Below are 72,089 nucleotides of genomic sequence, written 5' to 3'. Positions count from 1 at the left end.
TAAATAATTAAAGGAAGAGGTACCACCGAAACAAATGAGAGTAGAGGCGACCCTACAGTTTTTCTTTTTCATCATAATATTTATGACAACTTTGTGATTAGCTTTATTATTCATTTTAAAGAAAAAAAAAATAATGGGTTAGTAACTTTTTGAAATTCTAGAATATTGCATTGTAGGGTATGTATAATATGTTAGCATCTTTGCATAGCACAACGGATTACACAGGCCCACCGCAATGATTGATATTTGAGTGTAATTTTATCACTATGAGTGTTGAAAATTTAACTAATCCAAATAAAAAATTATAAATTACACAGTAATATACTTAATAAAAATTATATTAATATTATTATAACTCTTATATATATATATATATATATAATATTTATATTAACTCTAGGTATTTAGTTGTGTCTGCTGCTAGTAATTAATCTATTAAGTAACAAGTTGTTAATATTATTGCAATTTTTTTTACTAATATTGATACTCTTTTCGTCCCAAATATTCAGTTCCTTTAGTATTTTTGTGTCTAAAAATAATTTACATTTTATAATTTTAAAATTTAATTAATATTTTTCTCAACAATATATTTATTTATTAGGCATTTTTTCTATCCATTATTCAATTATGTTAGACTACTTTAATTTTAAATATTAAATTATGTTAGTTTACATTGATTTTTTTTTTCTACATTACTCTTTTATTTATACTCAATGTTTCTTTCACTTTTTTAATGATAGGTTTATATTTAAAATTTAAGATGATATCATGTATATTATATATTTGTGTTTTAAAAAATAGAAGTCTGTCATTTGAAAAAAAAAAAACAATTATTTCAAATATCATCAACCTATTCTTGATTATTTTGTTTGACTTGATTCGAATTAGAAAAATATATTTTGTAAATCTAATTCAAATAAAACAATTAAAATTAATTGGTTGAAATTTTATTTTACCCAAAATCAAAATTAGTCCATTACATCAACATCTCTAAATTTGTCTCCTAATATTATATTATTGAATTCTTAATTCTTTCGACATCTAATTTTACTAAGTTAGTTTATCTCAAACTTGGTTGACAAATCCTTTATTATCAAATATAAATCTTTAATTGTTAGGCGAGCCGTGAGCTTAATTAAAAATAAACATTAGTTTCAAGAAATAATAGCGGATGCATAGATTCAAACTCTATTATCAAGCATAAGAAATATATATAAATTGTCCTTGACTGACTCTGACTTTGTAACAAGATCAATGAGGAGATTTAGCCTAAACAACTTATATTAATTGTGAGTGACTACCATTGTCATAGTTGATATCAACTATGAGATTTTGATCAGATGACAAGGAACAACTGAGTAAAAACAGGAAACATTGTCAATATTTTAGCTTACCTATATTCATGTGTCCTTTGAATTAATGATGTTCCAATTATAAAAGTGACGAAAAACAGTTGAAAAAAGAGTCAAAGATATACACTCAAAATGGATACAGGCTAACGTTAAAGTTCATACTTGGTAATTTAAAGCTCAACTTTGACAAGAATAGTAAGGTAACAAAACATGTTTGAAATATATATTAGTGTTAAAAAAGCAATATAAATCAAACAAAGAAAAGACAGGAAAAAAATCTAAAGTTAATAAAAATAAAGTCAAGTATCAAATTTAACTAAACCCTCCCAAATTAGGCTAAGCATAAGTTTGGATTGGCTAAACATAAGTTGTCTTTGACTCTTACTTTATAAAGAACATTAAGGAGATTTAGTGTAAACACCTCACTTTAACTGTGACCAATTATCAATATTTTAATTAATATACTCTCTGAATTTATATAAACAGAAAAAATAATTTTACATAGATTAATAGAGGTAATTAACTATATTTAATTTTTATGATTTTATATAAAATATATATTATATTTACTAAAATATTCTTAAACACATTTATTATAGATAATGTTCTTATTTATTGTTATAGGAGTATTTTTTTTTATTATAAACATTAAATAAAATTAATTTGATTAAAATTTGCTTATATTTTAGTAAAAAAATATTTAAACATTTTTATTTATATATAAATCCAGAAGAAGTAATGATTAAGAGATTTAGATTAATGGACAAGTTAAAAATGTTATATATAAAAAAATATCATTATAAATACAATATATATATATATATATATATATATATATATATATATATTCTCTTTTTTTTTTCATATAATTTACAAATAATTTTAACATTAATTTTAAATAAAACTTAATAACATACTTTGTGTTACTGTAACATATACACTATTTTTTAATAATATAAGAGTAACAAAATTACTTTAAAAAAAAACACTCAAAATGGATAGAGCCTAATTTAAATTCCATACTCAATAACATAAAGTTCGACTTTGACTTTGACTTTGACTTGAACAATAATATTCAACTTTGACCGGAATAATAATGTAATAAAAACATGTTTGAAATATATAAAGATTAAAAAAACTATAAAAAAAATAATAATATATAAACTTAATACAAAGAAAATCAGTTGTCAAATATAACTGACCCTCATTGCCTGGGTTGAACTTGAACATGAGTTTGCATTAAACTTAGCATTAAGTTATCTTGGAGTCTCACTTTGTAAAATTTAATGAGAAAAATAACTCATTAATTGTGACAAACTATCGATGTCGTAGTTGATACTTGATAACCGCTTGGAAATTTTTAACATAGGACAAGGAGTAGACGAGTAAAAATTGGAAATCTTACACATATTTCAGCTTCGAATTAATGGCATCCTAATCATAATAATGACAAAATCAGTTGTTTTTTTTAATCATATTATTAGGACAAAATATTTATTAATAGGATAAAGTATTTTATTAATCTTGTTAATGACTAATATTTACTAAAAAATTTAGTAAATCTCTTTAAAAAAATGTTCCTTCCAAATCACATTTTTTCCATTAAAAAAAATCATTAAGTTAAAGTTGAAAATATATTCATAATACATATAGTCTAACTTTAAATATTATACTTGACATTAATTTGAGTTAGCGTGAGTGGTAGGAGATATATTTCGTTTAATTACGTAACTAGAGATTGAATCATAATTTTTGTGAATATAAAAATTTATTAAATTTATAAAAAAAAATAAAATAAAAATTATATAATATTTTATTATACAAATTCAAATTAATAATGTATAATACTTTTATAAGCATTCATCAATTTAAATTAATAGAATGAAATATTAAATAATTTTTATTTTTTTAAAAATTTACAAATATAATCTGTATTAAAAACTCATTAAATTTATAAAAATTTAGAAATCCGTTATATAAATTTAAATCACTAATACATAATATTTTTATAAGCATTCATCAATTTAAATTAATAAAATAAAGTATCAAATAATTTATAATTTTTTTAAAAAATTTACAAACATAATATATGTATTAAAAAATATAATTTAATAATTAATTCGTTAAAATTTAATGTTGAACATGAGTGATTAAATAGAATAATTTTATAAAAATTTACTGTTAAAGTAATTAGATCCTTATGTATATATATATATATATATACTTTTTACAAATTTTACTAGAATATTATTATATAAAACATGTTTGAAATACGTAAAAGCATAAAAAAGTGTTGAAATATAATGTAATATAAAGAATGTAAGAAATGATAAATAATCTAAAACTAATATTAGTTGGTATAGAAAAGTAAAATTTTATGGAAATGTAATCCTTGTTGTGAAAACTTGAGTATATTATAAAAAGTAGAAAATGTGTGTAGACTAGAGTAATTATTTGGATCCTGACGATGATAGTGTTTGAACATGTATTATGGTAGATAAATTCTCCGTGAGCTTGACCCAAAATAGAGAAAAGTTAGAGGGTATAAAGATGCAAAGTCTGGTCGGTGGTCAGAACTGATAAATCAGAAGGTCGTGACTTGTGAGATTATCGGTCAGTATGGCCTATGGGAGCATTAAAAAACAACAAGGCCACCAAATTTGGTACCAAGTAAGCAGGGTTTATTTTTATTATAAAAATTAACTATTTTTAATAATATAAAAATGCTTATAATCTCCACATATTTTAAAATAAATGAACCAAATGGGATGGGTCACACGTGTCATGCATTCCAAGCTAGTAAGGCTACTTCGCAGTTTCGTCAGACTGAGAAACTGGAATAATATACCATTATTACGTACCTCCTCACTCCTCACTCCTCACACATTCTCACCTCTCTTTTTACTCTCGCCCTCCCATTCTTCATCTGCTGCCACGTGTTTTTTACCAGCTGGCCTATAATTTAAGTAATTCAAATTATTTCTACTTTTTTTTTTTCTACCATTAAGCAATTCTGAGTTTAAATGTCTGTTTCCGTCGAGGGTTTTGTCAGAAAAAGGTGTACAATTTTTCCCTCTTTTTTAAACATGTACAGAATATTTGTTTTTTCTTTTGTTACATTTATCATTTTTAAATTTTATAGTAATAATAATATAATTTCGCTTTTCCGCTTTCTATTTATTAATTGAGTTCTGGAAAATATTAAAGTGCTTTTTTATTTTATTTTGTTTGCTGTTTTTCTTCACGGATTTCCTGTTTTTGTTTATTTCGAGATGCCACGAACCTTCCTTCTTCGGGTCCTTTGCTGTCGTCACCATCACCCATACCAGTACACTCTTCTTTTATTTCATACCAATGCAATAGTAAAATAAAACAAGGAGATTTGTGTTCTTAAAGTGAGAAAAACACAGAAGTAAATAGGTGAGACATTTTAATTATTAATCTGAATTCATGAAAAGATGCGAAAATTTTAAGAAAGAAAAGTTTCACCCGCCTTGTCTCCTTTCAAGGGACCGAAACGTTGCAATTGCAACCCCTCTATCTCTGCGTTCCCCTCTCAGAAATCAACAACGCAACCACAAATTACTTACACAACACAAAAACATTTAAGATTACCTAACAAGAGCTTGGTTAAACTAATTTTGTGAACTCATAAACTATAATTTGCCTGTCACCTACATACACATAATAATTCAAACACAATCAATTAATCAAATATTTTTCCTCATTATATAACAATGATGGAGAAATATCTCTAATGCCGTAATGCATGTATGCTCAAGTACTAAGCCCCATATATATATATATATATATATTTTCACACTTCAAATAAACGAAACATTTTTTTTCTAAAGTTAAATTTTGCAAATATTTACTTTTTTTTCATCTATTTTATTATATATATTGTTGCTTTTTACAGAACCCCTTGCATTAAACAAAGGTAAAGCCATTAAACCAAAAAGAGTAAAAATTAGAAAGAAAAAAGTCCTGCTCTTATCCAAATATTTTGGTTATATTTTTAATTATGGATTTTTTTTATAAAAAAAAAAAAAGGGAAAAAAGAGCAAAATTATTTTTTTATGGCTTGTCCTTGAGAAGAGAGGCTAATCCGGTGACCACCTTGGCTCCTCGCTCAACACTCTTCAGTTTCACGGCCGGTGGCTGCCACAACGGCGGCGCAACCGGTGGCAAGCTCTTCTGACCACCAGGAAAAGTCTCCGGCGCAAGCAACGATGCCTTTTCGCCGAATATGAGTTCGAATTCACCAGACTCACTCTCGGCCGCGGCACTGTCGGCGTCGTGGCTCAAGTTCTGGAAGGAGTCATTGACGACGGTAGAGGACAAGGGCGGATTGGCCCTGGTGCAGGAGCTTGAAAGCCACTTGGCTAACATGTAGTCCGCCTTCCTCCACGGCGGAACGTGCATTCCTTTCTTCTTCAAGCTTTGCTTCGCCGCCTCCGAAACGGAAGCCACGATCTGACAGAGACGATCCGATTTCCCCACAAAAATGAACGGCAGAGAGTGCAGGATCGTCTTGTAGGTTCCCGTGGAGCGAGCAATCTCAAACTCGGATCGGAAATCGATGTCAATTATCAACCTCTCACCTTCCACAACCACATCGATGTATTCATATTCACCTGCATCAGAACGAGAACATTCATTTTTTTTCCACAATGTTGGGCGATTATTTCAATGAGGACCAAAAATAAGATAGAAAGGGTACCGGCAGGGTAGGTTGGGGTTTTCTCCCATTTGGATGTGCAAATGGAGGAATCGTAACCGAGAGACGAAAGGCTTTCGGTGACGATCTTTCTCAAATCGTCTTTTCGCCTCAAGACCTTGCTGTTCTTGTCAACGATCTTCGATATGTCAGCTAAGAGGTTTCTCTCCGCAACACTCGCGCAAGGAATCAAGCTCTGCAAAAAAGGACACCACGGAATCAATCAAAGTGTGTCAAGGCAGACAAAATCTCAAGACCAATAACTCCTCCACCAGTTAGTTACCTTGAGCGCGTCACTGGCGTCGCCGAACGACCCAGAGGAAAATGAATCACCCAACACGTCCACTTCCTCGTCGGAGCTGTCGTTGCTGTTTCCGTTGAAGCAGTTGCAGCGGTTGCGACCGCATTTCACAGCCTGTGTCTGCTTCTCGTTACTCTCTTCAATGAAACTCTGCACCATTTTGTCCAAGCAAACAGAGCTCGGCTCGAACTCCGCGCCCGCTGTTCCGCTGTTGGACTGAGGACCCTCGCCGGCGCCGGCTTTCTCCGACGCTGCGGACGAGGTCTTCAGCACATTCGGAAACTGACGATCGAACACGAACAGCCTTTTCAGCCGCGACTTCAAAACCGGCTTAACGGCGTCGTTCCGAGTCACCGCTGTCGGTTCCTTCAGCTTCTGTGACTCCGCGTCTATGGGTTGGATCTTCATCGGAGGCATGACTGACAAAAGAGGGAAAAAAAAAAAAAAAAAAAATCCTCTGAAAAATTGTGTCTCTTTGTAACAACTAGTCTATCATGTATGTTCCATTTTGGGGGAAGAAGTATGGAATAACGTCTATACTAAGAGAGTAGAGGGGAAAGAGGTGAAAAACGTTTGGAGGTGAAGGTTCTCATGAAAAACATGACGACGATGATAGGAGAGACGGGCATTGTTCATAGACAGGGAAGAGAGTTTGGCCGGAATGTTCATTTCCCCGGCGAGATCCCCGTCACCGCGGTGGCCTCACGGTTTGGGAAGAGAAACAGGTTGAAGGAGTGAGAGAGTTTTTTTTATTTTTTGTTTGTTTTAATTTCTCTGTTTTGTTTTTTAGCGTTTTGGATTAGGTGTGAGGAGTGGGGAGAGTGGTATATATAGCGAGGAGGCGGAGTTGCTGACATGGCAGTATGTGCCACGTAGGATCCGACGTGGTGTGGATGATTTGGATTAGGTTGGTGACGCGTGTAGGAGAAGATTATCGTGCGCAGTACGCATTGGGTTTTTGTTAGGTGTGAATTTACAGTGGTAGCCTTGGCACTGTGTGGAATATCGGGGAGATGCCCCTCGTGTTCTGGGTTATTGAAAACCACCCACATTACAGAGTGATCGTGGCGATTGTGCATTATACCATTACGTACCTTTTTTTTATTTATAAAAATATTAATTACTATTTTTTGAAATTTTAAATTGAAAAGGTGAAAACTCAGGACAAAATTTAAAACCTGTGATGTGAAACGAGAGATGGAGATTTTTTCGTGAGGTGTGTACGAAGACCATGGTATTATGGTGCATTAACAGAAGACTTAGGCTTTGAAAACATGTGAAAAGTGAATGGTCTCTGCGATTGTAAATTTTTATAAATTAAAAAATATATTCAAGTATTTATATTTTTTTAAAAATTATTCAGAAAAATTATAGTTTTGAAACAATTTTTTTGTTTATTTTTATGTACAAAATATTAAGAGTGAATTTTTTTTCTTAAATATATTTTTAATCTCTTAAATTTAAAATTATTATTTGTAATTCTTGTAATTTTTCAAAATTTTGTTTGTTTTCAGGTAAATAATAGTATATCTAAAGATGACAAATTAATATTACTATACAGTATTAATTAGGTTTAATGTGATATTTTCATTAATAAAAACATATTTAATACAATAGTATATGACAAATTATTTAAGAAAAATATGAGTATAAAGACTAAAGTAAGATTTTTTAAAATTATATAAATTAAAAAGATTAGTTTTAAATTTAAGCGATTAAAAATAAGTTTACTTTATATTTAAGAGACTAAAAATATATTTAAATCTTTTTTATATCACTTGAATTTATAAGTTTTATTCGAGTGGATTTGAAAGTAATTGAGGTTTTCATTATTTTTTTATCTAATAGAATTTAATCCATTTTATATTCTATTATATTTATTAGTTAATGAAACATGTATTTAATCTTAAAATTAATTTTGATTTTATAATATATTAATTTTCGTTTATAATGACATTAAATTTGTTTTTCAATGATAATTAGTATTGTTGATTTTGATTTTCATGGAACAATTTATAAGATATTTGAAAAAAAAAATATTTTATTAGAAATATTAATAATATACTCCTACTGAAATTTATTGTAAGACATGATTTAGAAAAAGTTGTTGATCTTTTTAATAAAATACTCTACAATTTTTATAAAAATATTAATTTTTTATATTTTTATTATTGTTAAAGATTGTATGAGTGTGTGTTTCTCTCTCACTTTTTAAATTCTATGGTTGTTATTTGCTCTATTTCATAATAAGTGTCGCATTAAAAAACTAAAATAAGTGTTATTTTAGTATTTCAATATAATATTAATTATCTATTATTTATTTATTCTATTTTGTTTATTTATTAATTTTTTGTTGTCTGTGTAAAATAACCTAGGATGACACTTATTGTAAAATGAAAGGAGTATCATTTAATTAGTACTGGTGCATAAATATTAATATGGAATAATATTTTCACCTTTTTCATGAAATTTTTATAATAAGTAAGAAGAGTAAAATTAGTAAATCATATTTTGGTGTATAAACCCAATAAAATCAACTAGCATAGCTACTTTGATATTTAAACATATTCATCTATATGATTCGATTAAAAGTGTCTTATAATAAGGATTGTAGGAAGTATCTAGTAAAAAGTACATATATCCTTAAACAAAGATATTTAAGCATGTTATAGAGCAAAAAACGAGCCATAAATAAGTTTAGTAATACCAACAAGTGATTTGGTTGAGTAATACTAGACTCAATCCTCTCAAATAAAGTTTCAAGTTCAAGTCTTGTGAATGAAAACATGGTTAAGACTTAAGAATGATACCTCACTAAAAGTGGCCAACTAGTCTCATATACAGAGATTAATTGTTAACAAGATTAATGCATACTTCATACTAATATTATGGTTAAAAAAATAAATAATACTAAAATATTACATATTTAAATTATTAATATAGTCATAATCATACATTTTACGTAAAGCGTTAGAAATTCATTACTATAAAAAAAAAATAATGCCAAAAATAAAATACATTAAATACAATGACGAAAAAATCAATAAGGTTGACAAAGTTGATAAATTAGTGAGTTCTTGAAGCATATTTTTTAAGATTCGATTTTTGCTCATGTGTATGAAAAATATTTTGTTAAAAAAATAAAACTCATTTCAGTAATATCTATGTATATTGAAAGAAAATAATACTTTTTTTGATCTTTATTATAAAGTACTAATAACAAAATCACACAAACTAATATAAATAGTTATTTAAGTTATTTTCTCGGCTTCATAAAAAATAAGGATACTTAAATTTTACTCTAATTACTTATTATTAAATTGTCATGGGAGTTATGTAAAAAAATGTCATGAGAGTAGTGAAGATATTATTCCATACCAAAGTTTATATGCACTGCTATCAATAAAATTGATCGATGGAAATTTGAGAGTTCAAAAGTTGAGAGGGAATATTTATTTTTTAAAATATCTTCTTGTTATTCAACAAGAAACGCATATATTCATGATCTTTAATAGGAACAAAACATTAAAAAAAATTAATGTTTTATAGAAATTGTAAAATGTCTTGTAAGAATGACAACAATTTCTTTATAAATTGTGTCTTGTAATAAGGATTGAAAAGAGTTTATAACTATCGATTTAGGAATATCATTTTTGTAAATAAAATTTTGTTAATCCATCAAGTAATACATAACATAGGTTTGAAAAGGTCTCTCATTTAAATCACGCATTTAATATTAGAAATATAGTACATTAATTACCATACCGAGTATCTTTTAATGATTCATTAAATAATAAAACATAAATTACAAAATCACCCTCATTTAGGTCGAAAAAACTGCCACAAACTTCGCCTTTCCAAACCAAAGTCAACTTCTATACTAATGAATGAGTTTTTAATAATGTTAATGTCACTTCATAAATTTTCTTAAGGGTTGGAAGACGCACTTATTGGGATGAAATTTATTTCTCGAAGGTGTCGATTCAAATTGAAGTTTGATGTTGTGTTGTAATTCAGTTTTCTGTTAATAGGCCCAAGTATCTATTAAAGCCCAATTGTTAAATAGTGTGTCAATTTGAAGATGGTTCCTATTTCTAAAATTAAGTTTCCCAACTATTTTGGGACTTAGACTTTTTGTATAAAAATTAATGTATGTTTATGATATCAATGTAATGAGAAATAGTCTTCTGCTAAGTTGTGGGGTTCGTTTAGCCAAATATTTTGGCTGAACGAGCTTTGTTCTATAATTTTCGTGTTGTTGAAGGTCTATAAGTGAAAGGTGTTTGTTGAGTGATTTTTCCTCTATATGACGGAATTCGCTTAACAAATCTCCTATTTTAGCTAAACGGTATTCTCGTGTGCTTGAGGTGTTCTTGATAGCTTTGGAGACTAAGAACATGTGGCTTAAGCCTTGTCTCCCGTGTGTGGTGTTCATGTTTATGGTAGATTATTGGATGATGAATAGTGTCTTGTATGGAGATGTGAGCCTTATGTGTTTGTGTATGAACCTTGTGTGCATTCTTGCATGATAATTTAAAGGAGAATGATGTAACTTCCTTGAGAAGTGTTTTGTTAAAGTTGTTTAGTGAGAGATGTCAATGAAAATATCTCTATGAAGCTTTAAGATTCGTGATCCAAAGTAATGCACATGGTTTCTTTAAAATAAATGGTTATCCTTTAACACATGTTTTGAAAAAATGGTGCAAAGATAATGAAGTGAACCACTTCACATGTCATAAATGGTCATGTCTAAGTTTGGAACACAAAAATTGTGTTGGCATGTAAGTCATGGGTAGTTAGTAACCTATGGTTTAAATCAACCTAATATTAGAAGGGTGTGTTATATTTAGGGAGTAGGCATGTTGGCTAAATCTATCAAGGGCGTTGTTTATATAGACCAATGTTGTTATAAGTCCACAAACAAGTTGTATTACCTAATGGTAATACAAAACCATCCTAGTATATGTTGGCAATGCATGAATGGCTATGGTTAATACAGATCGCTAGGTGACATTGAATAAATTGTTTATTTAGGAGATATCTTAGTAGAGTGTGTGTGACATTGCATGATGCATTGAGCACATGATGAGATGTATGCATTTACATGGTGTGGTACTGATGGTTATTCATGTAGTCTCTAGTGTTGAGATGATGTGTGATATAGGAGTTTGAGGCTTTGTGTTATATGAATATTTTATTCATGTTGTGCATTTTGCATGTATGTTTCTTTTGTCAACAAACTTACCTTTTTGTTGTGTATTTGACTGTGATGATCATGTTGTTGACACGGGAGTTGACCAAGATTAGTTAATGGAGGTGGATTGGAGTTGTGTAAAGATGACCAATTGATGGTTGAGAGCCAAATATGTTGATTTCTTGTTTTTTTTTTAAATTATAGACCAACATGTAGCATGTTTATGTTTCTTTTTACATAGAGTCAAGAGGATTTGTTGATACCATGGTATCAAATTAGTGAAATGACATATTTAATAGTTTTAATAAAATCCAAATTCATGATTGTTCATATCAAATTTCACATGTTTTGGACTTTTTTAGATATGTTATCTATCAATATGTATTTGCATGTATTTTGAATATCATTTGATTACTAGGGAACATGTATGTTTTGGTTGCTCCTTGGAATCCCTGTTTATATCACATATGCTTGATGTCCAAGTTTTGTTTATGCATGAAAAACATATGATAAACGATTTACATATTGTGTTTGTTGCATGTTATACTCATGTGATAACCTATCAAGTTGTAATATTGGGCTTCATGAAAAGGGTAGAGGATGCTAGTGGAGAAAACAAGAGTTATTGATTATTACGATGAACAAATTATATTTAATGCAATAATACCTTTAATTATTGATATTTTTTATGAACAATATTGAAATTTAATTTTAAAAAAATAAACTAAAAATATAAGAAGTTAAAAACATTTTTTAAAAATATTTTTTTATTGAAAAAAAATTCTAAAACTAACTCGTCAAATAATAACTTCTAAAAATATTCTCATTCAAAATAAACATTTTTGATTATATATAGAATACTTTATATAAATTTTAAATTCATTTAGTGGACAAAAAATTATATTCATTTTACAATACAAGAATACTTTTAGTTATTGATATTTTTTATAAATAATATTGAAATTTAATTTAAAAAAAGATAAACTAAAAATATAAGAGGTTAAAAACATTTTTTAAAAATATTTTTTTATTGAAGAAAAACTTCTAAAACTAACTCGTAAAATAACAACTTCTAAAAATATTTTCATTCAAAATAAACATTTTTAATTATATATAGAATACTTTATATAAATTTTAAATTCATTCAATGACAAAAAATATATTCATTTTATAATATAAGAATACTTTTAGTTATTGATATTTTTATGAATGGTATTGAAATTTAATTTAAAAATAAAAAATAAACTAAAAATATAAGAGGTTAAAAATATTTTTTATTGAAATCTTTTTTTAAAATTAACTCCTCAAATAATAACTTCTAAAAATATTCTCATTCAAAATAAATATTTTTAATTATATATAGAATACTTTATATAAATTTTAAATTCATTTAGTGGACAAAAAATTATATTCATTTTCGTCATTCTAGAAAATAATATTATATTACTATAAATTTGAATCATTATTTTTTACGTGATGTATATAATTATAATATACTTAGTATATTAGTTGTGTTGTTATTTCTCAATATAAAAAAATATCGATATATATTAGATAAAATTTGAACATTTGATCACCTAAACTCTAAATTCTAAACCATAAACTCATATATATGTTATTTGTCATTCTAAACATTTTTATTTTATATTAATATTTTTAAAATTTTATTTAAACTAGTAATTTATCTAATAATACACTATAATGATAAATATTTTCTACCATTAACATAGTTAAAAAAATTAACTCTATAGCTCGAATAAGAATAATAATAATAATAAAAAAAAACTCTATAGTTTTATTACCTACTTATTTCTTCGTTGTTTCTATTATATATCAAACGAATTAAATGTTGAATTTGTATATCACGACGTTCATAAATTGATTAAAAACTTGCTAGAGCGTCAAGTGACACTGTTTTTTTTTAAAGGAAACAAAAAATAGCAACCTCAATGGAGTTTTCGGCCGATTTTTTTTCTTTTATTCAAAACATGGAACTTATTAAGAGTGTATTTTCAGTTGGATTGTTTACTGTTAAAACAAAGTATCTTTTTCTGTTCTTTTATGATTAGGATGCCAAAAAGCCAAATGGTTTGCAATTAGGGAAGCACAATCATGTTGAATGGATTACTATATTTGTCTTTAAACACTATAGGGGGTTTAAATTTCCATCTTAGAACTTTAATTTAGGGTAGACTATTGATGGTGCTTTAGTGAACTTCTTTTGATGATGTCTATTGAAATTTCTTTTGAAAAAAAAGGGCATCATTGCATTGCCTCTCTAAATCTTTTGGGAACACGGGATTGTTATTAGCTTTATAGTCGATGTAAATGCTTTAATTATACTAGGGGGTTTGCTTTAGTGTGACTTGAGGAAAAGTTGCTCCTTTTGTTAGGTGACAAATTTAAAGAATTTCATTAAGGAGGTCCTACCTTCATAATTTGCAAGATCAACATGAGTTTTGTTGTTTGGTACTTGATTCTTATTCCCTAGAAGCCTATCCTTAAGCATCATATACACCTTACTTTTCATCAACCTTGCCAAAATTAATAATCAGATTTAAGGGTTAAAGAGAAAGAGGGAGGCAGCTAGAATGGGAAGTGGCAATCATAGATGAATATGCTTGGTATTCAATTTCTGAGCAATATGAAAAATATGAACAATAGAACTGCTTTATCATCTTCTTGGGCAAGGCTTAAAGAATGAAAAAATAAAATCTTTTTTAATTAAAAACTCGCATTAGAGATGAATTAGAAATTATGATAAAGTACATTAATAATATTTTATTAATAAAAGTTCTTCACTTTAATTCGTTCACTAGTATCTTTAGAACAATTATAGCACTCACTGAAGCTTATAGACAATAAAAATATCTTACTAAAAAGTTATTTAATTTTATTAAAAGGTTGGATATTTTATTATTTTTGAAATTGTTTCTCTTTTTTTTGTCTAAATTACCATAAAAACATTATTAAAAACATTACTAAACCTCGCTTATTTTATTCTCTCCATGATTCTCTTTTTGAACATAATTTTATTTGAAGCATAGTTATATACCAAGTATAAACACATTTCTTAGTAAACATTCGAAACTTGATTTTTCTTATTGTGAGAGACTAACCCTATCGGCTAAGCTTCACACCTTTTTGGTAATCATAATATAACATCGTAATGTAAATCAAAATATCCCAAACTTATGGTGAAAAATCTAAATCCAAGTCTAGCTTAGAATAAAATATATATATATATAAAAACTAGGTTGATCATGTGTACTAGTACAACCGATTAACATATTATTGGTGCTAAAACTTGAGTTTGTTAATTAGTATCCAAATTTATTGGTTAAGTATGTATTCCAATATGCTTTGTATTTATATTTAAAATATTTTTTAAAACTTATTATAATTTAAATGATAAAATATGTTTTTGGTCTCCCCAAAATTTCTTAACTCCGGTTTTACTCCCTCATATATTTTTTTATCCTATTTTAATTCCTCTAATTTAAAAAATGCACTACACTTTTAATTCTCAAAATAGCTTAAATAGCATTATATAACAATTTTTAAACACTATCCAAAAATTTAGAAATATTAAAAGTAAATTTTGATAATTTTAAAAGGACTAAAAATATATTTTAATATGATTTAAATTTTCTTAACCAAACTTTATAATATAAATTTTCATGGGGATAAAGCATAAATAATTGTCCTTATGGAAACAGGAAAATTATTACAATTATTTTGCTATCATTAAATATTAGTAAAAGAAATGAATTGAAATGTTTCCCCTTATTATTTTTTTGATCTTACATCAATATCAATTTTCAAAAGCTCACATTTTGTTATTTCCGAGCCTTTATTACCTTAGGAATGAAACACATTATACATAACAAATCTTACCTAATACATCTCAATTAGCTAGTGACATTGCTGATCATCATACAAGAAACTGTTGATTTGAAAAAGACTAGCTATGTATTGGCCTAGAGAGGTAAAGAAAAAGGCTAAGAGAAGAGGAAACAAATTGCTGTAGCTGAGTGTCATTATCCATACAGACATTACCAATGAAGCAGGTCTATAAATAAATTCTTGATATAGTGGGGCCTTTAATTTGTATGTTTTTGCATATGAGGGATCAAATCCCCCAAAATAATGCTAGTGCCAAAATCAAAAGTATTGTAAATTATCTGTTTAGATATTTAACTAGCAAGTTGAAACTTTTCATCCGTAGCCTTTTAGGTAGATAAGTTTTGTGTCTCACCTTTTTAAGTACTTCAAATATTATTTATAAATTTTATTGGTATTAGATATAATATTTGAATTTAGAGTAATATATATTTTTTAATAATAAATAAAATAAGTATAATTAGTAGATTATTATGAATTAATTTTGATATTAATTATATGTATAAAAACAGTTTGAAATAAATATAAAATAACAATATATTTTAAAAAAATTCTATTAATTACTCCCATTGTTAAATTTTTTCCTAGTTGTCGACAAAAATTAGTATTAATAATGTTATTTAAAATACATTTTTTTACTATTTAAAATTTTTATTTAGCGATAAATGTAAAAAAAAGTTTAAAAATTTAACTTAACGTATGTAAACCGTAAAAAAAGGTGTGTTCAATGTATCCTTGAATTGATATGCAATTACTCATGTTAATTTTACCAAATCTGATTCCCAAGAATCAGAAGCAACAATCATAACGCTGCACACGTCAAATCGGGAACAGAAGTATTGGAACAGAAGTATTGGAACACATCAATATAATCACATCTGCACGGATGACATGATCACTCATAATGGCGGAAATTCGTCCGAGTTTCTTTTCCAATGCGCAATAATGTCACGTTTGAACTCAGTGTCTCTTCGCATCATCGTGTATAGATGGCGTCGGTTCAAATGCGTAATTTTTTTTACTTTTTCTTTTCCTAATTTACATAACTGTTGTTGGTACATATTCAAAACCCTAACCTAGTGTCTTTTGATTTCTCTTCTGCTATATGCGCAACTCGAACACTAAAATCCTAATCTCACTCTCTTCTCTTGTGCTGCAACCATGGTGTTGTTCCATGTTCGAACATGCCCAACTAATGTTCGTAGGTATTATGATTCTCACTTCCTTTCTTTATTTCACATAACTCGTAAACCATTTACCTATAACTTTTTGATTTTGTACTCTCAGAGTCCCACTAAAGCAAGCGTATGAGGAGGCTAACTTCCAGCTCGCACTTCGCAGTGAATCGGTAAAAATTTCCTACTTGTTTGTCTTGTCTTATTCATAACTAGACGATGAATAGTTGCACTAATTTAGGGTTTTCATGTCATTTTTCAGGAAACATTGAAAATTCCAAAAAAAAAATTCAAGAAATGGGGAAATGAATTGACTAGCAAGGTGATTGCCAAAGACCAATTCGGCAATACCTATCGAATTAAGGTTAACGTCTGCATTAAGGAAAACAAGGAAGTTGCTTTCTTTGCTGATGGGATAAAAAAAATTGTGTAAAGCTATGCCCTAGACAAAGCGAAGTTGATATTTTTTTAGTATTTGGGTGATAGCAGCTTTGTTTTCACTGTCTGCACGTGCTTTACTCCGATTACTCCACCAAATATGCCCCCTCGTCGCTCAACAATGTTGGCTGGTCGTCAACAAATGGAACATAATGACAGGCAATTGTTATGGTCATCTAATATTACGCCTGCAAGGAGGTCCCCTGGGAAACCACTGGTAATATTTGTCGTTCTTTAACATATTTCTTTTCCTTCTTATTATTTTGTCCAGAACTATTTTTTGTATCTCGTTTAGGTTTCACATATTTGTTTTCGTTTATTTTTGTAGGCAATACCGGCTGACACCGTAATGAAATATCTGTAAGGTCGTCCAGACTGGGTGAATGTAATTCTGCCAAACGGGACTGAGGCTATATGGCATATTTTGTGGTATCCATACCAAGGACTGTTTTCAAAAGGATGGTATGACTTCCAGCGTCTTTGCAATTTTAATGTCAATGATAAGGTCCACTTTTGGATGAAGGAAGGACGAGAGGTTTTTGAGGTTATAGTCACTCGTGCTTGATCTGCGTCCCTACCATTAGTCTTATCTATCGAAGTTGTTAATGTTGTTTTTATTTTTTTTGGAACATTAAGTGTTTTGTTAATATGTGCATGTTATATATATAATTTGCTATCCAGGATCAAGTTTTTTTTTGCCTATCCGTTCATCTACGCAATGCATGCGATTCAAGTATGATGTCATTATCTTATCCGTATGCATATGTTTTTATGTTTACTGGATTACCATGTAATCCATAGCTAGGTCGAATGTCGTACAATGTGATATTGGCTTGCAGGGATGCAAATCAAGCACGAGTGCCAGTAACCTCAAAAACCTCTCCTCCTTCCTTCATCCAAAAGTGGACCTTATCATTGACATTAAAATTGCAAAGACGATGGAAGTCATACCATCCTTTTGAAAACAGTTCTTGATATGGATACCACAAAATATGCCATATAGCCTCAGTCCCGTTTGGCAGAATTACATTCATCCAGTCTGGACGACCTTTCAGATATTTCATTACGGTGTCAGCCGGTATTGCCTACAAAAATAAACGAAAACAAATATGTGAAACCTAAATGAGATACAAAAAATAATTCCAGACAAAATAATAAAAAGGAAAAGAAATATGTTAAAGAACGACGAATATTACCAGTGGTTTCCCAGGGGACCTCCTTGCAGGCGTAATATTAGATGACCATAACAATTGCCTGTCATTATGTTCCATTTGTTGATGACCAACCAACATTGTTGAGCGACGAGGGGGCATATTTGGTGGAGTAATCGGAGTAAAGCACGTGCAGACAATGAAAACAAAGCTGCTATCACCCAAATACTGAAAAAATATCAACTTCGCTTTGTCTAGGGCATAGCTTTACACGATTGTTTTTATCCCATCAGCAAAGAAAGCAATTTCCTTGTTTTCCTTAATGCAGACGTTAACCTTAATTCGATAGGTATTGTCGAATTGGTCTTTGGTAGTCACCTTGCTAGTCAATTCATTTCCCCATTTCTTGAAATTTTTTTTTGGAATTTTCAATGTTTCCCGGAAAAAATGACATGAAAACCCTAAATTAGTGCAACTGTTCATCGTCTAGTTATGAATAAGACAAGACAAACAAGTAGGAAATTTTTACCGATTCACTGCGAAGTACGAGCTGGAAGTTAGCCTCCTCATATGCTTGCTTTAGTGGGACTCAGAGAGTACAAAATCAAAAAGTTATAGGTAAATGGTTTACGAGTTATGTGAAATAAATAAACAAAGTGAGAATCATAATACCTATGACGTTAGTTGGGCATGTTCGAACATGGAACAACACCATGGTTGCAGCACAAGAGAAGAGAGTGAGATTAGGATTTTAGTGTTGGGGTTGCGCATATAGCAGAAGAGAAAATCAAAAGACACTGGGTTAGGGTTTTGAATATGTACCAACAACAGTTACGTAAATTAGGAAAAGAAAAAGTAAAAAAAAATTACGCATTTGAACCGACACCATCTGTACACGGTGATGCGAAGAGACATTGAGTTCAAACGTGACATTATTGCGCATTGGAAAAGAAACTCGGAAGAATTCCTGCCATTATGAGTGATCATGTCATCCGTGCAGATGTGATTATATTGATGTGTTCCAATACTTCTGTTCCCGATTTGACGTGTGCAACGTTATGATTGTTGCTTCTGATTCTTGGGAATCAGATTTGGTAAAATTAACATGAGTAATTGCATATCAAGTCAAGGATACATTGAACACACCTTTTTTTACGGTTTACATACGTTAAGTTAAATTTTTAAACCTTTTTTTACATTTATCACTAAATAAAAATTTTAAATAGTAAAAAAATGTATTTTAAATAACATTATTAATACTAATTTTTGTCGACAACTGGGAATAAATTTAACAATGGGAGTAACTAATAGAATTTTTTTAAAATATATTGTTTTTTTTTATATTTATTTCAAACTATTTTTATACATATAATTAATATCAAAATTAATTCATAATAATCTAATAATTATACTTATTTTATTTATTATAAAAAAAATATTACTCTAAATTCAAATATTATATCTAATACCAATAGAATTTATAAATAATATTTGAAGTACTAAAAATGTGAGACATAAAACTTATCTACACTAAATTCACGGGTCAACCAATAATAGTTAACAAAAAATTCACACATGGACAACATGATAAAGTTGTCCAAGGTAGCAATCACCTTCCTTTAAACCAATTTTAAGTAGTCATTCATGGTTAGAAGATCAATTATGTATTATCGTAAGCTTCTTCAATTCAAAAATTACATTCATATTACTAAATTCAATTAATTCAAATTACCCAATTGACTTTTAAAAAAATGTCAAACTAACAATCACAAATTAAATATTCCTCATTACATTCTAAATTTCACTCTTGCATTATTCACATTCACATATGAACCCAATAACCTTCCAACAAACCATCATTTTTTTCTACGTATTTCTAAACTAATTTTCCATGCACTTCGAATTCAAAATAACATAAACGTACATTTCATTTAATACTAAATCAAACTTCAAAATAACATAAATGTACATTATATTTAATAGTAAATCAAACTAATCACAATATTTCATAATTGTTCTTCATATCATTATAATTCCAGCCAAGACAAACACTATGATCCAAACCACAATAAATTTGTTCCTCATTTGAATCTCATTTGTTTTCACCATCTTCAAAACATCCATCACCATTTCTTCCACAACTTCTACCTTCTTATTTGTAAGATTTAACTCCTCTCTCAACTTGTCAATTTTAACCTGCAACTCAGATATATCACAAATATGCCCATACACTATTGTTACTAATTCTTCCACTTGATCCATTTCGTTGCACCATTCAAAAAACCGACAATGACTATTTGTCCCGTTATATTTTCCAAAACCAAAAAATTTTCTCCCTGGATTCTTACGAGTTTTTGAGTATTGTATCCTACTTTGAATACTACAATAACATATCGACATTTCCCTTGGTAATGTGGATAATGTAGTCCTGCTTGTATGTGAAGATGCAAAATTCTCCATTTCTGATATCTAACAATTATAAATACGATGGACAAACATAATCATAACCAATAATGCTTACCACAAATATTGCCAAACCACATTAATAAAACAATAATTACAACACCACAATCACAACACTATCAAATTGCAAAAATAAATTACAATCTATTTTTTTACCACCTCAATTAACAATCCATAATAATGCCTTCACAACGAAGAACAACAACACCTACATGAGTTATCAATACTCACTAAATTTACAAAAAAAAAAACCTAAAAAAATCACATAACAATATGAATCCTAACAACTCACCAAATAAACCAAACAATATTCACGCATACGTTATCCGTGAAAACAACACTACATGACCAGTCAATTAAAGAGAATTCGAGCACAACTGAAATGTTATTACAACTTAATCGAACAAAATTGAACTTACCACTAACTGTTCACTTCAGAATCGGGGTGCCTATCCACAGGAACCAGACACAAAACTCGAAAATCAGTTGAGATTTTTCTGAACTCAAATGGATTTCAAATGGAAAGGGAGACGACCTTTCATGAGGAGAAGAACCTGCAAGGTTTTCAAATGGAAAAAAACCCACGGTAATGGAGACAACATTTGATGAACACAACAACATCCATGCCAAGAAAATGGAAACAGAGACACAAGAAGAAGATGGAAAAGGGAAAGGAGACAACTTTCGCTTAAGAGAAGAAGATGGAAACAAAGACAATGTAATAGAGACAACATTTGTCGAACAGAAGAACATCCATGAGGAAAACAAGATGGAAACGAAGATACAACACCTGATCCAACGAAACACGGTGATGGGAAGGGAAACAACCTTGGATTAAGAGAAGTAGATGGAGCCACGTTTCAATAGAAACAAAATGAGGTGGCATGCATTTACAAATTGGACAAAAGAGGGGACCCTCTATTCGGGTTGGTTTGTTGGATCATGGTGAAGGGGCGGATCTGATCCAATTACCCAATTTCTGGTCAAATTTTCAACAACCTGGATGACATGGAGTAAGTGGCCACATGATATTACCTGATTGGCTGCCCGTACAGAGGGCACCTAAACCCTCTACTCCCAAAGGGCACACAAGGAATCACCCTGTCCAAAAATATTTTTCATGAAATCTTCATAATTATATGCAAATGAATGTCGAATATTATCGAACTTTTTTTTCTTTTTAATGTTCTTATTATATTAGAGTGAGTGCACATAAATAACAAGGTGATTCCTCTTATTCATTTTAGATGATGTAGGCAATATATGCTTCCAACCCACTAAAATTTACTATTTTAAATGATTTACTCGTATATTGTAAATTTATTTAATTGTAACTTATCACTTAACTAATAGAATAATTTTAAAATATTTTTATTTTTAAATAATTATTAATAAATTAATTTAACTTTTTAAAACTAGAAAATGAAAATATAAAAAAATTGTCAAGTCAGGTCGGAGGAACTCGACTTCTCAAAAAAATAATTAAAAAGACAATTAGGAAGTCGGGCTGAAAGGGGGAGTGGTGGAAATCTGAGATAGAAAAAAATGGTATTGGAATAAATAATGTGATTATAATTTTAAATTGTTTTCATTAGTTATACACACTACACATACTGTATGGAGACGTATACATATATATAACATTTGTATGACTAGGATAGAGGAAAAAAAACACATCATCAGTTTGATATAGCTTAAAAGAAGAAAGAAAGAAAAGTTATATCCTATTTAATTTGCAAGAAATAACAACGGTCTTAAAACTTGCCAATAATATATTGTTAAAGCTTATAGTAAAATGAATTATTAAAGATGTAACTTTTTTCTAACTTTCTCCAAACATTGGTTTTGTCATCAAGTGAGTTTTATTAAGCAATAACATGAGTTATAACATTTGTCACACAAACCGCTTGTATGTTATAATTGACAAATTTTATTTGGTATAAAAAAATAGGATAAAATAATTCTTTTATCATGTTATAATTTGTTGTTTGATGCGCCAACAAAAATATAATAGCCTTATTTTATCTTATTAATTTAATGTATTTTTTATTTTTAAAAAAAATTATATTAATAAGTAATAAGATAATATAAACTCTCCACCCTTCTTTATATACAATATGAAATATATTATATTATATTATATAAAACAACAATATATATATATAATATAATATAATATAATATAATATAATATAATATAATATGTAAAACTGTGAGTTGTGAAAGTGTTATAATAATTCTAAGTTTTATCATGTTGATAAGTTTAGTTGCTAATCTGTGTTGAGAAATTCTAGGATGTGAGGATTCCCTTGGAGATCCTATAGTGTTGAAGCCTTGAAGGTTTCTCTAATCAGAGATCCAGTTTGACCACGAAGAAAAAAATATGAGGTTTTTATTTTGAATAAAGTCTTATAAATTCTTTTTCCTTAGAAGTCTATAGAGAGGATTTTAAAGAGAAGATCTTTAGTCCATGAGTTCTCTTTTCTCTATATTCTCCTATTATTTCTTTGATCCTCATCTAAGCTGTATTGTTTGTGATTCAGGTAAGTAGGAATCTTGAATGTACCCGTGAAGTCATTTGGAGTTTGGCGTTTCTTTTCTTCTTCTCCTTCTACCTCAACTTCGTGTTACCCAGAGGTAAGAAAGTTGAAAATTGTTGTGTTTTGGATGAATTGTTGGTTGGTGAACAATTTTTGAGTTGTATTTATATTATGCATATTTATGTAGTTGTTTATCTTTACATGTATGTAGTATAATACATGTTTCTTGTATCTATAGATATATAATCCTAAGTTAATTTTTTTTTCCTGCTGCTAATAGCTATGTCATTTAGTCTAGGAATCATGGCAGGTTGTTACACTTATATATATATATATATATATATAGAGGAGGGTTCAAACGACACCGGTGTAACTTTTACTAAGTGTTACACCGCTTAATAACTTTATATTAAATGTGAATTTTGAAAATCTAATCGTTAGATTGAAAGTTCATATCTCTTAGATCATATAGTCAAATTTTATTAAAATTGAACAACAACTTGAATGTAATTAAACGTTCATATTTTAGTATATTTTGAAATGTATATATTACGTCAATTTTATTTTATGAGAATGAAGTATCAAATCATCTTAGATTAATATAAAATTTGACATATATGATCTAATAGATATGAACTTTCAATCTAACGGTTGGGTTTACAAAATTCACATTTAATATAAAGTTATTGAGCGATGTAACACTTAGTTAAAGTTACACCAGTGTTGTTTGAACCCTCCTCATATATATATATATATATATATATATATATATATATATATATATAATTAAAAAAATTATAAAATATTATATATCATGATGTATATATTAATTTATATAATATATTATAAGATTTTCATTCAACTTTTTAATCTTATATGTAATTATAATATTTTTTAACGTAAATTTAAAACATATAAAGTAAGATGTTAAAAATAAAAATTATTATTTAAATATGTTTCTAGAAACATATTTGAATAATAATTACGGTTTTAAAAAATGTTGTATGATATTTTTTTTTTATAATTTTAAGAAAGGTATATTATAAATAATTTTGTATTATATATTTAAAATTATATTTTTTTATTTTGAAATTTTAAACAATAAAATTAAAATATATTTTTTAAAAATTATATTAAATTATAGTGAAACAAAAATTTTATTATTTAAATATAATTTGTATAATATCTTATTAACATATATTAAATACATAAAATTAATGATATGCAACAAATATCAAATAAAATTAATGCTTATATTTTTATTTTATTTTATTATATTACTCTTATTTTATTATCCTATTTTATTTTCACCCACAAAAAATATTTAGTACCTTCACCAACTTCTCTCTTTTATCCCTTTCTTTCCTTAAATTTACCATTTATTATATAAGTATCATTTCTCTTTATTAATCAATCATCTTTTTAAAATATTCATTAGAATTGAACCCTTAAAAATACTTGTTAAATTATAGTTTTATTTAAAAATATTTTAATTCTGGATTCGCCTCTCGGCGTGTGGCTTAATTTAAGCGGATGATAATAGAGATGAAAATGATACAATCCCATTTATTAACTAACATTTGATTGATTATTTATTAATTACAGAATCTTGGACCTTGACCAGTTTGAGAGGACGAACACGGTTTTACTAATTCAAACTTCAAAAGTCTACAAAGCGATTCATCATAAATGAAATAATTTATCTTTTACGAAATATTTATAATACTTATACACCTTGCATGTCAACAACATATATAGTTATGCTGTGCAGTAGAGTAAACGTAAAATCCGGTGCCCTCCAAAGAAATTATTAAGATGCTTTTCAATATGTGGAAAAACTAAATTCGCAAACGTACCTAGATGTATAAGTATAATACATAATTCATATATACTGAATTTTATACACACACGCATATATCTAACTAAGAAAACCTTCAAACATCTCACGTTTAAAAGAAAGCAAAGGAAAACCTTAATTATAAGATAGAAAAAAAAAAGGATAAGAAAATGTTGGAATTTTTGTTAAAACAATAAATAAATAAAAAATGTGAAGGGTAAAGTAACAAGCAAGAGAAATTAATTTGGTCTTTTTTTTATTTGTATAAATTATAGAGAATTTTTGAAGGGTATAAGAGAAGGGTAATTTTCATGCATTAACTTCTTTATGGGACCTCTTTTCTTTTTTCAATTTATCCATTAGTAGGTTTAGATTAGTTTTCACTTCCTATTTTCGTTTCTTTGAATTTTCACTTTATTGACACTCTCTTAGCTTTTGGTATAGAAAGGTTTTATGTCACATTTTCCTTGGAATGTCCAGATCAATCAATGTAAACTAGCTGCCCTGTTTTAGATTGATTGTCAATGTAGTGTGCAGAGTAAACTTATTTGGCACTTTCTTAAATTTAATAACTTTCACAGAAATGAGAAGGCACATATTTAAAATTCATCCACGTAACTTCCATTGACTCACAAAAATAAAAGCACCCATCATTCCCTTGAAACTCTTTCTATATGGACAAGTTCACCTTCTCTACTATAGGGAAATTGCAAATATACAAGGTTTTTGTACCATTTTCCAAGTCTATGAAAGAAATTAGAAAAATATAAATGTACCATATCTTTATTTCATAATCTTATTATATTCCTACACAACACAATTCTTACCAATTAGATTACAAAGTCATGTTGAACATACATGAATGATCATGTAGAGAGTCAAAAATGTGGGTGAAGACCCAACAGAAGGAACCGAAAACTGGAGGAGAGGCATCACCATTTAACCACTTAGCTAAAATGAGAGAAGCTATTGTTAGACATGGTGGTCACTTTCCACACTCCCCAAATAAAGTACCTCAATTGTTGGCCTACCATACCATCATTTAGTATTTACCCGTATACCTAGTCAAGTGTATATCTTGCTCACTTCATGTTTGTATAATTTGAAACAATGTGTCACATGATATTGGACCCACTTTTGGTGATTGCAAATGTTTGATTTTCCTAAGAGTTGTATAAAATATTAAAGTATGCTTTGTTTGACCTTGTTAGTTCCACTAGTTGATATGGATATAGCAGCTATTGTCCAAAGACAGTATTAATTAATTCAAACCCTCTTTCTTATCAATCAATTATCTAATTGCAGTTCCTTGCTAATATAAATTTCTGAATTATATAATGGCTCTAACTCAATAATTATGAGTGTACTTGCTTACGGGGGGTTTGAACTCGTCCTATGGGCTGATTTTCTTTATCTAATCGAATCAAATTAAACATTATTTTTAGAATAAATAATATTTATACTATAGACTGTCATTGGATTATAAATTTATAATAATTATTGAGTTGTATTAAAGATGATTTTTAATTAGTTAAGTGTATAAATTTTTTGATAATGAAAGGTGTTTTTGTTGTGAATATGATAAACATACCACATTCAAATGTGTGGCTCATGATCATGATAAATGGCCGCTTCGTCAAGGGTTATTCTAACTAAAGAAATTTGTATTTGTTTGTATCAATTGCAACAAAAGTTGGTGTCTCAACCATACTAATTTTTCTAGGCTGATGAATAAAATAAAATTGGAGATGACGACTGATAAGGACACAAAGTGTTTGATAAGGAAGGCCAAACAGGACATGATGCCCAGGACCCCAGACCATGTTCCTCCTCACCAAAACCGTCTTTGGGATTCTTGTGGTAAATTTTGTGTTCGAATTGATGGAATTTATATAAAGTTTTACACTATAAACAAAAAAAAATGACCATTAGTATAACTTTTAAATAATTAACTTTTGTAATTGAATGACATTATAATTTATTTTTTATTCTTGTGGTTGAGTTTTGCCGTGGCAAAAGGCAAATACTAGGCTTGATTTGATTTGAGCTCTAGGTTATTGTGGTCAAATAATGGCACATTTAAACTGTTGTATGATGATGTTATACACACATGGGCTGAAAGAGTCATGGCTGATGATGAATCTGTGAGGCACTTAATGGTTTTACAAATGGGGCCCATCCGTGATGATGCTAAGAATTTCACAAAACTACAAACAGATGAAAATAAGAGTTTTTTCTTTGGATGATTTAACCTCAGCAAAGAATATCTTCTCACGTGTGTGATGAGATGTTCAGTTTGGATGATCTTTGTGTAGATATTTACTAAGCAAAGGTGAGAAGGGATTAAGTTGCTTATGTCACTTGTCAGGGACCATAATAATGGGTAGTGTAGCAGGTGTTATATGGTGCTTTCAAGTTTCAAGTTTTGAAGTCACCTTCACATCTTTTTCCCCAACTTGAAATTGCAAATGGGGGTCCACTGAATTATGGAGTTGGAGTTTGATAGTTTGAGCCGAATCTGTTGGCCTTGTGTGTTAAGTTGAAGGCCACTTACTATGTGGTTTCAATTCATTGCACTAGGATTCTTCTGACTCCTAACACACCATTCTAGTTACTCTGCTATCAGAATCAGAAATTATTTTTGCACTACTTAAATGCATGTGCAGCGTGCACCACATACAAATTCAGATAAACATATTCAAGATGTTATAAATGCATTGCATGTTTGGATTCATCTATTTTCAAGAAATAATTGATTGAGAACATGGATAGGCGTATGTCCAAAAACTTGCTGAATTTTCAAACAAAGTGGATGAAATGTTGTAACATTGGATGCAGACAAGCATCTTCTCTCTTTTATTTTTTGATTTATTGTATTTCTTCTTTCGTTTGTTCTATGTGCATCTTTATGTTCTTTCCGGGTTCAAGTTAAAGAGAAAAGAACAATAAAGAAGGAACAAAAAGAGCAGTTGTACTCGTTGCAAATTATAATTGTAAAAGCTAAAGAGTCACATATGGAGTTCTTGCATTGCTTGGAAGCAGCTTAAAAGCCTTATAATACTGCACATATGACTTTTATCAATGTAGTTAAGGTCACTTACACACCCCATGTCTTTTTCTCACTCTTCCTTTTTGGCCCTTTCCCCTTTCTCTGTGGGGTTGCCCTCCAACACAAACAAGCCAAGGAAGGTACCTGTTCTAGGGACCATATATACATACTACAAGATTATCAAAAACATGACCCAGTCAAAATTTTTAATTACTCACTGCAATTAAGTTCATTTACGAGGCAGATGAGATCACATTCAATAACTTCATTTATACTATAGGACTCAGTACTGTGCACCATGGATTATAAAAGTACTACATTACATTTAATGTAATAATATTTTACTACATTTTTATATGTCATTTGTTTTTATATATAAAACTTGACAATTTTTATTGACGGGGTTTTTTTCACTGAACAATATTTACAAAAATTTAATATCATATCTTCAAAAGTTGATATGTTTAACAATAAAAAAATATCATAAATGATATATTATCAATTTTTTTTCCAATAATAACGTACAAACCGATGCACCTTAATGAAATCTTTACATGTAGGACAATGCAACTTCCCATTAAATTTGATCAGGGATTTGCACTATTTTCCGTTAAGTAGATACTTTGTCGCTTTTTAAATTTATGTGTGAAGAAGGCTCAGCAACACCTTGCTTCAAATTTCAGATTTCCAACGTATGAATCTTAATAATAACAATAATTAGAGGACAAGTTTGGGTAGTATTGACATTATGGCCTCATCTACATATACTATGCACCCACTTGTGGCATAATTCATCTATCAATTTGATTTTTTGTTTGCTATATATATTGTGGTCGGGCACATATAAGAAAGGAAAAAATTGAATAATCGTATTCTTTATCCATCCGTATTATGCAAAATTGTAGGGAAAGTCTGATTAAATATGAGGGGTAAAGAATGTTGTAAAGTAAGCATTACATTGTGTAAAAGCATGGACAGTGTGATACGAGTTTCTTGGAAGAATAATTTTGTTGTCAAACTCGAACCTTGTAACAGTTTCTTCGTGAATAGGCTAACTAACGCGTATCTGTTTACGATTGAATCGTTGAGTGACTTCGTGGCGTGCATTCTACATGCTTTTGCCCGCAAGGAACCAACTAAAAAGAAAAAGAAAAAAGAAAAAATGAAGTAAATGAGATACTACTCAAAGCCAATCATAGACAATATGAAAAATGAAGAAACGTTGCTTTGGTAAAGCTACTCGTTTTCTTTCCTCAATCTACTGTAAGGACTTACATTCATCAATAACAGTAGGAGGTATCTATCATACAACTATCACCCTATATTGTCCAGCAAAGCAACTACAAAAATCCACCATCAGGTGCATACAGAAAAGTTGCACCATTAATACGCTCTGGACCCAATTTGGGCCAACCCCCAGCCCAATACGATCCTCCCATTAGATGGCTCAATAAAGCCCAACTACAACCCAGTATAAATACAGTCTGACATGATGCCCTGTCCAGGCTGTCCTGACTTGTATTGACCACCATGGCTGTTAAAAATGCTGAACCGTGTAAGAACTAATCTGAATCGAATTGGAAAATTTTTCATGGTGAACTATACTGTTTTTTCAAAATTGAATTGTGCTATGACCCAAACTGAACTATTTGAATTGAAACTTTTTTTTCATTGGTATACAGAAGATTGAAAATTGATTCAGTTTTTATAGTCGTTTGGGTTGAATTTTTTATAAAAATAAACCAGTTCAACTTTTTGTAAAAATGATTTAAATTTTGTAATTCAATTCTATTATCAAATAAATCAGGACCAACATAGTAATAAGGAATTAGAATAATATACACAAAATCTTATATTGGAATCTCACCATCATTATAATTTTATGAATTAAAAAAAAAAGGATTCAAATCAATTCATTCCTATTGACCGGGACACACCATACTGTCACCAATTTCAACTGATTGAGCCCCAACACCAAACTACATCAGCATGGGCATCCTCACCTGCTATTTACAAAGGACATGATGCTCTTCAAGTACATTGTCATCTACACGTTACACATGCACATTGTTAGAAATTTTCAAGTGGTCGTCACCGCTGTCTTCACCAGTTGAATTTAAAACAATTTTCTTTTTCACAGTTCGAAATGCCGCAAGCCAATTTCCTTACTCAACTAACATTGAGCTTGCACAGAACAAATACATTGAGCCTATCTAACACGGTTCCATAATTATTGGCGACTACTGTGGGATCTTTATTGAAACTTACGTTTTAGTCAATATTGAAGTAGCAAGCTAATACAATGATATAAAACAACACAAAATGAAGATGTGCCTTACAACTTAAAAGGGTTACTATTGCACTCTATATTGCCTCACTCGATAGGAAAAAAAGATACCTAGAGCTTCAAGTAGTATGCATTAAAATAAAGAACTTCACGGCGATAACATAAACTCCCAAACTTTAGTTGCGTCCTTTAGATTAAAGTGACAGAACGACAGAATTCATTCACGCAGTCTCGGCCCCAATTTAAGCACTGTGGCAGCATCTCCAGTTTTGAACAACCGGCAATGTTGGCTTTCGGTAGAAATGAAACATGTTCTCAAGGAACATTCATCACTTGTATTGACTGCAACATATCTGAGACAGCAATGACAAGGTCACCTGATTTGATCAGATTTCTGGCCTTAAGCAATGAAAATGTTCTATTAAGATTGCTCTCCATATCATCTGAGAAGCTCAGGCGGAAAGGTATCAAGCCCCACTGGAGATTCAGACGCCTACGCACCGATGGAGTGGTAGTAAAAGCAAAGATTGGGCAGTCAGGACGGCAACGTGACAATAGAGATGCCATGTACCCTGTCTTTGTGTACACAAAAAGCGCATCCACCTCTAAATTATTGGCTGCCAAAGTTAAAACTCAGATTAACAAACACCATCAAACAACTAAAAAGCAAACAAAACTGAAAATTAAAAACAAATGAGCTTTTGGGAAGAGACTGAAAATTATGAGTGAAACAAGTGTGATAACCAGTCGGTAATCATAATATGGTGTTTCAGATATGAAAACTATGAACTGTGAATTCCTCGTCAAATGATATCAATGATTATGAACACATTGAACAGAATAAGCCTCTTTTATTATGGAAACAAAAAGAAACACAATACTGAAGTATTATTAAAAAAGATTTTCAGCATATATGTTTCTTTAAATAGAAATTCTTACAGATGGTTGAAGGTTCATTACCTTGATCGTAAAACTTAACAATTGGATAGTAGTATAGCAACCTATAAAAATAATTTAACTTTGAAATTTTTAACAGTATAGACCGATGCAACAAATCAAATCAAATATGCAACAGTAAAACTGTAAAAGTATTAAAAATAAATGTAAATTTAAATTATAAGATTAAAAAATAAGTAAAACAAAGCAAGTTTAAGGCTTGAGGGCAGCTTACCCATTTTAGCAGCTGAACTGCAGATTTCTTCAGATATTTTTTCTGAAAAATAAGACCCAACTGATGGGAGCAACATAGCTTCATAGCGTTTCTGTTCCCTCCACCATCTCTCAATTCTCAAACTGACACTCCTTAAAACAGTTAAAGCCTTCTCAGGGTACTGGCCCATGGCTGATTCACCAGAAAGCATCAAAGCATCAGCTCTTTGCCTAACTGCTTCAGAAACATCTGCAACTTCAGCTCTTGTAGGTGTAGGGTACTCAATCATGGATTCAAGTAGCTGAGAGGCAACAATGACAGGCTTGTTCAATTGCCTGCAAAGTTGAACAATCCTTTGTTGAGCAGATGGAACCTGTTCTAAAGGTATTTGAGCTCCCAAGTCTCCTCGTGCCACCATAGCCCCATCTGCTGCTTGAATGATCTCCTCTAAGTTCTTCAATGAGTCAATACTTTCTATCTTTGCAATGACAGAAATGTCACTGCATCACCAGATTCATCACATTACAGTATGTTAATCTCACTCCCAATATCAGCATATTAAAAAATATATATAATAAAGGCAACAATTAAAACATAACATAAAATTGTTTGGAGTGTTAATCTTAAGAGGATTAACATTAAAAGTAACATTACAGAAGCACAGAACATTCATTGCTTTGTCCCTGAACATGTGTTATGTGCAGTATTTTTTGTCAAGAAACCAGAGACCACATTTTTGTGTACTGATCTGCAGTTACTTTTCTTTACAATAAGCTGATTGAGATTTTTAGAGAATACTGGTATCTTCTAATGGTTGACATCAGTTCCTCTCAATTCATTTCAGAGGTTTTCGCTTGTGAAAAAAGGTTCAAATTGTACATTTTTTTGTCTTTGCAGTTCTTCGGTCATGGAATGCTAGTATTTTTAAGGACATTTATTTAGTTGTTTGGCTCTAGACTTGATTTAGGACCTTGGTTGTCAATCACGGGTTGTGCTACTATAGTGGCATCACATTGGTTTTTAGTGTTGTGGGCCTTGCAGCTGCTATAGCGGTGGAAATCATGGTGTTTCACCTGACCTGAGCCACTATTCCGAAGCCATCCGAAAACCTAAATATGCCCTAACTTATTAATGTTGCAGAGGCAGGTTTGGTTAGGTGCATTTCAAAAGGGTTTGGAAGAAATATCAGCAAAATTTTCCTGTGTCTACTCATTTTCTGTGCACTCTCTTCTCTATGACCCTATGCTAATGTGCATCTCATCAACCATTGCTCTCCATTAACTTCCCATCCACAACCTGGTGTTTTACGGCAAATTCCTGCTCACTGTCCACTGACCTGCTTTTTTGGCAAAGTGCTCTATTTGCCCTTTTGTTCTCACTTTCCACGTGTTGCTGATGTTCTCGCCTTGTAGCTAGCTTTTGTACTGTGGTTCTCCCAAGGTTCTCATTAATTGCTATAGAGCCTCCCATCATGTCTCTCAACTGCAAACAAGTGACACATGGTGGTGACGCTGGGATTGCAGTGTTCACCTGGGACTAGTCAAAGGAGCTAGTGCACAGCCAACCCGCATGAGTGTCGGGGTTGCGGGGCGTCGTGGGATGTTAGGATCCAATTGCAAGATATGAGACTTGAGTCCCACATTAGAAGTATGGGGATTCTAGTGTGGGGATTATAACACCTTGGGCTCTCCAACTATAATAGCTACCTTTTGTTGTGTGGTTCTCCTGAGGTTCTTATCATAGCTTTGCGCTTTGTTTTGTTTTCTTGAGAGGATGTCTTATCCTCTTTCTTTGTACTTTTCTCCTCTTTAATAAATTTATTGTTCTACATACTACTGACAAAAGTAAATGGAATAAACACCAACAAAAGGAAAAGAAAAGCACAGTACAAATAATGAAATGATGATGGGTTTAGCTGCGCATACTTGATACCAATGAATTTAAAGGAGACAAAAGAATTGAGAATAGGAACCAGAGAAAGGATCAGAAACTCTTGGTGTTTTAAGGGAAGGCCCCTTATACTTTTTGGGTTCGGGTAAGGTGATGACCTCTGGTGCCTCACTGAAATTCATGTGGTATTCAACCCAAAAAGAAAGTTTCATTGAAGGTTCAAAAGGCATGCCAAAGGCACTGGGACAAGAAGCACCAGAAGGGTTAGAGGCCTCTTTGGTGTTTGAGGAAAAGCCCTTTTATCAGATGCCCTGGTTTGGATAAGTCACTTGCCAGAAAATCTAACTGATATGTAGGTCCAAGGAAAATGATCAAGGCAGTCCCAAATATTGAGAGATAGACAGAACGATAGATTTGGAGGAGACGATACTGAATCTGATATAATTCCATAATTCATATAGAACTTTGTAAATGGTGCTACTTGTTAATCTAGTATAAGCATATTTGTCAATGGTGAAATAATAATAGTACTAGAAATGATATGTTGATAATAGTTTTAATAAGAAATAAATAAATAAAAAGTTCAGCACATACCTATCACGAGATCGTGCAGCAATATAGCTTTTAAGATGAGTAATAACCTCAGCAGACTTGACAAATGAAATTGCAATAAAATCAACACCCTCAGCAATACCAAAATCAATGTCTAACCAATCCTGCATATGGAAAATCAGATAAATAAATTACATTATTGCGGACAGATAGTCTTCTGATCTGATTAAAGAAAATTTGGCATCAATACATGAATCGCCTAAAATCCAACATGCATGGTTAATAGCATAAAGCCCTCAAAATTTGCATGATAATTATTAGATTATAGAAATCACCACAGTTCCACAATGCACCATGATATATCTTGCCATCACCATATATAATGCAAGGTTCAAATTTTAAGATCTTGGTCATGGCCTTTTCATCAACGTGAACCAAGATCAATGCAATAATAGTCTACACTCTACATGTTTCCCCAAAGCCTACAATGGGTGGATAATAGCACAAAATTCAGTAGTCAATTTTCCGTTGGTGATACTGCTAGGGTGGAAGGGAAGGGAAGGAAAAAGTGGTTCAGGATAGTTAGTGCAGTTAGTCAGGTACATTTAGAGTGAGTAGCTAGGGGATCCGATATATAAATTGGGGGAATATAGCTCCAATTTTGGCTCTTAATCCACCTGTCATAGACTGGTATATCCAGGTCATACTCAAGCATGAATTGCTTGAGCACCACCTTCACAAACTCAAACCAAGTTGCTTGAGGGTTGCAATATTCCGTCAAAGCCACCACTTGAAAGTGCAAGCTCTAGAGCCTTCACAGCCGTTGATAGCCTCTCTGCTTTAAGTGTTCATGCTGCAGCAAAGTACTCCTCCACCTTGATCACCACTAATGTGCTTTACTTCCTTCAAATTCTGCATTTTTCAATCTTCTACAATATCCTTGTTCCTCCTGTTCTTCCTTCCTCTTCAATGCTCAAACACCTTCCAATAATTTTCAAGAATTTCAACCTCTCCATGCTTTTCCACTTCTTTCATCCTTGAATCCAGTACCCAGTACCACAGCTCCTGACTGGAGCTTTGAAACCATATGATAGGAGAAAAATATTATGTAAGAGAAAAATACTCAGATAACAGGGCTCTGATTACAAGGGGAATTTACAGGTATAGAAACTGAAAATGAAATAAAACCAATCACAGAAGTAAAACTTCTATGCCCTGTGGCAACAGCCCTACTAAAACTATCTAAATGATTGCCTACCTCTCTCATTTCTCTCCCTCTTCCCTTATATCTAAGGCAGCATCTAACTTTACCACATGCTTCCTACACTTGTTGCCACTTATGCAAGTTTGTTATAGCCTAAATAACTCACTCTGTTACACTTCTGACATCCCATATAAGACTGCCTAACACACAGTTTAGATTTAAAAGCATTGGCTCTGCATGATATAACTCTTCTAAATTCCTAATCTCTCAAAACTTTTATTAATAATAATAAATAAATAAAAAGCAGTCCAGACAAATGACTTAAGAAGTCATTTCTATAAATAATTTGTCAGGCTCAAGAACTCACTGTACTGATCTAGAAAATCATGCATCAATTCAAGACAAAGATCACAAATTCTGGATACTTAGGGTGTGTTTCGGTAAACACTTCAATCAAATGCTTGAATAGTGTTTGTCGAGTAAGTGCTTAAAGTTGACTCTATAATCAAAGAAGAAATAGGGTCAAACTGTTTTCATAAAGGTGGTAAGTTATTTTCATAAGTTACTTTGGAAAGCAAATTAAGCTGAAAATAGATTATGGACATAACATATCATAAGTTATCTTCTTAAGTTCACCCAAATTGACACTTAAACAAATATTTATGTCATAATATATGTCCAAATAAGCTATGTAAATAAACTCCTCCAGACACACCCTTAATCAAGAAAAGTGCTGCTTACATGACATGCCTAGAAGTAGAACCAACACAAAACTATAGAATTCAAAAAGTTCAAATTAAAACAGAGTGCTTTTGAAGTATTTCACTCATGTCATGTAAAAGTGAAAACTAGGAAAGTATTAAATAACTAAGATACTAAGAACGAATTTACCCAAATGAAAGCCAAAGCTTCTAAGGGGGCAAATCAACCTTTACGTATAAAGAATGAGAAAATGTAATATATACAAACTTGTTATGGGATATGAAAAGAAGGCAAGAGATTCAGACCAAGAAAACTGTATCAAGAATGAAAGAAAAGTTTTGGATATTTAGCAAGGAAGATCAAGGAGTTACTGCTACAAGGTACTCAATCAACAAGATGCAACAAAAATAGACTTGCAGAACCAAAACTAGAGAATATCAAAGTTATACTTTTATTTACATAACTTAAGAATTTGATTTAAAGAGAGGACTGGAGAAGATGGACAATGGCGTGCAGCTGAACAAGAATTTGAGGCACTGCTTTTCAATCAATAGGGATTTTTTCCCTTTTTTTCTCTGTTTCCCATTTTGTCTTTGTACTTATTAGACCCATTTGTTCTTACCTCACTCTGAGCTATTGGTAGAGTGTCTCCAGTGGCACACAGTGGTAACAGTGAGCTATAAGAGCAAATCAACAAGCGATGACAAAGTGTGACACTAATGTGAATTTCGTTGTTTTGAGTTTGTTGGTTTCTTTTATGACAAATGTTTTCACAATAATATAGAGATAATTTGCTCTGTTTATGTTCTCTGTAATGTACTGTAACTTATGTATTTTTATCCTTCATATAATTTTGTCATTTTTATCATATGAAATATGAAATGCTAACTTCTTATATACACTTATCAAAAGAATTTCCTACAACAATACAATAGGTGCAAGGTTTGCAGAAACGGTCAACTTGGGTCCACTACTTTTTACCTTGGCATTAAGCATACAAGTCAGCCAGTGGCACATGTAAGAGTCCATGCGCATGTCTTTTGCAGAGACAGGGGATTTGGAATCAAAGAGTTTTCCTTTTTAAGCAGGGATGATATGGAATACATGTAATGCAAGTTAACAATGTTTTGGAAGTGAAAATTCGGAAGTATATTGTTCTGTAAGTTGCATGGTATAGGTATCTTGGATACAACATACAAAGTGATGGTGATGCCAACTTTAATTATAATTTATGGTAGAAAAGTGCTTATCAAACTTATGGAACATCCTATTCAGCAACAATATAACCAGCAATGCTCTATAGCAGTGACTAGTGAGAGTTGGACGATAAAGTGTGAACAAGGGCATAGAGTTGAGAAACATGGTAAATCCTATTAATGAGAAAAAGATGGAAACATGCCTAATGTAGTTCAGCCATGACTTTGGGAGAAGAAGACCAGCAAAGAGCAAGACTCAAATGAGAAATTTTGATCAAAGTTGAAGATTGTACAATTAAAAGGGGCAGAACCAAACCTAAGAAAATTTTAAAAGAGAACCATTTAAAAAAAAAAAAAAAACTCTTTATTTGGGTCAGTAACCAAATAAAAATTACATTATACACAATAATAACTATAAAAATTTTGTATAACTTGAAAAAATCGTGATTGCTGTAGTTCTAGGGGCCTATGTGCAGCCATTGCTCCCAATTGTGAACTTGGATTGCATAACACAATAATGGTAATACTATAGGCTACAATATTAGCAAGCTTTGTTTGTTTCTTCGGTGAATTGGAAGAAATTAGCAATAAAGATATGCAATGCAATGCAAGTAAGGAAAAGGCAACCTTGGAAGAAATTGTAGGAAGCATAGCATTCCTCTCTCGCACTAAGCTACCATTCCTCCAGAATGTGAGATTGGCCCTGGGCAGCAACAAGCCAGGATCAGTACACCTGCACTTGACATCCGGTCCAATTTTCTGAATGACCTCAAACCTAACCATCCCTCCATCCACCAAAAGCTCATCCCCCACTTTCACATCTGCCACACACATTCCATTCCATTCCATTAGAACAAACAACAACTAATAATGTTTGGTCAACACAGTGCGTGAAAAAAGAAATGATGAAAAGGTATGGTGAAGTAAACCTTCAGCGAAGCCTTCATAATTGACATTGATGGTGCGTTGAGGGAGAGGCGAATCGAAGGCCCTAACACTGAAGGTCCAGATCTCACCGTCCTGCAAGAAGAGGTGATATGAGAGAGGGAAAGAGTAAGAATATGAATATGAATATGAATATGAATATGAATATGAATATGAATGTGGAAATGAATACATCGGCTTTGGCGGAGGAAGCGCCACCGAGGTCACCCATGTGAATCTCGCTGCCTTCGGTGTCCATCATGATGGCGACGGCGAAGCCCTTCTCGTGGTTGAGGCGGCGGACGCGGTCGATGACGGTCTTGTGCCAGTCCCTGGTGCCATGGCACATGTTGAGTCGGGCCACGTTCATGCCTCCGACGGCCAGGGCCTCCAGCTGCTCGAACCCGCACGTCGCCGGCCCCACTGTGCACACCAGCTTCGTCCGCCGCGTGCTGCGGAACCCGTTCTCCTTCAGCTCCGCCTCCGTCACGGCGTCCACCTCGATGGAGGAGGGATCGGAGGGCGGGGCGGGGGCGCCGTTGTTGTCGGACACCAGCACCGAGGCGCGGAGGCTGGGGAAGCGGCGAGCGAGCGAGAGGCTCGGGGGCGGCAGGTGGAGGCGGGTGGGAATGGCGGCGGGCGGAGGGGTGAAGAGGTGGAGGGAGTGCGAGAGTGAGAGTGAGAGTGAGAGTGACATGTTGGCGACTGAATTGCGTTTGCGATTGAAGGTTTGAGTGTTGTTATTAACGGAGTTGCAGCTGTCTCCACCCCGCTGCGGAAACTACGAGGACTGCTCTCATAATATACGCTACTAGTCCTCACTCCTCATCACACTCACACCCTAATTTTTTATTTTCCATGTTCTCAATAACTATTTTTCTCTCTGTTAATCATGCTTATTTCAACCTAAACTACTCAACTGAAATATGTTAGGAGTCACTTGAGATTCATACTTTTTTTACTCTCTATGAAAATCATGCAGTGTTGAAACATAACGTAAAACAAGCATACTTTGTCATAAGAGAAAAAGTTTAAGAAAATTACTTGCATCACTTTCACAGAAGTTTTACTATTATGTAATTGGATTTTGTAAAAACAATAAATGTGGAGGTAAAAAGGAAAGGTTCGAAAGTACAGTTTTAATAATAATAGACATGGGATCCAAAATAATTATAAGAGTATGTTTGGTAATTAAAAAAATTATATATATAGGAAAAGTGTGTAATTAGTAAATGGGAGTGTAAATAGCAAAATTATCTTACAAAATTTAAAATTAAAAAAAAAAAGTTATAAAAAAGTGATACATGATTTGATCTTCTAAATAAACATAACAAAATATTATCTAAATATAATCACGATAATAAGTAATTTTCCCATTAAAACATTCAAATATTTAGAACATCAAATACATCTACCATTACCAATAATCTCAAATGGTGAAAATTAAAAATATTTATATTTAAATTTAAAATAACAGTTTTATATACATGGGATTGAATACCCAATAAATTAATATTGATAATAGATAAATTATCTTAAAATATAATTTAATAAACCAATTTTGAAACTAGATCGGGATGTATTTTAAGATAATCTTAATTATAATGTATTAATATTATTTAACTAATTAAATTTATCTTAAAATATAATATAATAAGTCAACTTTAGAAATACATTGTGGATGTATTTCAAGATAATCTTAATTATAATTTACTAGTATTTTTTAACTAAAAAAATAAATATATGCATAGTAGGTCATTAATTAAATTGCATGATTTGTTTATAATTTTACATTGAAGATATAGTGTAAAAGTTATATTTGAAATACAAATAATAAAAACAAATGTTAGTTTGATAAATCCTTTATTTTTTAAAAAAATTATATGTACACGGGGTTTATCCATCACTTATTTAGTTCATTCAAAAAAATCATCCAAATCATATCAATTCATATTGAATTGATGACATATTCAATTGATAAGAGGCTCGAGTTAACTAGATTATCAATTCAAGTCAATTATTACAATATTACATGTATTACATATAATAATACAAAACATAATTATCATAAATAATATTTTTTTTTTATCAAAATACCTCATTTTAGAAAATATTATTTACGCTAAGTTAGTTAGCTTATTTAAGCTTATATGTCTATTGATTACCTAAATACTTATATGATAAGTAAATAGATTTTATAACATGATATACTTTAAAAATGACACAAAGTATAATAAATACATATATTTAATAACCACACACTATCACATGATAAATACATTTTAATTTATAATAGAATTAACTAAAAATAACTAAATCAATTACTTTTAGCAGTCTTGATAATTTTTTCTACATTACTTATAAGCAGGACCATAAATATTATAATGGGTAGTAAGATAGATAGAAAGGATTATAGATATTTATACTAACAAATTATTAGTCTAATTTGAATTAGACTTGATCTTTTTAAATATATTTTTGAGTTCAAGTTTTGTAAATAAAAAATGTAATTAAGAGAGAAAATTTTACGACTAAAAGTAGTTAGCTAAATTTTTTATAATAATTAATTATTAGTGAAGTAAGTGAATACTTCAAACCTATGACAAGAAAAAAATAAATTATAATGAGCATTTATGATGTTGGGTTGTCGACGTATAATTATCCAAAATTATCTTATCTATCAAATTTAGTTCTTTTATTATATATTATCCTTGGTCTTGTTTTTGTAATAAATAAATAAATAACTAATTCATTAAAATAGTTAAGTTAATTAATTTTATTTGATAATATCATAAATTTAATTTTTATTTCAAAATTATTTATGATATCAAATAATTTTAACAATTATTATATTTAATGTCATTTAAAGGTAATTTATTCCTATAGGATGACTTAAATTGTTAAAAGGTCAATAAATGCTTTCAGAAGACAACGAGTAAGTGTCTTATTAGTGTATTCCATAATAAATTTAGACTAGAAATAATGCCAATAATACATTTTCAGCACACCCATTTTTATGGGTTTAAATTTAATGAACATCACAAAATCAAATGAGAAAGACATAATTTTTATTTTATTTTTTTAGTAAATTTTAATTAATTAAAATAATATATTTAAAATAGTTTAGTAGAAAAAACATCATTAACATTTCTCTTAAAAGTATATATGTCATGTAACTAATATATTTGGAAATAAGTTCACATTTCTTATAGATATAACAATAAAAAGGTAATTATTTGTTCCGTATATAAAAGGGAAAAATAGTTCTCCAACCTGCTATTTTTATAAGACTCAGATTAAAAATTTTGTTTCCTCCTTTTAATAAAACTTAACCTAAAATAAATCTTGCATTAATTATTTTTTGACAAAAAATATTCATAATTAAGTCATTTTTTAATTTTAAAAGTAATTGGTAGAGTACAAATCTCTTTAATATTAAGTACATTAAATGATACTACACCTAATTTAAGAAATTTGTTTTTTTTTTCACAAATAAGTATAATTTGTTCCATTAATAAATCAACAAATGTATATATTTACATGATGGTACAAAAGAAAGTTAACAATTAATACATATTAAAATAAGTATTTATTTCTTATAATTAGGTTGAAAAAAAAATCCATTTGTTTTCTATACAAAAGATTGGAAAGAGTATTTTACATACTCCGTAAATCATATGTATTTAAAAATATATCATAATGAAAGTTTTTACTTATTTTATGGTATTGATTGAGTTGGGTTGAAATTTAAAATTTACGAGTAATAAAAATTTCAAGATTAATAAACAAAAAGATAAACTCATTTACACGTTCTACTTGGTCACTCCTAATTGTATTCTCTCAAAGCAACTTATTATGTTTGTTAAATATTAAATGTTTATTAATAACAAAATTAAATTTATTTATTTTTAAAACTAAAGAAACCTAATTTGTGAAATTATAGACAGGTTAGCCAAAAAATCATTTGATAAAAATATTTATTTTTGTTGATTTATAGTCCAGAGAATTATTAACTATTCTTACTCATGACACCGTAAATGATAACATTTAAAAGTTTTCCTACACGGGATAAACACGATTTTTCTATAGATATATCGTGAAATACAAGATTTTTAATATATACTATTAATAAATATGACACTACTTATTTTTCATGTCCATTTTATTTATACACTTTTACCTTTAATTTACTTTTTTTTTTTTTTTTTTTTACTTTTTTATTCTGTTTTAAAGACCAACTACTTCACGTATATTTGGATACCAGATACTAGTTTGAAATTTCATCCAATAAAAAAACACATTTCAATAGGACAAAAGTAAAAAATTGTAATTATAATTTTTTTTAACTACAACTAATTTTCAAACAAATCTTATTATTCATAACCTTTTTTATCTTTTTTTTTTTTTTTTTTAGTTTTTAAATAAATATACAGAAATATGAAATGTCTCATCTATACATAAAAAATTATGGAAATGAAATGTGAATTGAAGTCATTATTAAGAAACTAAAACGAAAATTTAGAACATAAATAAGAAAATGATAATTAAAAAAATTGTTACGTGGCAGCGCATCAATGCGTTCCACGTCATTCTAAACTTGAAGACGCAGTTCCTTTCCTCATGGAAACCCAAATCAATGTTGTTCATTGGCTCACAAATCGGAAATTGGGGTTACTTTCAAGTTCCACAATTCCAATTGACACAGCAAGCAACTCCGATTCTCCTTACACTCTAATCAGAAACAACGGTGCCAGGTTCGATCGAGTCGTTCTTCATGCTTTTTGCACATTTGATCAATCTGCAAACTTGACATCCTGATCCAACGCAAGTTCGATTTTTTTTGGTTGAACCTCAGGTTTTCAGATACCCTTTTTGTTCCTTTTTAACGGATTAGGTCCGTTGATTGTATAGGTGGTTGATTTAGAAGCAGATAGAAAATGGGGGCAATGATATCTAGGTTCTGGTTTATGTTATTCCCTGCAAAGGAGTATAAGATTGTGGTAGTTGGGTTGGATAACGCGGGAAAGACCACAACCCTTTATAAATTGCACTTGGGCGAGGTTGTCACAACCAACCCTACCGTTGGTAGCAACGTCGAAGAGCTCGTCTACAAAAATATACGATTTGAGGTCCCTTCATTTATCTCTTTACTAATTTATTTTTTCATTTATTTTGCTTTAGTGTGTTTATCTTGCTTCAAGGGTTTAATGTTATCATTATTTGTTGATGAGTATTATGAGTATGAGGACTTGCCTGTTCTTAATCTTCCATTAGTCTGATCAAAGTTGTGTCCGACAAAGCACCCTTCGGCTCTTATTAATAGATAATAGGCTACAAGCAGTTAAATCCAGCAGCACTCATTTTTCATTCCTTATGGCATCCAAACTTCATGAAACGTACAGAAAGATAACATCTGTTTGGTTTCCATGAAAGTTGTGTTTTGAAGATGCTTTATGCTTGTTTGGGGGAGATTATTTTATGGAAATGATCGTTTATTTTTCGAAAGCTCTCACATAACTGTAAAAATAAGTGATTAGATCTTCGAGATAAGCTTAAACTAAACACCTTGCTTGGACCATACGCACAACTTAGTGTATGTTTGATTTCACATTGGATTTTTCATAATTATGTCAACCCTTAACTAAGTGTATGTTTGATTTCACTTCGGATTCTTCATAATTACGTTGAAATACCTATTAATCAATGATTTTAGGTTAATTTTCACATGTTTGAACAATTAGTTGAGTCCAAAATTGATTGAGTTGAGGCAACTTTGGTAATTTTTGGGCTAAGATTAAAAAGTTTATACTGACTTTTACGTTTAACCTGTTTTCATAATAAAAAAATTCAAATATAAATCGCACCACTTCAGTCCATTTTATTCAATGTCGATTTTGCCCTGCTGATCCAAACACTTAGTCTTAGACATTTTTTAGTTCCCTTGTTCTGTCTCTGTATTTTTTGAGAATGTTTGGCTAACCTTGTTCTCTACATTTTCAACCAATTGGCATTTGATGCTGTTGAATCCTAGGCGTTTCTGTATGAACACAGGATGATCACATTAATGTACCCTTTGCTTTGTCAGACTCATAGTAAACAAGTGCTTTTGGGAGAGCACAATAGCATTAAATAATGTAGGTGACAATAGCATTTGATTTGCTGGAGAATGGAGGATGAGAATTTTTTTCCTTTCAATTTTATTCATTTGATTAAGGAATTTTGAAGAGGAAAGAAGGGCAAATTGAAAAAGGGTGCGGGGAAAATTTAGAAGGAAAAGGAAATGGTTTTCGCTGCGTTGACAAGCTGTAGAAACGATTTATGTAACAGGAAAATGTGTATTTGATTCTTACAGTGTGCAAAATCTTGTTATCACGGGCAAGATTAATCTTTAGTCCATTGGGTTAAAAATACTCGTGGCAAGAAAAAAAAATCTATTTATAGTTTTTGAACTATGCTATTGCTAACTAAATCTTTGAGATCTTATTTTTATATTGCTTTTCCTCTATTAATAATTATAACAATGTATTGTTCTTATTTTTCCTCGCTTTATCTCGCATACCAAGGGAGCACCATTTTCTTTCTCTCCCCTCCATTAAAATTTCTTATTTTTCCCCCCTCTAAACCAAACGTTGGAAGGGGAGGGGGGGAAGGAATATCCTAAGTTAAAAACATTTGTTTCTACTTTACTAATTTAGGTTCACGGAGGGCAGGCATGTAGAATCCTGCTTCGAGTCCTTTGCTAGCTAATTATTTTTTCTTTTTTCAATCTGGTGATAACAATTCATACATATGTTTTAAAACTAAATTTGGTATGCCGCATTTCCAACCTTTGCTACTGAGCAGGATTAAAGCATTACTCATTCCACCTTGTCCTTCGTTTCAGGTCTGGGACCTTGGCGGACAAGAGAGACTGAGGACCTCATGGGCAACGTATTACCGAGGAACTCATGCTGTGATTGCAGTGATAGACAGCAGTGATAGAGCCAGGATCTCAATCATGAAGGATGAACTTTTCAGGTTGCTGGGGCATGAAGATTTACAACATTCTGTCATTCTTGTCTTTGCTAATAAACAAGACATCAAGGATGCAATGACTCCTGCTGAGATCACTGATGCACTATCTCTTCACAGCATCAAGGATCATGATTGGCATATACAGGCTTGCAGTGCCCTTTCGGGAGAAGGGCTGTATGATGGTCTTGGATGGATTGCTCAGCGAGTAACTGGCAACGCACCAACATGATGTTGGGATGCTGGAAACTTAGAATGAAAATCATTTTTATTGTATTATGTGATAACTGACTAATTCTATGCATCATTTATACTTCGAAGAGCCAAGCTAATTTTAGATTCTTGCAGTTTCAATTTGTGTAATCGAGCATATCAATTACTAATGAAAAAAAAAAAAAAAAAAACCCATGGACATGCCTTGCTCCACACGCTTTGCAATGAAAAAAATAATTATTATATACACATCTATACTGTCATCGGTTGATAATTGTCGTCTCAGCAATTAAGCTGTCATCTCAAACATAAAAACTATGTATTTGCTATAATTGTCATCCGCACATGGGAACATTCATGAAAATTTGCCAATAACAATATTGTTTCAAAACTCTCAATTTCTAGGCCAATCTGGGATTAAAAAGAGGGTGGGGAGAAGGGGAATTGGCAATTAGCATTGATCGTCAGAGAATCCAGCATCTACAGCAGCCTTTAGAATCTTTAGGGCCTTCAAACCATCGATCCCATGTAGGACTCGCGGGACCAATTGTTCTGTCAAACAAAAAATAGGTCTTTTGTTACAAAAAAATATATTAAAAAAAAACGCTGTTGCAACATGATTAAAAAAAGTTGACATAAGAGATTTTACGATGGTAGTAATGGATCAGGTTTTGTTTCCACATTGCTGAGCATTCTGGAAAAAACAAACACAGAATGGAAATTCAAAGTTAAACCAACATCGATTATACATTATCGAATACTTTTGTAATTTTAAGCTTACACTTTGCACGCTGTAGATGCTTTCTCCATCTTTTCAAGTTGTTCCAGCTCTTCCTGCATTGATTTTGTAGTGGGTATTGAAAAACTTGCAGCCCAAGTTTGAAAACTAGAATTAAATATAAGTAATTTAAAAGAGAGGTTAAGAACCACAATCATCCTTCCTGTGGAAAGCTCACCAGATGGCTTCCTAGACGGTTAGAACTACCATATATTTCCATCAAAGATCAAGGGATTTAATCCCACAAAAACAGCGGACATATGAGCATAATAATAGTGAAACAGAGGCAATGTGTTTCAGAGAACTATAGATCAACCATAGATCAAACAGCACAAATCCCTTACTGCGAGTGCCAGATCCCGGATTGGAATCTTGGGCAAGCTGCTTTACATGCACCCTAGCCTACCATCCCCCTCCTGGCCTCCTCACACCAAGTCATAGGCTTCCTTTGCAACACGGGGGAAAAAGATGGAAAAAGGAAAAGGGTAAGGCAAACAAGACCATCAGGAAGAGAATTTGGCCTACCCTTTCGTTGAGTGCCATAATTACATCCCCCTTTCTCTTTAAGATCCTGTATCTAGTTCTAGCCATCCTGACCATAATAAATTTTCATATCCACATGGTATTCTGAAACTTATACTGCTTTAAAAAAATATGTACGTGAAAGAGATTTCATGCCCTAAGAATATTCTAAAGAGTAAGATAAGAGAGAAAATAATCAAACCATTTGTTTTGACTAAAGAATAATATTAGACTCCTAACAATGAGTTTATGCCAACTACAAGGGGGTATATAATGAATGGAACAGGAAGCATTTTCGCAAGCATGATAAAAAAGATCTAATCCGCCCAGCCCCTCAGTCCAAGCCACTTATATTAGAAGTGATCTAAAGTTCTACACAGTTGACCACTTGAAGCAATAAAAAAAGTTGACCAATATATCTGAGAAATTTATAGTTTGCTGCTTTCTATCCTCCATGGATGAAGTGAGCCTCGTTATGAATACTGAACAATCTTAACAAGGAAAGGACTTGATAACTTACTTCAGAACATGAAATTGTTATCAGACAAGACAATAATATTTGAGACCGCTGATAACAAAAGAGTTAGAAGTGTCCCCTTTAACAACTTTACTGGTCGTTGGGCAAATCAGCAAATAAGCCAAAGGTGGGGGCAGTGAAATATCTTGGCAACACTATTTTACTCTTAGTATATATACATTGATGCTGGTAAAGTTAATAGCATAAGATTGCTAGTTCCCAGAAATTCAATGATGATTGGTTACTTGCGTATCCTTAACCAAGCAAGACAGGAGCTCAAAAAGGTGTTGGCAACAATCTATTCAGTTTGACAAACCCCCAATCTAAAGTTCCTAGATTTCCTTCACACCTAAATTTGAAGGTTTTAGTTTGGTAAGGATAAATGAAGGCGACAGAGTGGCATAGTCAATATCTAAATCAAGTTCTTAGAGCATTCTCTCCATTCCCCAATTCAATACAGAATACCTACTTGTAAGTGATCTAAATATCAAATTTTGGTTTTTAATTTGTCACAGAATTTAGAATCCATGATATAAACGTTCACCCCTGACATAAAAGAAGAGGTAACATAGGATTGAAGGAATTTTGGTGATAAATCATATTCGCTCTGTAGTCTGTCTCATAAATAAAGATCACTAGATGAGAAATGGAATCTCAATTATTTCCTAAAATGAAGGTGAAACGTTTGAGTTATTTATGCTTGTAATCGAACAAAATGAATCAAAACAATGGGGAAGTAATAATTTTTTGATAAATGAGAAGCAAATAGAAAGATTTATATTTGAATGGATGGAGGATCAATTTCATGAAATTATTAAACACCCCCCCCCCCCCCCCCCCCCAAGTAAACATTCATCAGAAAATAGCTTAAGGAGGTGCATTCATATATTACACCAAATATGTCAATTGCAATTATATCTACAAAGGTAGGTAGAGTAGATACATTTCTGCAACTTGTTTTGTTGACAATGGAAATGGAAATATTATCAAAGCCAAACACTCACACTCCCTTCTCATGCCGTGCCAGCTTTGTCCCATAAACAGAAAATACTAAAGTTGATTTATGCATACTATCAATCGTAGAAAAATGGAGCTTCCTAAGTAAAGACTCAAGAACTGGAACTGTGATTGATGGATCTTTGACTGCAATGTTTGCGTTTCTTTCGAAAGACAAAACGGCCAGCTAAAATCGCATTTTGTTCATTAAGAACAATTGATAATCAAAACCCAAACGATGTTAACAATAACGGCATAAACAACTAATGTATCAAAATATTAATCATGATTAGCAGAAAATATTCATTGGGGGAAAACAATGAGCAAACTACCAGTTTGGTCCTCCAAAGATACACTTGACAGTTGACACTAATCTGATCCTTGAAAATTTTGCAACATCAAATTAATCCTCCTTAGGTTTAAAGATATGACAAAACAATCCTTCTGTCAAGCTACGTATGACCATTTTGATGTCAATTTAAATATTCAGAGCACTTATTGGATGCCAAAGTGTTTGAAGGACCAAATTGATGTAAATGAAAGTGTCTCTTTTGGAGAAGCAAGCATTTAATAAAACAACTACCCTTTTGAACTATCAGGAGGCCACCCCATACTTGATGTTCAAGGACCACAATAACTTGTACTAGTACCTCCCCTATCTGAACATTAATTTCTTAAATTGTGTTTCCACAAAGAAAACTCAAAAATCCAGGTGACAGAAGAATAGCCCAACAACCAACCAAATATATATAAGTTAATTTCTTTTGTTGCTAATTTGCATTCCAACATAGGCAACGTCATATAGCATTTGTCTTTGATAATACCGACACAGCAATAAAGAAAAGTTACAACCTTTGGGAACCCATTTTACCATGTCTCGTTTAAGAAAAAGTACAGGCATGCAAAAGCAAAGCAAAAGGGCAACGAAAAAACGACAGAAAGAGAGAAGAAAAGGGATGATGAAGCAAGTCCGTACCTCTAAGAATCTAGCTTCTTGCTCCAAGCGTTTAACTTGAGCGTGTATCCTATGTTTGCCTCTTGTATCTGCGGAGGACAGAGACTGAAGGCGGTGGGTCATTGGGCTTGCGGAATCAGGCCCACTGGACTGCATCTTCTGAGAGGGAGATGATGGTGGCAATGGAAAATCTGAAACCTGAAATCCCTAGCTTCAAAAGAGATGATTTTGATTATGAAAGAGAGTGCATTTGTGAAATCTGGATGGACCCCATGACGAAGAAGCAAGATGGATGGGTTCAGAAAACAATAGAGCAGGATCTAAGCGTACTGAAAACGCAGAGACAGAGACAGGTCACAAGTGTGTTGTGTTGTGTTGTGTTGAGAGAGAGAGAGAGAGAGAGAGAGTTTGGAGTTTGAAGCATTCAGAGTGGAGCCGATTATGGGGTGAAAAAATATAACTTGGCTTCCAGTCTTGAACTTGAACTTGTCGTTTTTGGAATTGGAACAGAACAAAGCTGCTTTTCTTTTCCGTTTCTTAATTTCTTTTTTCTCTCTCTCTCTCTCTTGCTTTCTGACTTTTGAGACTATATTTTGATTTTTCAGCTGTTTATAGTATTGTTTATCTACTAAACTACTAATATAAATAAATAGAGAAAAAAAGGTTATGCAATCTCATTTCAAAGCAGTTTACCACTGTCATCAAATCTTAAAACATTATCTAAGTTAGGTGACTTTTTCAATAATTTGTAATTACTGTGTGTTAACACAAACAAATAAAGAAAAAATAGGGAATTTTCAATTTATAGCAGTTTTACATGCTCAATCATATATTATAACGAATTTGTTGATTTTTCAATAGTTATTAACTTATAAATCATATGTTAATATATATTTTTATTGGTTAAAGATGTAAATCTTTACTGTATTAGTAATGAATGACTATTCAATTTATATAACATATTATAGTGTAATTTTTCTAGTTTATAGAGATGATTCAGAATATTTTTAAGTTGAAAATTAAATATTAATCTGTATTTATTAGACTTGATTTCTTGTGTTTGGTTCATAGATGTGGACCACATAATTTTGATAACAACATAAAATGAATAAAATAATAATAAATACTACTAAAAATAAGTGTTTCGTGTGACGTTCATGCTTTGTAGAAGTGGCAAAACAATTATATATATATATATATATATATATATAATTTTTTGTAAATAATAATTTTTATTTAAACTAATAGAGAAAAGGTCACTTTGGAAAAAAAATGGTTAGTTACATTTAATAAAATGAGTGAATAATTATTTTTTTAAAAATATTTTTTTAAAACTTAAATATATTTTTAGTTTTTTAAATTTAGAATAAAATTATTTTTGATTCTTAAAATTAAAAATTGTTATTTTTTTATCCTCATAATTTTTAAAATTTTTATTTTAATCTCTTAAATCACTAATAATATATGTGAAATTGGCGGATTAAAATAGTAATCAATGTGATGTTTTTACTAATAAAAATATAAATACGTAATTTTTACACGATATTATTTAATAATTTTTCTAACAAAATTTGAATATAAGAATCAAAACAATATTTTTTAAAATTACATAGGCTAAAAAAAGTTTTAAATTTAGGAGAATAAAAATATATTTAAACTATTCTTTAAATATAAAATAGGGATATAAATGTAATTGAAAAAATAGACACCAAATAAATATATTTCTTTTATATATTGTTATAAATTAATAAAGTAAAATTATTGAGTTATCCTACGCTTAAAAAAGGTGTACAATTGTCATAATAAATAAAAAATAATTTATTTTTAAATTATAGGAAAATAATAATTTATTTTTATATATTAATTATACGTATAAAAAAAGATCGGCCTACTTGGCTCCAATAGTTTCACAAAAGTTTAAATTCAATTAATGAGAAAAAAGTTTGAATAATAAAAATATTTGCATGCGCTGAAAAAGGACATTTAGAAATCAAATAAGAAAATTAATTAAATCTTCAGCATCTTATTAAATACTTTTTTAGTCTCAATTTCTCTCACATTTAAGATTATGATAAAAATTAAGAAATATAGTTAATATTTTAGATTTTATAATAATCATTCATTTATATTAACTAGATTCTCCATCTTTTATATATATATATATATATATATTATTTATTTATTTAATTTAATCACTTTACAATAAATATTCAGGAAGATAATAAGAAAAAAATATTTAAGATCTTATTGATGTCTCTAAAATAAAAAAGAAATGGAATGAAATTTTTTTATTAAAATGTCAAACAAAATGCAAAATGAGCGTATTTTATATATTTTTAAAACATAATTCTAAAATCACATATATTATTCATAAAGAACAATTATATTTAAGTCAAGTAAAATTAATATAAGTAACAAAGTTTTTCTTCTTAATATTTAAAATAATTATATACTTTGGGCTTAAATCAAAAATCACATGTTAAACGAAACTATTAACATACTTGCTAGTAATTTTTAGAACATTAAATTCATTTTTTCATTTAATATTTTAAAAATATATGTAAAAGTGTTTTTTTAAATATTAAAAATTATAAATAAAGATAGTATAAAAAATAAAATGTATTTAAATTTAATTAATTTTTTATAATGTAAATTAATTTGTTTATATTAAAATCTAATTAAAATTATTATAAGTTCGTTTGTTTAAATTTAAATTTTTATAAAAAAAATATACTTCTTTAATAAAGTAAATATTAGTAATATGTAAAAATAGATACAAATAATATTTTATATATTATTTTTTAATTTTTATTCCTATATAACACGTCATTAAATATCATGCTTAAGTGATGATAGATTAGGATCATTAAATAATGTTAATATTTAACGATCAATAAATATGAAATTGATGATATGACCAAAATTATATATTTTTAAAAATAAGAGATGTAGTTTAGTCTTTTACTTAAAAATATATGTTAATATTAAAAAATGTAGAAGTAATTAAGAATTGTTTCTTAAAAAAACTGTATTTAAAAAATGGAAATTTAAACAAACACATCAAAAAGTAAAAATAAGTGCTTTTTTTTATTAAGAAAACGTTTTTATAGAAAAAAAATTCAAACAAATGGGCCCATATTTCGGTTGATTTTTATGTTAATTATTTTAAATATTACATTTAAGAGAACTTTTTTTAATTAGTTGACATGTAATTTACACATGGAAATTAATCACAAATTATTTATACACTCCTGAAAAGGATCTTTGATTAATGAACGTTGGTAAAGAACGGGTAAAGAAAAAGGTCGTTGCAAAAGTGAAAATCTCACCAATTTACTGTCTGATATAATTTACTTTAGAAAAACAATAATTTATTCATAACAATATTTTGAAATCTATTTGGCAGCCTAGTGGTAAAGAAATAGATAGTTGAGAGCAAGTTTTTTTTTTTTTTTTTTTTTGAATTGTTGATAGAATGATAGTACATTCTAAAGATTAAGTAATAAATTTATGGTTCGTTTGAATAAACTTTTTTCAAAAGTCTAAACATCTATAGGAGAAAAAATATAAAAAAAATATAATAAATTTATGGCTTTATATATATTTAGTTTGTAAAATCTTTGTGGTATAAGTTCTTGAGCATGATTAATTTTTTTTAATGGATAAGAATCCAAACTCACGTAAAACAAATAATTTGAATATATATATTTAATTATTTATACTCGACAAGAATTATTCTCTGTACTTTATCCTTTTGATTTTCCACCTTGAAAGTCGTACGATAAAAGGACATTAGGTTATTTTTACCTACAACCTGCCCCTGTCCTGTCCTGTACCAACATTTTGACTGCATATTTATTTTTGTAAACATGTTTCTACAGAGTAAAATTTAGTAAATAATGCAACTCATGTTTTCCATTTAATTAATTTTATTCAATAATAACACGATGAGAAAAAAAATATAAAAAAAGTCATGTTCTTAAGTTGAATAGTTGTTAGGATGAAAGTGCGTGGTGGCGTGAGAGTTAGGCAATGCTCATTTTCATGGTCAAGGGAGAAAAACCATGCGTGACACTCACGAATATTAGGTAGTACTAGTAAAGTAAAACAACTATCGATGCATTAGGTGAAAGAAGAATTTAATTGGAATTTCTTAGTCTTTATGAAATACAGAGTGATGGTGTTTTTTTTTTTTTTTTTTTTTTTAATTATTATTATTTTAATAGTGTTAATTTAGGTGTTGGTTTTGTGAAAACCAATCTTTGGAAAGGTGATCAATGCATATAGAGTAAAACTTTAGGAAGACAAAAGTAGAAAAGATAAGTTTTTATAAAGGGAGCCAAGCGCATCAATTCACAAAAGAGGCTTTTCAATTTGGAGTTTGGAGGTGGGTAGTGGGTATACAACTAATCACCCTCTTTTAAGCTTCATCCAATAAAATAAATGGACTTTTTTATTTATTTTATATTTGACCCGATAAAATCTGGGGATAAATTGATAGTTCAGTGGATCTAAATAATTATTTACAATTTTTTTAAAAAAAATTACATAAAATAAATAAAAACTTTTTTTTTGTTACATTTTATGTTTTTATTTGAATATTGTTTACATTTTCTTTTGCTAACGTATACAAATTAATGACATGTCATGTCTCTGTTACATTTTTGTTATAATTATTTGGTGAAATTTTGATATGGCAAATTTAATTAAACAATTGGAAAATTATAGAAATTAAATATAAGCAATTAAAATCACGTGGACTACAATCTTATATAAACTAAATTAAAGGAGAAAATAAGCATGCAAGTGTTAAAATATTACTGATGCTGCAGGTAGAGTGAGCACGTGATGAACGTAGTTAATTAAGTCGGTGTCATTTCATAAGTCAAACAATTGTAGCCTTTTCAGCTTTGTTGTGATTGCCTTGATCTATGCTATTACTGTCTAAAGCATTGTCCTCATTACAAATAGGTACTACTTGAAAGCATTCAAGACATTTGTTCAGTATAAAATCCTTGGCATGTTGCACTCTTTCTTCCTTCCTTTTGCTTTATGTAAAATCATGCATGTATACTTTTTGAAAAAAATGTTATTGATATCATGGTATGGCATGTTGTGGACTGGAGTTGCCTCTTAATTAAGAATATGCCTTATCAATTCATTGTGTTAGATTTTCAGCAACCATCTTATCTTCATCATTCAGAATTATATAGAAATATGTACAGGTAGCAGCACCTGATTGGTCTCCTTATTCAAACCAATTGTTTGTGGTTGTCCTTATTCTAATTTTGCACTTAGGCCATGATGCTCTATTGCTTTTCCAATGTTTTTTCCCTGTCCCTTTATGATTATTGCCTTTGACTAATACTCACTCTTTTGGGGATCCACGTTTGTATCATATTCAAAAGCATGTTTGTAGGTGTCGTTGCTCTCATCAATGTAACAAATTTTTATACTGGAGCCAGGGATGCTTAAGTAAAATGGATCATATAGAATATTGTTCTCCAAAGTCATAGAACTTCTCCTCTATAACTGTCCTTAGTTGCATGCACCAGAAACATATGAAGCTAATTCAACATCAAATTGCAGGAGAAGTCTTGAGCATCGTTTGCTGAAGATTAATTATAACGTTCAGTCACATGTAGACAATATGTGCATTGATTGGGATGAATTTTTGTTCAAGTTAATTATTGTGTCTGCTTTTCATGGTTATCAACAAAAATTCATACTCCTACTAGACTAGCCAGAGTAAAATTTCATTGTGCCCGATGTTGCTTTCACTAAGCCAGCAACTTTTGTTCCTGGACCTGTTCTCTCTTCTCTGCTACCCCATGCCCTAAACTTTTAACATCATGAATCAAGTGCTTTTTGTAATATTGTGTTTGGAGGTTATGATTGTGTTTGGTAAAGAAAAAGAAATGAAGAGAAAATGAGAGAAGAGAAATAAAATAAAAATAAAAGTTATTTATTAAGAAAAAAATACCAGAAAAATAAAGTGAAAGTTAATTAATTTTATAGATAATTTTGTTTAAAATAAATAAATAAATTATTATTATTTAAATAAGTAAATATATTTTTATAAATAATTTTATTTAAACAATAAATATTTTTATTATATTTATTATTATAATTATATTATTTTAATAAATAAATATAATATTCATAAATAAATTTCTTTTAAAATATAAATGAAAATTATTTTTTATTATTATATTTATTTGTTTTTATTATTTTTACTTTATTATATATATATATAACATAATAATCCCTTTATTTTAAATATAATAAATAAAAATTATACTTATTATTTATTATTAGTATTATTTTTATTTTTGTTTAACTACCCCCACACTTCCTTTCTTTTTAGAGGGGAAGTTTTTTTTTTTTTTTTTAAGTCCCACAATAACATGTATACACTTCCTCTCAATTCTCTTTTATCAAACAATTCTCATTTTTTTTAACTTTTATACACTTCTTTTCTTTTCTCTTTCCTATTTTTCTTCTCTACTTTCTATTTCCTACAAGAGAAGATGGATAATTTGCATGAAATTGAAAAAAAAATAAGTTGTTTGGGAAGTAATTTGTGAAGATATAAAGCTAAAAAGAGGTGGGCTCCATAAAGAAAAAAAATAGCCACTAAATAGAAAAAATTTGCATGAAATTTCAAAAAAAAAGATAAAAAATTATATTTATTAGTTATTTTTTTTGTCTCATCATCCTACTAAATAATACTTAAATATAATAAAAATATAATTTTAAAATATTAATTTTTCTCTATTTTTTAACTAATTTTATTCTACCAAATAATTATAAATTTTATCATATTTTTTATTAAATCAATTCTCACCTTTTCTTTCTCACTCTCTTTCATTCGTCCACTCTCTCCCAAGCAAGTGTAGTTAAGTGGAGATTTTCAATGAATGATCCTTTGAAAAAAAAAAAAAAAAAAGAATCGCAGTACTTAAACTTTATATTAATATCGTATACACTGACGTAGGCTTCGCTCAGTACTTCTGATAATATACTAGTATCTAGGCCTTGAGAGGTATCATGTACGTAGGGCTTTAGCCCTTTCTAGAACAAAAAATAGTTAACTACTAAAGTAATTAATTAAACCATAGTAAGTAATTAATTTCTTCCTCGTATTTCATTAAGTTAAAGACTTAGTTGTTCATAAATTAACAATATTTTATTAATGTAAAAATTTTCATAAATAAGTACATTCACTGATTTATAGTATTAATTCTCCCTAAATACAGTAATTTTTTTTTTGGGTATGTCGTATGCTCAAAAGATGTGGTTGTGTGGAGATATATATGTTTTGCGCGTCAACTACAGAAAATATTAACAGCATATATTTTTATAATACTAAATAAAGCTTATATGAATTTTATTAAATAAGGAGTGCAAATTATTTTTAAAAAAATCAAACCAATAATTATGATCGTGACCAAAAGAGATGTTTAATTTATAGCTGCTTTTCCTCTCTTTTTTCCCTTATTACTTATTAGTTTCTGCTGGCTGGTGCTTTAAATTGTGGTCTACAATCTGCATTCGCGTTATGGCTGCGCATAAATTATTCACATGTCTGCAATATCAAGCATGATGACATAACAGTAACCGCAATTTTTATTAACTGTACCAAAATAAGAAAAATCCATGAAATTGCGCTTTCATGCGATGGCAACCTTTCAGTGGTGAATAGAACAAAGAGAGTAACAAGCATCAACAAGTACTTCCAGGAACAACTGATCAGCACAAGCTTCTGTTATGTGGTGCGTATCCACTTATTCATTGCAGCAGCACCAAGTTCCTTGTCTTTATCTTTCACTGCATAATCCTTAATAAGCCTTACCATTTTCCACGTCACTTTCAATGTCCAAACCATTCTTGTCTTTGTTTCTGTCATTTATATGATATAAACTACATTGAACCATAATATTTCTCCTGCAATTTGATGTTGAATTAGCTTCATATGTTTCTGTTGAATTAGCTTCACAAACCTCACTAGTGGCTTAGCTCCATCAGTTGTTCTTAACTTTCACAATAGGTGCTTCTTCAAGAAGAATGTTGTGTCTTATGGTAACAAATACATGACACCCAGATGCAGCATCTCATCATTCAGGCCTGGATTTATCCAACACAAGAAGGAGACCCTTTGGTTCTACAAGTTTTTGGCTACTATTGTACATGATCATGTCATAAACCCTTGTCTCTGGACTCAAGACATGAGAGACGAGGCATTGGAGCATGCTGATCTCTATGACCGTAATATGAGAGTTGTGGATGTTGAGGGAGGAACTGCATTCACCACTCTTGGTATAGTGAAGCATATGGATGCTAAAAATGTAACAATTCTTGACCAGTCCCCTTACCAGCTGACCAAGCAAAAGGAAGCCTTGAAAGAATGCAAGATAATTGAGGCTGATGCGGAAGATCTTCCATTTCCAACTGATTATGCTGATCGATATATTTCTGCTGGAAGGTAACATGTGTGGTGACAATTTTTTTTCTTTGCCACTTTTTCCCACCCAAGTTTTATAATTTCACCAATTTTTCTATCCAACTTCAAACATTTATAAATTTTTCCACATTGACCTTTATTGCTATCAGGTGATTATTGATACGATATTTTAACTGTTAAGGTATCATATTAATCGTAAATTTTTCATGTTGACTACTGACATGACAAAAATGTTTTTTCCTTTTGAAGAAATTGTTACAACAATCAAGATTTGGGTTTCAGAATCTTTTATCTCGATGTTATGAGTTCTCTGGCATGGATTTGGAGTTTGGTCCTATGAGTCAAGTTTGTGGGATGATTAATTCAAATTTTACATTTAAACTGTTACTTTAGTGATATTTATAATAGGACAGTGGATAGCTGATGCCCAATTGGACTTTAAAAGATGTACTACATCTTAGTCTTATGATCATTAGACCAAAAACATTAAAATATTAACCTTCATGAATCATGACTGCTAACATCTTTGACGATATATAACTAAAGCTTAGATTCATGATCATTAGCCAAATAAATTAAAAAAAAAGACTAGTCTTCATATAGCATCTTTTTGCAAAATGGCTAATCTTATATGATTATGGTTCTTGAGTATTGAATACTGGGGTGACCGACAGCGTGGCATTAAGGAAGCATACAGAGTGCTGAGAATAGGAGGCAAAGCATGTATTATAGGTCCCGTGTAGTGTGTACCCAACTTTTTGGTTGTCTAGATTCCTTGCAGACATGTGGATGTGGATGGTGTTCCCCAAGGAGGAAGAGTATATTGAATGGTTTAAAAAGGCTGGTTTCAAAGATATCAAGTTGAAAAGGATAGGTCCAAAATGGTATCGTGGTGTACGGCGTCATGGCCTCATCATGGGTTGCTCTATAACTGGTATAAAGCCTTTATATGGGGACTCTCCTCTCAAGGTAAATGCATTTTTCCTTCTAAACACAATTACCATGATCAGATCCGTGAATCTAACAGAATAATTATTTAGTTTTCCCTACATTTTATGTTTAGTGCCATTTTGAAGTGTGATTATGCATATCTTTATGCAGCTTGGTCCAAATGTAGAGGATGCAAAGAAGCCAACACAAATCCATCGTTGTTTCTCTCGCGGTTCATTCTTGGTACAATTGCAGCTACTTACTATGTACTGGTTTCAATTTACATGTGGATCAAGGACAAAATTGTTCCAAAGGGCATGCCCATCTAAGATTTGGGTAGGATGGTCAAATTTTGGACTTGTACATCGCTAAAGTAACTATGATGGTAACATGTGATTCTTACTTGTATATAATATGTTACCATGCTAAGCCTTTAGTAGACAACCATAGACTATGTGCCAGGCTGCCTCAGCATTCGTAACAAAATATTCTTCTCCTTTTGCCTTCGGATAAGATAAGACACTGAAGACAGAGAATTGACTAAATTATAAAATGATTATTTTAGCATAATTATGTTTTGGTGATCTCCAAGAAGAGAAATATGTTTTTGATGAGTATCTTTTAAATTTTTTTATCTGCTCATTACAGAAGCACATTAGCTTTTGCTTGATCCATTCAATTTTTAAAAGTAAACTTGGATCTCTTAAACTCTTTCGTCGTTATTAGTGTGAAGCATGAATTTAATTTAAGAGAACGGTTCCTGTGATAGACATCTGTTACCACTCTTATCTACACACTTTTTATTTTTCCTGGGAAAGTGTTCTATTCAAAACATTTATTGAACGAAACCCGATATATATTGAACAGTTTTGAAAACAATTTTATAGTATGGACAAAATTTTATAATTTTTTGTACAAGAGAATCGAAAGTTTGTTACTGGACGTAATCGGTACTTCCAAACTATGACCATCGTTCCTGCACAAAATCATTCTCGTAATAAATTCTCTTCAAATTAAATGTTAATTTCCAGTAATTTTAGGAGACATTTAATACGTGACAAATCTTATGGGAATCACGAATCTTTGAAAATATAAATATTTTTATTAGTCATAAATATTTTTATAAATATTTATAAATGTTATAGTGTATAACTGATGCATTAAATTAAATAAGTAAATAAAATAACATAAGTATTAAAATTTTAGAATAAACTTAGGCAAATTTTCAAGAAACAATATTTTTTTTAAGAATAATTTTTTTTTTAAGTAACAAACCGAAATCAAACACTCCCTACATCAAATTTTTAGAAAAATAAAAACTTTATGTATATAAAACGCTTCCTTGAATAAATATTTTAACCTTATCGCTCGTGTGTGTATATAAAATGTTGATCCTCTCTTAATATTAAATATCGGGATATAATCATATTAAAATACATAGATAACTTTTTAAAAATATAATTCATAAATCATACAACCAATCATAATGTATCTTTATTATTTAATAAAAAAACAAATTTTCTCTCTAACATATACAACCACATTATATAAAACCAACAGACTACGAAAATACGAGGGCCCAATAATTGGCCAGAGTTATGTGGGAAGCAGCATTAGCCAAAGCAACTGGAATCTGCACAGAAGGTGCAGTGCAGAAGCTTCTTTTAGTAGCAAAATTAAGTTAAGAACAAACCTTGGACAAATTCTTTCTATTTTTATAAAGTTTTCAAACCAAATAATAACATGAATAATTTCATAATATTAAATAACTTTCATTAAAAAACCTTTTATTTTTATAAAGCTTTCAAACCAAATAATAACATGAATAATTTTATAATATTAAATAACTTTCATTAAAACACATATCTTACTATTCGAACAAGATTGTTTTGGTAAAAAGATACTTGTGATTTAAAAATTATATATATATATATATATATATATATATGTATATATATATATATATATATGTATATACATATACACAATAGCGCGCACACAGAGCATATCTTGTGAAAATGTGAAATTCTCTCCTTACGCTTTCAGCTTATCTGAATAATAAACTTGATCTGAGAATAAAAAAGGCATCCTAATCAGATTATTGAATAACTTTTTTCTTCATAGCAAATCAAACACATTATCTTTGCTTGACTCATTGAAGTATAAATGATACAGAGAATTTAGTCCCTCGTCATATAAATTCAATACATAAAAAATGAATCTGATCCAGGGTTTCCAGCAGCCCAAGATCATGTTGGGGATTTGCCAGATACTCGCTGGGCAATCCATCCAAGACCATCATACAATCCATCTCCTGAGAGGGCACAGCAAGCCTGTATGTGCCAATCATGATCCTTGATGCTGTGAAGAGATAGTGCATCAGTGATCTCAGCAGGAGTCATAGCATCCTTGATGTCTTGTTTATTAGCAAAGACAAGAATGACAGAATGTTGTAAATCTTCATGCCCCAGCAACCTGAAAAGTTCATCCTTCATGATTGAGATCCTGGCTCTATCACTGCTGTCTATCACTGCAATCACAGCATGAGTTCCTCGGTAATATGTTGCCCATGATGTCCTCAGTCTTTCTTGTCCACCAAGATCCCAAACCTGAAATGAAAGACAAATTGGAGGGAGTAATAAATGAGTAATGCTTCAACCTGCACAGTAGTAAAACTTAAAATATTTGATACCAAATGCACCATAATACATTCATGTAGATTGATAGAAAAATCAGACCCCTCCGTTTTTTATTAGGAAGGAAAAAAAAGTAGGATGCAAAGAACTCAAAAGGTTTAAAATGCTTGCCCACACCAAAACCTAAAGAAACAGAAAAAAAAAATGCTATCCACTTCCGGCACTCTCTTATTTTTATCTTGAGAAAAAAAAATGATCAAGTATTTCTTTGTAGATGAGATTGGCTACATGAGTTAATTGATGCCAGTGCATTCTCCCCAAAACACTTGTTACTGACACAAAGCAAAGAGTACCAGTTCATACAGAAAAAAATTACAACAACATCAAATACCAAAATTGTGTAGAGAATCAAGGGTAGCCAAGCTTTAGCCAGTATTTGGAAAAACATTTGCATCTTTACAAGCTCACTCAGTGGATGCAGACAAGCTTCATTTATTGTATCCACGTGTTTGACAAAATTGTAAAGAATAAATTTTGTGCTTCGAACCACAATTCTGACATGCCACTTTTGTAGTGAAAAGAAATACCAGTATGTCCATAAATCAATACTAGAATATTACTTTAATGGCATTTATATATCTATATTAGGATGGATGGGCAAGTTTAATGTCACAAAAATGAGCGTCACAATGGATGAGTGGTAAGTGGTCACACTAGACAAGATAAATTAGGAATACAATCATTAGAGAGAAAGCAGGGGGACCTCCTCCCATTGTAGAAAAAATGGTAAAACTTTGTCTTTGATGGTTTGGGCATATGTGGAAAAGGTTGACCAGATAGAAGATAGCCCAATAGTTAAAGGTGTGTAGAAAGTTACTAGTCAAACCATTGGGAGACATTGAGAAAGCTACTAGAGGTAAATGACCTATCTTTGCACTTAATACATGACAGAACTTAACAAAGTTGTAAGATTCATATAGCGGACTCAATGAAATGGGAAAAGGCTTAGTTGTTATTGTTGTTATATAATTACACATCTAATCATGATTATTTGAACACATTCAACCATTACTTTTATCAAAATTACTTTACAAAACCAATATCATTCAAAATCAAGTTTGCAAACACTCACCCAAACACACTTAGAAAACAGAGACATAATATGTCCAGGACAAAGTTATGCGTCTGGTCCAAGGACAATGGAAACACAATTTTCATTGAACCCTAATAGACATTGGGTCTATTTGGATAAACTTCTCTAGAAACCTTTTATAGGAGAAAAAATAAGAAAAATTGAAATAAAATTTTCCATAAACTAAAATTAGCTTATGTATGTTAAAAAAAGTTATTAGAGAAACTAATATGAGAGAACTTCTACAAATTAACTTTTGCATAAGCTAATTTAAGTTCACAGAGAAGCTTATTTCATATATATTTTTTTTTTCTTTTAGAAGAAGTACTTCTGGAGAAGCTTATTCAAATTCCAAATAGACCCATTATGGTAGAAGTAAAAAACTATTTTCCCTATGTTTTGGGATTGTTGGATGTTCTAGAGAATTTAATTAGAGTGCTGATAAATATAACTGCTTAGAGCCATTTAACTAATAAAGACCTACGAAAGACTAAGAAGAGACAAGCTCTCATACTCACATATATATTTCGCAACAACTATGACATTTAACCCTCGAAGCAAAGATCAACACAACAAAACAAAATAAACGAATAAATAAAGTAGTAAAGCGATAAGTGAAGGAACCTCAAATCGTATATTCTTGTAGACGAGCTCTTCGACGTTGCTACCGACAGTAGGGTTGGTAGTGACAACCTCACCCAGATGCAATTTATAAAGGGTTGTTGTTTTTCCAGCGTTATCCAATCCAACAACAACAATCTTATACTCTTTTGCCGGGAATAACATGAACCAGAACCTCGATATCATTGCCCCCATCCTTTATCTACTTCTAAATCAATTACCTGTACAAATACCAGACAAAACCCATCAATTGGGGACACAAAGGGTATCCGAAAATCTGATTTTCAATCAAAAAGTAACGAACTTGCGTCGGATCAAATGCCAGTTAGCAGATCAACAAAACATACAAAAATCGTGAAAAACGAAAAGATCGAACCTGGTACCGCTGCTTACAAGGAGAATCGGAGTTTGTGGGCGAAAGGGTGAATTGAAATCGTGAGACCCCCAAACTTGGAATTTTCAATTTTGTTTTGTATTTTTCAGAATGGAACGAATATTCACATCCCTGGAACGAATTAGTGCGAGTGGCCAGACACGTCAGCTATAACCAAATTTCTAAGAAAAATTCTATGGTACTCATTTTATTTGAGAAGGTACTGGTACAGTTTTTTATATTTTATATTTTTTATAATTTATTTAAATAATATTTATGATTTTTTATTTTTTTATTTTTTAAATTATTTAGTCATTTTATTTTTATTTTATATATTCTAATTTATTTGTAATAATATTATTATATATTTAAATAGTTTAATTTTAATAATTTTTTAAGTATATCTTTTTGTCTTTTTGTTTTAAATTTTTTAATTTCTATATTGTAATTTTAATAATTTTTTATTTCTACTATTTATTAAAAAAAATTTAATATTTTATAATATTATTGAAATCTTATAATTTTAATCTTTATAATTTTATCTTACTTTTTATTTTATAAGTATAAGTTGAATTATTCATTTTATAAATAAATTAATTTTTCTTAAATCTTTTATGAGTTTTTATATAAGAAAATGTATTGAAATCCCTTAATCTTTAAGGGTACCGTAGCAACTCCCAATTTTTAATCATCTACTGTTCATAATTTTAATTTATCTTTTTCAAGAGTTATCATTTAAAATATTTTTATACTTTTTTTTCTATATTAAATTTCACCATGTCAAAGACAGTTTTTAATCTACAATATCAAAAATAAAATTTTAAATTAGTAAAATGTCATTTTTAATTTCTAATCTTGGATCTATATTAATTCTTGAAATTTTAAAAAATAAATATATTTTTATTTCATGTAAAATGAGCAAAAATTGATTTTTATTCTTATAATTTTTTTAAAATTTTCTTTGCTATGAAATTTAAAATTATAGTATTTAGTCTTGTTATTATATTATTATTTTTAATTGCTTATTTATTTATTAAAAGATTAAGTGACAATTATAAATTTATATTATGTTAGTATGTAATAATTCTAAAAATAAATTGGATAGGTCTTTAAAATAAATAATAATTATCTATTTAAAATCACTATTAGAAAAAAATAATGATTTAAAATTTCAAAAAAATATAAAAGTATTTCACAAGGATTAAAAATATTTTTTACAAATTTTAGAATATAAAAAATGAAAAAAAAAATTAAAAAGGCCAAAATCAAAACTTCTTCATTTTTCAAAAATTAAAAATATATTTAAACCTTAAACAAATTGTTAAATAAGTATATAAAACTACAAATTAACAATTATGTTAATTAAAAATTCAGATATGATATTAAACAGTTAAATTTTAGGAGATTATTTGATATTTAGAAGCTTATATATATATATATATATATATATATATATATATATATATATATATATATATATTATTAATTTCAGAGATCCATATAACAATGTTTATCGCTGTCCAAAATTTTTTTATACATTTACTCATTTTAAAATATAAAATACCATATATAAGTTACTTAATATATCATTCGATTTTGTCATGTCACACTTTACTTAAATATATTTTTAAGGAAAATATTAGAAACAATCTTTCTAACACTCTTAATCAATACTCTTTATACTATTATTTGAAAATTAAAGATTTTAATAAATCTCACTAATCGGAGCCGTATCCAGTCAAATAAAATAATTAAATGCAGTACTAGAAAGTTGTCCTAGGTCGTCTTCCAATGACCATTTTTCTCTGTCAAAGGCTTAAATACGAAGTGAGAAGGGGGGGTTTGGTTTAGATTTTTTTAGTTTATAACACAATAAAACACAGATAACACAGCAAGTAAAATAGATTAGCTCCTTGTTCGGACTGTAACTCTCTTATCCTTGGTTCACAATGAGATTACTCTATTAACTACTTAATCCTTGTTCCATCCGAGTTAACCAACTAAGCGAAGATTAACTCAAGATTTCCCTACACGTAGGGACGGAGCCAGGATTTCAATACTGGGGGGCCGAGAATAAATAATATATAATTTATAATAAATGAAAATTAAAGTATCAAAAGCATATAAAAAAAAATATAAAAAAAAATTAAAATTGTTGGGGGGGCCGTGGCACCCGTAGGTCCCCCCTTGGCTCCGTCCTTGCCTACACGAATTAAGCAAACTTATACAACATTAACCTCTTCACAAATTAAGCAATTGTGGCATTGAGCACATCCCATTAAGCATGGACACGTTGATACAGAGGTTAAATGAAAAATGACCAAGTAGAACAGAGATATACAAACATACCCAACCTCAAACAGAGATTACAATCCATAACAAGAAGCCAACCCCAAGGATTTTAGCCTTCCATTAAAACAGAAGCAGATACAGAAACGAAAATGCAAGGATAGGAGAGCAAAACGAAAATGGAAAATCTATATTCTTCAATGCAAGGGTTCAGATACAAAACGTAAACTGCAGATAAGAGGAGAGGAGAGCAAAACGTAAAACTGTAGCTCTAAGAGAGAAAAACGTAAAAAAAACAAAGATAAGGAAGGAAGGTAACGTGGTCACATCAGATGTTTTTGTTAGTGGCTGTCCTAGGACCCTAAAAACCCTATAAGAGTCAAAATGGGCCCCAAGTCAGGTTTGACCCGAAAATACATAAAATAAACGAAAAATAAAATAAAACAAAATGTTGATGTGGCGCTGATGTGGTGCTGACGTGGCATTTATCTATTGAAGTCCAAGAATAATATCCAAGCCCAAAAATGCTTCATAATTAACTTGAAAATAATTAATAGACAAAAATTAGACCAAGTGAATTAAAATTAATTAAAATTTGAATTACTGGCCCAATGAAACCCAAACAGTGAAACTATGCAGTTAATAAGCGATTAAACTCAAATCAATAATTAAAATAAGTACAGAAAGATAAATAAATAGGGGAAAATAATTATTCATCACTCACCATAAAATATGAAAAATTTTATTAAATGAGATGCATGGTCATTTTTTTTTAATTTTAAAAAATTTAAGTAAAAAATAAGTTGTAGAAAGAATATATTAAATAGAGTGTTTTCTCTATTTTTAATCCCTTATGTACCTATACTAGTATACGTGAGAAATCTTGTTGCTTAAGTAGGAGCCCTATGAGTTTTTGCACTTATAATCTTCTTATTTGATATTCTTTTTAACTTTTGATCACACTTATAAACAAGGACGGAGCCAAGGGGGGACCTACGGGTGCCACGGCCCCCCCAACAATTTTAATTTTTTTTTATATACATATATATTACTATATGGCACCCCCTATTTTTAATATAAACTCATATGTATAATTAAATGAATAACCCAAATTTATTTTTTTATTCAACTTTTGGACTTCTGGTACGGCCTGCTATGTGGTATCACTTTGGAATTTTTTTTTATTTTAAAAAATGTAGCGCCTCATTTGATCATTCCAATTCTTGCCTTCTCAATTCTCAAGTAACACTGGCAATAGGAATAGGATTGGGTAGTGACTATTGACTAGTTAGCATCACAATTCACAGCTTGCACCACGTCAATCAATAATCATCAATTCGTCATTGATTCTTATTTCATAACAACACCTGCACCGCATCATTGGTTCTTCAATCTCTCCTTGGCTCCTTGCGTCTTCAATCTCTCTTTTTATTTTAGTTCTTCAAAAGGTAAATTAACACTTCTTTTTTGTTACTAATATTTTAATGAATGTTTTCTTTTAATTGTTTTAATATTTTCCCCTTTGCTATTATGCTGAAAACCCTTTTCCCCTCAATTTAATTAAAATTTGTTAAGAGTGTTACTGTGTTAGTGTTGTTGCCTATTTCGTATGATTTTTATAGTTTTAAATTCTTTTAGGTTCAATGAAGATGAGGAAGACAACTATTGAATCATTTTTCAAAAGAAAAGAGAGAGATGATGAAGAAACACTGTCTAATACACCAATTTCAAATTTAGATACAAATGTTGATGATGTTGCTGAAGTTGATGAGCAACAGCCACCTCCTCCCAAAGCTTTGAGGACTGAACAAGAAACAATTGAGAGTGGTACCTTGATTCGCGATCCTGGAAAACGTTTACAAATTTGGAACTATCCTATTAATCAACAAGATGATATTCGTAGGGCGTATGTGAAGTTTGGACCATATCAATTTTTAATGGATTTGTATCCACTTTCAGGTCTTGAAGATCATCCTCGCCGATTTCAAGCTCATTGGTTTAGAATGTTTTCTTGGTTAGAATATTCACCGGAAAAAGATGCTGCCTATTGTTTTCCATGTTTTTTATTTTCTAAAAAACCAAGTCCATTCACTTCGGCAGGATTTAGAAATTGGAAGAAAGTGAATAATGGAAAAGATTGTGCATTTTTATCTCACATGGGGAAAAATATTAATTCTGTTCACAATGCTGCTCTTAGATGTTTAGAAGATTTCAAGAATCAATCATGCCACATTGATAAAGTGTTGAACAAGCAAACTTCACAGCAAATTCTAAGCAATCGGTTGCGTCTTAAAGTATCCATCGATGTGGTTAAATGGTTGACATTTCAAGCTTGTGCTTTTAGAGGACGTGATGAGAGTTTGTGGTCAACAAATCGAGGTAACTTTCTTGAAATGATTAAACTCTTAGCTTCTTATAATAACGAAGTAGATCAAGTTGTCTTGGAGAATGCTCCTCAAAATGCAAAATACACTTCACCTACTATTCAAAAAGAAATTTTAAATGTTTTTGCTAGAAGGGTGCAAAATGAAATTCGAGAAGAGATTGGTGATGCAAAATTTTGTTTGATTATTGATGAAGCTCGAGATGAATCTAAGAGAGAACAAATGGCTATTGTTATTAGATTTGTTGATAAGAATGGATTTGTTAAAGAGCGCTTCTTGGATTTAGTACATGTGAAAGATACTACATCATCCACTCTTAAGCAAGAAATCTGTTTAGTATTGTCTAATCATAATCTCAACATTGAAAATATTAGAGGCCAAGGATATGATGGAGCTAGTAATATGCGTGGAGAGTGGAATGGTTTGCAAGCTCTTATTCTTCAAGAATGTCCTTATGCATATTATGTACATTGTTTGGCTCATCAGTTACAATTAGCTCTTGTTGCTGCATCTAAAGATTCAAGTGATGTTCATGCTTTTTTTCAAAACTTGAGTAGGATTGTTAATGTTGTGTGTTCTTCTTGCAAACGCAATGATGAGTTACATGATGCTTATGAGACTGAAATTGCACGTTTGGTTGCAAATGATGAGATTGAAACTGGGAGGGGAGCTAATCAAATTGGCACACTACAAAGACCTGGAGATACTAGATGGAGTTCTCATTTCAATTCAATATGTAGCCTTCTACGCATGTTTAATGCAACTACTTCAGTTCTTGAAGATTTGGTGGTTAATGGAATTGGCTCTCAACGAGGTGATGCTACTTATGCTTTCAGAGTATTGATGTCTTTTGAATTTGTTTTCATTTTACATGTTATGAAAGAAATTATGGGAATCACAGACAAGCTTTGTCAAGCTTTGCAGCAAAAGAATCAAGACATTGTGAATGCTATGTGTTTGGTTTCTAGCACAAAGTCACTAATTCAAAAGTTAAGGGATTTTGGTTGGGATTCTCTTTTAGAAAATGTTAACTCTTTTTGCAATAGCCGAGGTGTACCAATTCCTGATATGAGTGCTACTTACTCTGACATAATTCGAACTCGGCTTAAAAAGGATTCTGTGACAGTTGAGCATCATTATCGTGTAGATATATTTACTGCAGCGATAGATTATCAATTGAAAGAATTGAATAGTAGATTCAGCGAGCAATCAACTGAACTTCTTATGTTGAGTGTAGCTTTGGATCCTAAAGATGCATTCAAATCATTTAATGCTTGTGATATTTGTAGTCTAGCTAAGAAATTTTACTCTTCAGATTTTTCTGACCAAGAAATGATTCATATGGAATATGAATTGCAACATTATGAGTTTGATGTGCCAAAGGATCCCAAATTTCATAATTTGTCAACTCTTGGTGAATTATGTCAAAAACTAGTAGAGGTTGGCAAATCAAATGTTTATCCTTTAATTGATCGATTGATACGACTTGTTCTTACTCTGCCCGTGTCAACAGCAACTACAGAACGTGCTTTTTCAGCTATGAAGATTATAAAAACAAGTTTGCGCAACAAGATGGAAGATGGTTTTCTTACTGACTACATGATTGTTTATATTGAGAAGGAGATTGCACGAAGATTTACAACTGATATGATAAAGGTACATACTTGAATAACTTGATCTTGCAATATGTTCGATATATTTATCAAATGTAAATATGAGAAATAATTTTTATTAAATTATGTTAATTATTATCTAGTTTTGTCAGATAATATGCTTTTGATACTTTAATTTTCATTTATTATAAATTATATATTATTTATTCTCGGCCCCCCAGTATTGAAATCCTGGCTCCGTCCCTGCTTATAAAAGAGAAAGTTCGCACTAACATTCAAGTTAGCCATTGAATTATGTTATAATAAAATATAATAGTTTTTTCTCTACGTCATTATTTATATTAATTTTACTAGATTTAGACTTAGGGAGTGTACTAGTTTAGAATTTTATAGGATTTTTTTTAAAAAAAATTTGAGTAAAAAAATATGTTGATATTCGATCAAGATTTTATATCACTTAAAAACAATTCAGTAGTATTCAATCTAGATTTTCAAGATTTTTTAAAGAGTCCAATAAAATCTATTAGTATTCATTTGAGACTTTTTACAATTTAAAAATAATCAGTTGATATTAAAAAATATAGGGATTCTAAATGATTGTTGTATTAGAAGGATTTTGAAGGACTTTTTAATAGTATCTATAAATACCAAATTCATAAAACAATCTCATCCAAACCCATCAGATTTTAGAAGATTGTTTGAAGTGACTTTTCAAGTGCTTCAAGAATTTTCAAGTGAGTTTTTCATTTTTTTTTCTTCTATGTTCATGTCTTTTCCATTTTTTTCTCTTACTAATAATACTGTATTACTACTCATATATAATATTGTACTTTTATTCTCATTCCATTTCCCTATTTGGTGAAACTTCTATACATAAATGATAATGTCATTGACTTGCTCAATTTTTCTTTCAGTTCTCTTTAATTGACTTGTTCTATTTTGCTATATTTAATTGAGGTTGTTCCTTAGTTTTATAACACAGAAAACGGTTGAGTTGGCGATCTCTCTCCCTCTCTTGAATTTGTTACTGTTATCTTTCCCTTTTTATGACTCAATAGTTATTTTATTTCTTTTATTTACTATGAATTTCATTTTTAAAATTTTTATATTATGAAATTATGATTTTTTTATATTTTAAAAAAGAAAATTAACACGAGACATTGTAGTGTATTAAAATTCAATATTAAAAATATTTCTTCACGAGTGAATAATTGAAAGGAATTAAAAAATTAAAAAAATTATTTTTGTACTTGTATTAAATTTTAGATATATATTTTTTTCTCCTAGTTGATGTTTGTAAATTTCTACTTCAATATCAATATAAAATGAAGAGACATATTTAGTTATAAGAGAGTAGGATAGCTGTCTCACTATTTTTTTAATCATTTTTAAATTTATAAATAAAATATTTTAAATCATAAATTATAAAAAAATTTGAAATGTTGTTTAAAATAATTTTTAGCATGTACAGCACTACACAACTTTCTTCGTAAAAAATATTATTCTAATGAATTTTCAATTGGAGTGGTGGACGAACATTTATCTTCAACATTATCGATTAATGTAAATCATAATTTTGAGCCTATTATTAAAATCCAAAAACAAGAGCGAAAAGATGCTAATACTTAGAGGACTAGTATAGTTATGGATATGTGGGTAAATGTTATTTAGAAGGACATGATATTACGGATAATTATTATTATTATTTATCCAGATGTTGTTGTTTTTTTTTGTCTGACTCTTTTTAAATTTGAATATATGAAAAAAAAATCTTAAACTCTTCCTGCAAAATCCATTAAAATCCTAACTTAAAAATCTTGTAGAATCCATTAAAATTCTAACTTAAAAACCTTCTAGAATCCATTAAAATCTTAATTGAAAGTCTTGCAAATCCTACAAAATCTTAAAACTCATAACTCATAAGAATCTTGCAGTCTTTTAAAATCAACAACACTTTTTTTAATTAAAAAATCATTTAAAATCTTAATTCAATATACCCCCTTATATCATATGTCCATTAATGATTATTATACTTTTAATAATATTTTTATATTTTTACTATACTTTATCAATTATTAGTATATTGAAGAGTTCTCGATTTTACCCTCTAGCTAAATCCCTATAGTATACCTTATATTTGAATTAAATTTGATATTATCTCTCAAATTTAAAATTAATTTTTAATTTATATAATTTTTTAAAAAATAACATATCAAACTAAGTTTATCATCACTAGAAAGGGACTCATTAAGTTAACTGTATAACTTCACAAAAGTTTAGTATAATATTTTTATTACCGATACAGATACTATATGATGAGTATTAAGTGACAAATTTAATAGTGAGTTCCCCTCTTACAACTGGCAGGTAATTTTAAGTTAATAAATTTAATGAATGACTCTTCCATTGTCAAAGGTTGTTCCCAATTTACAACTATATCGAGTTTCCCTCTCTCTTAGAACCCCCAAATCCCCTAAAGAACGTGTCTCGTTGGAGGAAATAATGAGGATTCAAAATTGTGTTAAAAGAGGAAGGAGGGAGGGCATAAAAATAATTCTCATATATATATATATATATGAGAATAAATTTATTTATTTTAAGAGTATTTATTTCACTTAATAATTTTT

The 72,089-nt window shown here is 30.2% G+C and overlaps 8 protein-coding genes across 11 annotated transcripts; 4 read left to right on the top strand and 4 right to left on the bottom strand.

Moving 5' to 3' along the window:
- Positions 1-5,185: 5,185 nt before the first annotated feature.
- On the bottom strand, positions 5,186-7,189 carry LOC109792287 (uncharacterized). The gene is made up of 3 exons (XM_029270342.2): positions 6,356-7,189; positions 6,076-6,268; positions 5,186-5,989 (listed from the first exon to the last, which is right to left on the bottom strand). The coding sequence occupies exons 1-3, from the start codon at positions 6,788-6,790 to the stop codon at positions 5,430-5,432; spliced, it is 1,188 nt and encodes a 395-aa protein (XP_029126175.1). The 5' UTR covers positions 6,791-7,189; the 3' UTR covers positions 5,186-5,429.
- Positions 7,190-30,353: 23,164 nt separating this feature from the next.
- On the bottom strand, positions 30,354-38,887 carry PKP-ALPHA (Pyruvate kinase family protein). Its single transcript, XM_020371969.3, has 6 exons — positions 38,222-38,887; positions 38,034-38,124; positions 37,732-37,925; positions 34,045-34,166; positions 31,582-32,060; positions 30,354-31,027 (listed from the first exon to the last, which is right to left on the bottom strand). Exons 1-6 carry the CDS (start codon positions 38,723-38,725, stop codon positions 30,726-30,728), a joined length of 1,692 nt encoding a protein of 563 aa, XP_020227558.1. The 5' UTR covers positions 38,726-38,887; the 3' UTR covers positions 30,354-30,725.
- Positions 38,888-42,627: 3,740 nt separating this feature from the next.
- Positions 42,628-45,402, top strand: LOC109808357 (uncharacterized). Of its 3 annotated transcripts, none has more exons than XM_020371335.3 (3): positions 42,628-42,782; positions 42,884-43,157; positions 44,912-45,402. In XM_020371335.3, exons 2-3 carry the CDS (start codon positions 42,966-42,968, stop codon positions 45,269-45,271), a joined length of 552 nt encoding a protein of 183 aa, XP_020226924.1. In that variant the 5' UTR covers positions 42,628-42,782; positions 42,884-42,965; the 3' UTR covers positions 45,272-45,402. The 3 variants fall into 3 exon arrangements, with proteins under 3 accessions (XP_020226924.1, XP_020226942.1, XP_020226933.1); XM_020371353.3 differs by having other exon boundaries at positions 42,631-42,782; positions 42,940-43,157; XM_020371344.3 differs by having other exon boundaries at positions 42,639-42,852; positions 42,940-43,157.
- A 68-nt stretch (positions 45,403-45,470) lies between these two features.
- LOC109808373 (guanine nucleotide-binding protein subunit gamma 2) lies at positions 45,471-49,575 on the bottom strand. Its single transcript, XM_020371364.3, has 4 exons — positions 49,042-49,575; positions 46,034-46,086; positions 45,902-45,946; positions 45,471-45,804 (listed from the first exon to the last, which is right to left on the bottom strand). The coding sequence occupies exons 1-4, from the start codon at positions 49,174-49,176 to the stop codon at positions 45,717-45,719; spliced, it is 321 nt and encodes a 106-aa protein (XP_020226953.1). The 5' UTR covers positions 49,177-49,575; the 3' UTR covers positions 45,471-45,716.
- Positions 49,576-56,475: 6,900 nt separating this feature from the next.
- Positions 56,476-58,984, top strand: LOC109812393 (2-methyl-6-phytyl-1,4-hydroquinone methyltransferase, chloroplastic-like). 2 transcript variants are annotated; one of them, XM_083059853.1, is made up of 4 exons: positions 56,476-56,795; positions 57,071-57,505; positions 58,159-58,453; positions 58,586-58,984. In XM_083059853.1, the coding sequence occupies exons 1-3, from the start codon at positions 56,791-56,793 to the stop codon at positions 58,187-58,189; spliced, it is 471 nt and encodes a 156-aa protein (XP_082915979.1). In that variant the 5' UTR covers positions 56,476-56,790; the 3' UTR covers positions 58,190-58,453; positions 58,586-58,984. The 2 variants fall into 2 exon arrangements, with proteins under 2 accessions (XP_082915979.1, XP_082915978.1); XM_083059852.1 differs by having other exon boundaries at positions 57,014-57,505.
- LOC145949216 (2-methyl-6-phytyl-1,4-hydroquinone methyltransferase 2, chloroplastic-like) lies at positions 58,268-58,743 on the top strand. The gene is made up of 2 exons (XM_083060968.1): positions 58,268-58,453; positions 58,561-58,743. The coding sequence occupies exons 1-2, from the start codon at positions 58,268-58,270 to the stop codon at positions 58,741-58,743; spliced, it is 369 nt and encodes a 122-aa protein (XP_082917094.1).
- A 1,500-nt stretch (positions 58,985-60,484) lies between the features above and the next one.
- LOC109817316 (uncharacterized) lies at positions 60,485-63,338 on the bottom strand. The gene is made up of 3 exons (XM_020382542.3): positions 63,180-63,338; positions 62,807-63,024; positions 60,485-61,023 (listed from the first exon to the last, which is right to left on the bottom strand). The coding sequence occupies exons 2-3, from the start codon at positions 62,996-62,998 to the stop codon at positions 60,664-60,666; spliced, it is 552 nt and encodes a 183-aa protein (XP_020238131.1). The 5' UTR covers positions 62,999-63,024; positions 63,180-63,338; the 3' UTR covers positions 60,485-60,663.
- A 3,422-nt stretch (positions 63,339-66,760) lies between these two features.
- LOC145949572 (uncharacterized) lies at positions 66,761-69,718 on the top strand. Its single transcript, XM_083059850.1, has 2 exons — positions 66,761-66,913; positions 67,104-69,718. The coding sequence occupies exon 2, from the start codon at positions 67,109-67,111 to the stop codon at positions 69,515-69,517; it is 2,409 nt and encodes an 802-aa protein (XP_082915976.1). The 5' UTR covers positions 66,761-66,913; positions 67,104-67,108; the 3' UTR covers positions 69,518-69,718.
- Positions 69,719-72,089: the final 2,371 nt, after the last annotated feature.

This window comes from Cajanus cajan, chromosome 7, assembly GCF_000230855.2.
Source record: "Cajanus cajan strain Asha chromosome 7, NIPB_CcT2T_4, whole genome shotgun sequence".
NCBI lineage: Eukaryota > Viridiplantae > Streptophyta > Magnoliopsida > Fabales > Fabaceae > Cajanus > Cajanus cajan.
The sequence above is the reverse complement of the archived record's forward strand: the minus strand, read 5'-3'. Positions and strand labels throughout refer to the sequence as shown.

Excerpts from the sequence above, each read along its gene's own strand:
- LOC109817316 (XM_020382542.3), bottom strand. The coding sequence starts at position 62,998 with ATGGGGGCAATGATATCGAGGTTCTGGTTCATGTTATTCCCGGCAAAA. Across the intron at positions 61,024-62,806 it reads ACAAGAATATACGATTTGAG|GTTTGGGATCTTGGTGGACA; the intron begins GTTCCTTCACTT and ends CTTTCATTTCAG.
- LOC109808357 (XM_020371335.3), top strand. The coding sequence starts at position 42,966 with ATGGGGGCAATGATATCTAGGTTCTGGTTTATGTTATTCCCTGCAAAG. Across the intron at positions 43,158-44,911 it reads ACAAAAATATACGATTTGAG|GTCTGGGACCTTGGCGGACA; the intron begins GTCCCTTCATTT and ends CCTTCGTTTCAG.
- LOC109792287 (XM_029270342.2), bottom strand. The coding sequence starts at position 6,790 with ATGCCTCCGATGAAGATCCAACCCATAGACGCGGAGTCACAGAAGCTG. Across the intron at positions 6,269-6,355 it reads ACGCCAGTGACGCGCTCAAG|AGCTTGATTCCTTGCGCGAG; the intron begins GTAACTAACTGG and ends CCTTTTTTGCAG. Across the intron at positions 5,990-6,075 it reads AACCCCAACCTACCCTGCCG|GTGAATATGAATACATCGAT; the intron begins GTACCCTTTCTA and ends GTTCTGATGCAG.
- PKP-ALPHA (XM_020371969.3), bottom strand. The coding sequence starts at position 38,725 with ATGTCACTCTCACTCTCACTCTCACTCTCGCACTCCCTCCACCTCTTC. Across the intron at positions 32,061-34,044 it reads GCTGCACGATCTCGTGATAG|TGACATTTCTGTCATTGCAA; the intron begins GTATGTGCTGAA and ends CTGGTGATGCAG. Across the intron at positions 31,028-31,581 it reads CAGTTCAGCTGCTAAAATGG|CCAATAATTTAGAGGTGGAT; the intron begins GTAAGCTGCCCT and ends TAACTTTGGCAG.
- LOC109812393 (XM_083059852.1), top strand. Across the intron at positions 57,506-58,158 it reads CGATATATTTCTGCTGGAAG|CGTGGCATTAAGGAAGCATA; the intron begins GTAACATGTGTG and ends GGTGACCGACAG.
- LOC145949572 (XM_083059850.1), top strand. The coding sequence starts at position 67,109 with ATGAAGATGAGGAAGACAACTATTGAATCATTTTTCAAAAGAAAAGAG.
- LOC109808373 (XM_020371364.3), bottom strand. The coding sequence starts at position 49,176 with ATGCAGTCCAGTGGGCCTGATTCCGCAAGCCCAATGACCCACCGCCTT. Across the intron at positions 45,947-46,033 it reads GCATCTACAGCGTGCAAAGT|AATGCTCAGCAATGTGGAAA; the intron begins GTAAGCTTAAAA and ends TGTTTTTTCCAG. Across the intron at positions 45,805-45,901 it reads CCTGATCCATTACTACCATC|AACAATTGGTCCCGCGAGTC; the intron begins GTAAAATCTCTT and ends TTTGTTTGACAG.
- LOC145949216 (XM_083060968.1), top strand. The coding sequence starts at position 58,268 with ATGTGGATGTGGATGGTGTTCCCCAAGGAGGAAGAGTATATTGAATGG. Across the intron at positions 58,454-58,560 it reads ATGGGGACTCTCCTCTCAAG|TGTGATTATGCATATCTTTA; the intron begins GTAAATGCATTT and ends GCCATTTTGAAG.